The 72,089-nt window shown below is 43.5% G+C and overlaps 1 long non-coding RNA gene across 1 annotated transcript; it reads left to right on the plus strand.

The window, feature by feature from the left end:
* Window positions 1-22,407: 22,407 nt before the first annotated feature.
* On the plus strand, window positions 22,408-36,596 carry LOC121142235. The gene is made up of 4 exons (XR_005879217.1): window positions 22,408-22,545; window positions 23,265-23,433; window positions 35,958-36,046; window positions 36,433-36,596. It is a non-coding gene; the product is annotated as an uncharacterized LOC121142235 (long non-coding RNA).
* The last annotated feature ends 35,493 nt before the right edge of the window (window positions 36,597-72,089 follow it).

Consider the following 72,089-nt stretch of genomic DNA (forward strand, 5'->3'; position numbering starts at 1 on the left):
CACTGTTCTCACAGTGACGGGCCCATGCCCCATATTCAGGTTTAACAGCAGGGATTAACATCTCCCTTTCCAACATAGCAGTCTGACAGTTATTACTTTGGCATTGAAATGACTTCCTCAGAGTGGCTGCTGACTTCAGACGGTAAAATAACTCTGTTTGCACTGGAAGTGTTCAAATGCGATTAATAGGATGCCTAACACCTGAATCAGGACATTTATTTCACGAATTCCTCCAGGTAATTGCTTTTATGGAATAATTCCTGGTGGTACTTTCTCTTTTTCAGTGCCCCTGGGGATAGCTGAGATAAAAGACAAGTGTTTTGCCATAAAGTTTAATTAAGAAGGTTAATTAAGAGAAAATACCACGTAGCATATATCAAACTTTAATGTAGTTTGCAAATGGAGGTCATGAGCACTCCTGAATCACCTGAGACTGTGCAGCCAATGCATGGCATCTGTGGATGCTGGGATGCTAAGCCTGCACTGTCTGTCCTGGAGACACAGGGGGTAAGTGGCTGGCCTCTGTGTTTATCCTCCAGGGCACCCTGGATTTCCATCCCCTGGTACTCACTCCACACTTGGCTTCTCCCTCAGGAGTCAGTTGCTGTCCCTATTTTCTCCTCGTTTCACCACTGCGTGCACCCAGTGCTGAGTTAGGGAAAGCCTTTTCTCTATGGCGATCTCCTCTGTGAATGCAAGGTGAGTCTCATGTTTGCTAAGGTTGTTGTCCTGGCTGTCCTGGGAGACACACCAGGGGCCTTTCCATTTGCTCTCTGTGTGTCCTGGAACTCTGTGTCCTGGATCTCTGGGCTGCTTCTGCAAGTAGGTGGGGAAGGGGTTGCTTTCTGGGGATGTCATCCTACCGTTTCTTTCTGCTTCCTGAGTGCTGGGGTTATCATTTCTCTATGGAACCAGCCACCATCCCTTACCAGTCTCCCTCAAAGACCTCACACTGGACATATTCCTTCTTGCAGTTCCAGTATATAAACGGCATCTTTGGAAAGACTCGAGGACAGGCATGAGCCTCTCTTTTGGTGCTGTTCAGCTTCATATTTAAAATCACAACAGATGCTCACTGAAAGGTCAGAGGGCACGATTTTCAAATGTGCTGTGTGGCTCTGGCGCTAGCGAAGTGACTGAGGGTGAAGGAAGAATCTACTGGGCCTGGGCCCGTAACTGGTCCTCAGTGACACCTGCGTGCTCTTCATTTCTTGATTGTTAGTTGCACAATGTTTACGAAGAGGACCGCGTGACAGTGGGATGGACGGCCCACTGGCGCCCAGGGCAGAAAGATGTGGACCCTTATTAAAAAAACTATTCAGAAGTTTGGATTTGAACCATTTAAGAATTGAACTTTAGAGCACAGGCCTCCTGTGGTAACCCATGGAGCCATCCCTGGGTGGCATGACAGCCTCTAACCATCTGTGCCATTGACTACTGTGTCAAAGACTTAGAATAATTTCCTTCTTCAAATTTTGTGTGACATCCAAGTGAGACCTTTCTTCTGCCCCACCTCTCTCTCACTTACTATGACCTTGGTAGACTGAGAGAATTTTATGCTGTTTTGGCTGCTATTTCAGAGTCGCTGGTCTTGTATGCCTTCTGTAGAATGGTAACTATTTTCCAAACTTAATGTGGTTGGCTGGGAATGATTTGCTTAGGAATTAGTAGTGTATAAAGACTTTTCTTCAGACAGTGATCTGCCCAGACAGACTGTTATGTTATGTATGCATGTAAAGGGATTTCAGGTTCACTTTTGGCCTGAACTTTTGATCACTTGGGAGGGAACTAAAACAAGGATTGAAGGACCGATCATTACTTGTGATCTCCACACGCCCCTGGGCTGCTGTGCTTGGGCATGCACCGTGCACTCTGTGTGTCAACAGAGTAGAGTTAGGGTTCTTATCTGGAAAATGAAAAGCAATCATCACAGGGGCTTAGGTCTTCTTTAACAAAGCTCCAGACATATGCTAACCGCCGAAGGACAAACTGTGGTGAGGTGAATGACAGCAGGCAAGCATCCCTTTGCTCTTTAAATGTTGGAGAGGGCGCCTGTCATTCTCAGACAGTGCTCTGAGGCTAAGCAGTAAGGAAACAAACACAGGAACAGTGGATGCAGAGGTTGCCTCTGTGGATAAGTACTCTAGTTGCTCAGGACCTGTTGAAATAAATTAACTCTGCAGGGAGAAGCTGGTGTCGAGTCCACCTAGGGGGTAGATCCCAGTTTTTACCATAACCTCCTTTCAGCAGTTTCCAGACAAGCTTAACAACAGCTGCATCAGTCAGGGTTCTCAGCTGGTCTTCAGTGTACACTGGAACCCTGAAGAAATAAGCCCTAATGACAGTGAAGGAAAGGACTTGTTACCAAGGTGAGAGCAAGCAAGCAAAGACCAAAGCTTCCTTCTCCCACGTCCTTAGGCTTCCAGCAGAAGGTGTGGCCCAGATTAGATATGGAATGAAGGCATGCTTTTACCACCCCCCCCCGCTCAAATATCTGGATTAAGAGTGTGCCTTCCTACCTCAAAGATTCAGATAGAAGTAGATATTCCTACTTCATAGTAAGCAAAACTCCCTCACAGATGTGCCCTCTATTTTTGGGTTTTAGTTAATTCCAGATGTATTCAAGTTGACAACTACCATCACAATAGCAAACAAAGCACTCCACATTGCCCAGTGTCTGGATGATCTATTAAGAGCTTGTGATGGTTCAAAGTAGTTACAGCCTCCAGTTGAAAGCAGTGCTGGCCCTTGCATTTCCTAACATGTATGGGATGCAGACCTGAGGAGAGGGTAGGCAGCTCTCACTTTTTCTAATGGTTCCCTGTCCACACAGTGCACATTGCTGTGCTCTTCTGAATTCAGAGTACGTCACCAGGCCACGGTAGCAGCATTGTGCAAGCATCCGAAAGTCCAGTGATTCAATCCAAATCTGAGGGTTTAGACAATTGATTTTTCTGTTCATTTGAGAATAAGATAAACTTGAACCTGGTCAAAAACATTGTTCAAGGCATGATCATCATCCATTCTCTTTCTGAAACTGAGAAATGAATGGGCTGCATCACAGTGCTTATTTTACTGTAGTCCTGCGGTGTTTGAGACTATCTTTGAGTCTACAGCTAATGACATTTTGTGTTAAAGAGTGAACAATGGTTCTAGCACTGTTTTATTATCTGTGCTGCACCTGACTTAATGATGGTTTGCCTTAATGAATCCGTAACTTTACTAGGTACAAAACTGATATATACCTAGTAAGAGCTACATTACAAAATCTGAATTTTTTATGTCTTCTCTCTCCCTCTTCTTTCCCTCTGTTAGCCCCTCCCTTCCTTCATCCCTTTCTCCCTACTCCCTTTCGTGGTAGTGGTGGTGTTATTGAAGCCAGGGCCCCACATATTTTAGGTAAGCATTCAGCCATTGTATCACATTCCTCCACCTCCAGCCCCATACTCTTTTGTGATACTGGGCTGTATCAGTGAGCTATGCCTTAACAACTGAACATATTATCATGAGGGAAATAACCCAAGACTCTGCAGGAGATACTACTGCCAACATTTTTTAGATACAGGGGATTCAATACATTACCAGAGGAAATCTACCTGCTGTGTGACTTTTCTTAGGAAGATGGAGAAAAATGCCTGCTCACCACAGACAGGGCATGGATGATATACAAAAGAAGTGGTCTCACTTGTCTAGGTTGGGGAACCAGTGAATTTACCGGGCTTACTCACAGGAGCATGGGTGACTCAAAGGCAGCTGCATTACCCCAAACTCATCCCAGAGTGGATGGTGACTCATGGGATCTGAATCCCTGGAGCATCCTGCGTAACTCTAGTTGAAGGCGTCTTCTCTTCCCAGGGATGGCTTACTACTTATTAATCCTAGAGGGGGCTCGTAAATCTTGAAACTTTCTGATCCTCGAGAGCTTCATTAGCTAGTTTATGAGTCCTATGAGCTGCATTCCTCCCTTCAGCAGGGACGGTTTCAATCAGGAGGAAAGGCTGTAGCACCCTCCACTCCATTATAGAATGGAGGTTTTGGGTTGGATGATTTTTCCTGACCATGGACAAATGTAGTCTAGTATCCCGTGTGCTTCTAAGGTGGACTAGGCTGAGCTGGGGTGCTCAGGTAGGGAGAGATGTTAATGCATTTTCAACTTCCCATATTTTCTGGCATGACAACCTCCTCAGCACACAAGTCACCATAACCAGAGGAATGCCTGCAGTTAACCTTTTTTTTTCTTATTGCCTAGTCTCTTTAGCAGGGCTCAGTGGGAAGGTCTTCAAGTCATGTCCCCTGTCAGTAATGTCTGGTCCACCGGATCTTCTGGTTCTGCTGCTGTGACTGCACAAATTGTCAATTAGCCAAAGCAGAACTCTCTTGAGTCCCAGAACTTGCTGCTTCTAAAGGTTTCTAATTTCCCCATCAATCTTATTCTCTCCATAACCAGTTCAACCTGTCTATGACTGAGAAATCCCAGAACAGTAGTTTCTTCCTGGAGAGTGGACAAAGGAGGCTTGGAAGAACTTTCTAGGATGATAATATCCTGCATCTTTATAGAGTTATCGTGTTGTTGTTGCTGTTACACAGGCTTGTATGTGCATGGACCTTTGTATTTCCCAGATGGATGCTGTATTTCATGCTTTTTCCTCTTTCTAGGAGACCCAGGCTTCAATCTTGTAATGAAACATTCTTTCTCAGCCCGAGTGAAGCTGTGAACTGTTTCTTCTAGTGATGCTCTTCTGCCATCAACTTCTCTTAACACATTTAAAAAAGATATCCTTATTTCATGTTCACATTGGATGTTTTCAGTAGACACACACTTCTGGGAGGAAAGTGTTTTTCTTTCAGCATTTAAAACACAGTTCCTTGAATTCTGTTTGCTGGAGTTTCTGTTGCTGAATCCTTAATCGGTTCTCGGCTTCCTGTGTGTGATTAAGTCGCTTCTTCTGCCTGCTCTGCAGATTCTCCCGACTCTCTTCTCAGCAGTCTGGCTCAGATATGTCTGGATACAGAATTCCTGGTCATATGTATCTGTTATCCTGTCTTTTCTTCTGGGTCCAGGTCATGCTATAAAGACTAGACTGGCTTTGAACTCCTACTCCTCCTGCCCAAGTCTCCTGAGTGCTGAGATTACAGGGTGCACCATCATGCCTAGCCATTTACTTCTCTCTTATTGCTTGCATTTCAGTACTGAAATTACATGTCATTGGCTTTGCTAACATTGTTATAGCTGTTTTACAGCCGTTACATGTTCATTGCCACACTCTGTTATCTTTCAGTAGACTCTATGGTTGTCTTTTCTGTTAGGAATGAACCTCGGATTCCTATGTACAGTGGTGGGTTTAAGTGTTATCCTAGACATGGGTTATGTTGTACAAACCCACGACTCAGCTCTGCTCCTGTTAGGAGAGCTGTATCTGGAATTGGCAACTCTTTCTGGTGACAGCTTTTACAGCTTTGGTCTGGTGTGTCCTCCAGAGGCACAGGTGTTGCAGGATGGTGGTCTTGCTGGGAGGTGGTGGAACTCTGTTGAGATAGGGCTTCGTTGGAGGAGACAGGTCCCCGGGGGAGGGTTACGCCTTTGGAGGGCAACCTTTGCTCCTGCCCCCTCCTCTCTCTATTTCTCTGCTGCTGTGAAGTAAGAAGCATTGCTTTACTGTACCCTCCGTCACAATGTTCTTCTCCAGGAGGCCCAGGAGCAACAGAGTAACTGTGTATAGAATGGAATCTACTCAGCTATAGTTCAAAATATACCCTTCCTCTGTTGAGTTAAATTTTTTAGACTATTACAAAAATTCAAACAACATTTTAGAGTTTTCTGAGTGTCTGCCTTCCTTTCCAGTGTCTATGCTTGTTATGAACACTGGACAGACATATGTGAGTTCCTAGTGTGGTCATCTCATCGTGCCACATTCTGATGGGCCTCAAATCAAAGGCTATAAAAGTTGAAACGTGTCCCAGGCAGGGCTGAGCTCTGGGACTGTGTTCTCTATGCTGCCTCCAGTCATTATTTTATTTCATTCCCCTTGCTTAACAGGAGCAGGGAGAGCAGGTCAGCAGGATTTGCTTTGCTATGGAGGACACTGATACTAATATCATTTTGCAAGGATGTGTGAAGATCATAGCTCTTTCAGAACTTAGAAGATTTGAGGTCTCAGCTCAGCTGTGGATGCCCTGCACATGCATGGTCAATGTTTGGGTGAGGAATGAAATTAAAGCCCTGTTCTCACTACTTTTCTCCTGACAGAGATTGTTTGAGCCAAGTAGATATGTTCATTGTTTAATTTAGTCATCGGTTAGCACAATTTATGGGCCAGAAACAGACAGTGATGGTTTCTGAGTCCACTGCATGGTTTTTGCTTGGTGGAGTATTGGCTTGCTTAAACTAACAATTCTTGCAAGTTCACGCCATTGTTTCTCAGCAGCACAAATCAATAAACCAGAAGAGAAATCCCCCATCAGCTTCGGGACAACAAAACAAACATTCTGTTTGTCATTGTTTCCAAGAAATGGGCTTCAATTGCCAGTTAGATTGCTTGAGTAAATAAGATTGCTTAGCTTCTCCTAAAATAATGGAACAAATGCTTTGTAGAAAAAGAGCCACTTTCATTTAGGTGTTGCAAGGAACATGAAATATGAACGATAAAAAGTCTATAATTATGAGAAACTAATTTGATTGCCTTTTCTGTAAATAATTCAATTACTAAAGTAGTAGTCCGAAGAAATAGAACAGATGTTTGATCTAGTGTCTCATAAAACATCTTACTTAGCTACATGCAATTGAATTAAAATTGACTTTATAGATGCTATTTCAGGAGCCTCAGTGCTGTGTGATAGGACCCCGGATTACCCAGAAGATTTATATTCGTTCCATACTATGCAGCTGAAGTGGAGAAAGTTCAGAGAGAATTGGAGAAATGGATCAGTAGCAAAAAATTGGAAACCATATATTGTTATATTGCTATGGAACATCTACAATATGAGAATATAAATAACATCTTAATGTTTACTCAATACAATATCTACTCTACACAGTATGATAATAAACAGACACCAAAGAAGCAGAGACAGAGGCTGTGGTGACTTTAAAATATGTTCACAAGTTTTTTTGTTAGTCTTTGAGAAAGGGTAAAGTCAGTTTCTTCCCTTTTACGAATGAAAACAGACTTGTGACTCACTTCTGAACAAGGAAATGGCAGGCTTGCCAGTGAATAACTTCCAAGATCAAGCCATTGCTTGAGTTTGGATTCCTCAGTTAAGGCAAGCCAGGAGCCATGGCCCTGGAACCCTGAAGGGATCCTGCTCAGAGGGTCAGATACAGGTAACCCAAACCCAGAAAGACAAATATAGTATGTGTTCACTTATAAGTGGATACCAGACATAAAGCAAAAGACATCCAGCCTACAATCTACAACCCCAGAGAAGCTTGAACCCTCTTCCAGAGACAGATGCAGAAATCCACAACTAACCATTGGGCCAAGCTCTTGGAGTACAATCAAAGTGAGGGAGGAGCCATAATATGAACAAATGAGTCAAGACCATGAGGGGGAAACCCACAGAATCCTCTGACCTGAGCTAGTGAGAGATCACTGAATCAGTTCTGACAAATGGGGAATCTGCAAAAGACTGAACTGGACTCGCTTAATGTAGGTGACAATGGTACAGATGGGACAATATATGAGGCCACTGGCAGTGGGTCCAAGATCTAACACTAATGCACAAACTGACTTAGTGGAGCCCATTCTGTATGGAGAGATACCTTGCTCAGCCTAGACATAGTGGTGTGGGTTAGAGAGGTACCTTGGTCCTTTCTCAACGAGATGATGGGACAGACTTAGTAGACTTCATAGGGGAGACCTTACCCTCTCCAAGGAGTAGATGGGAGGGGGGAAGGTGGTGGGAGCGGAGAAGAGGAGGGAGGGGTAACGGGATTGGAATGTAAAAAATAAATTAATAAAACATGTAATTCTGTCCATTTGCCTGCGAATTTTAGGATTCCATTGCTTCTTACTGCTGAGTAGTATTCCATTGTGTAAATAAACCACATTTTCTTTATCTATTTTTCAGTTGAGGGGCATGAAACATTTCTTTATTCTTTCTTTTGAAGCCTTTTATTAGGAAGTACATGCTTCTGGAACACAATCCTGTAGATTGGCCAGCTTGTAAACAACAGGAATTTACTTCTTACAATTTGAAAGACAGAGAAGTCCAACATCAAGATGCTGACAGGTTTGCCATCTGGTCAGGGCAACCTTCTTGGATCAGCAATAGCACCTTCTCCTCGTAGGCCTACACAGGAAGAGGAGAGGGAGTTCTCCAAGGGCATTGTAGTGAGGCCATGAATTCCATTAATAAGGGCTCTACCTTCATGACCAAAGGCCGCATTACCCAACACCATCATTCTGGACGTCATGGTTTAGATGGTTATCTTGTCCCTTAGGTGTCTGTATACTTGAAGGCTTGGTTTCCAGGGTGACGGTACCGAGAGCTGCTGTGGAACATTCAAGGGACTTAGTAGAAGGTTTTAGAACAAGGGGACTAGGGGAACATGCCCTTGGAAGACAGTGTTCCTGAGACTCCTTGAATTTTCTGGAGAGGGATATAGTGGGAGCAAGGGTGCCCTTGTTTAGTTCTCTTGGCTTTCTCCCATAGATTTCATCATTGCTTCTGGCACAGACGATGTAGCCCTCACTGAACACTGCCTAGGCTTGCCCTTTAGATGTTGAGCCTCCAAAATATGAGTCAAATAAAGCGTCTTGTCTTCTAAAATAGTATGACTCTAGCATTTTGTTACAGTGACAGTACAATTTCAATGTGAATTTTGGAGAGGTAGCCATTATTTATTGTATTATAGAGCTATCTTTAACTTATTTGGACGTCCCCCGTAGTCCATATTCTGTAACATACATAATGGGTGATGTGTTTACTGTTTAAATATGCTCTCTTCTCTTAAAAATAAAGGGAGGCGTATCCACAGTTATCTGGGAGGAAACCAGGAAGAAAAGCATCGGAAGTCAGTCCTACTTCTCTGGTGGGCACGCAGAGGCTGACAATTAAATTTTGACACCTGCATCCTTTAACAGTCTTTGTGGTTTGTAGCATGTATCTCCTGAAACTGCTTCAAATTCACTTCAGACCACATCAGACTTTTCAGGACCAGGACCAGGACACATTATACAGCATCAACGATTGCTCCTGTTACATTGGTGGGACAGGTGGGTTTTAGGAGAAGACAATATTCACTTCTTTTTCTTCGCACATGATAAGGAAAATTAATTAAGGTAATGGGCCAATCATAGAGTCCAATTTCTCTGCCACAATGTGTCCCTGAAGCCATAGCTTCAGTCTAAGGTGATGGGGTATACAACCCCAGTGCTAAGGGCTTCAGTGCACCTCTATGGCTACTGTGGACTTACTCAGTTTTCTGTGTTTTCACGGGGTGATAAGAGAAACATTCTCCTCAGGGCCCCAGTGGTCCTGAGGCCTGTTCACAGGAAGCCAGCATGAGGCAGGTCAAGAAGACCCAGGCAAGGGCAGGCACAAATGGCAGGATTGCAGCTTGAGTTTGCTGTGTGCTTCGCCTCAGGTGCTGGCCATGATGTCTCAATATCAGAGGCTTTTCGGAAGCAAAAGGCAGCTACAGGCAAATGGGAAGCAGAACAAATCTGCTAAATGCAAAGGTGTTTACTTTGCGTCCTTGGCTGAGAAATGCTCAAATCCCACCAGGGAAAAGAAGGGAACTTATGGACACTTCTGAGAGTAAAGCAGAGAGAGTGGAGTGATTTTTCAAAAACCCGCCTCACCTTCTGGTTCAGTTGTTATTTCCCCGAGGGCAAGATAGGGAGCTTATATTTCTCCTTATTGAGGAGTGCATTCTCAGATAGAGACTACCCTGGCCCTGTGTGAATATGCAGATATACTGTGCATGCTTCCAATGTGAGGACAGTTCTGGAAACCAGGATGTGTCGATTTGGCAGCGGAGAGCAAACCTAGGCAGTCTTGAAGCAATCTGTGCAGCTGCAAGAACAGGCTCTGGCTTTGATGGTGTTTGCTTGGCATGCATCAAAGAGTGCACAGCAACCAGGAGCTCGCACGTGGGCTGGAAGCTTGAGCTTCAGCCCTGGGCTCTATGCTGCAGACCTCGAGCAAGTTCTTAATCTCTTTGTGTACGTTTCTTCATCTTTGAAATGGTGTAAGAACGTTTACTTCACCGCTTGTTGAAGAGTTCACAGGGCCTCTGGTCTTCAGCATGGACATTTGTTACACTCTGAGTGCCCAGGAACTTGGGAATCCGGGTTATTATGCCTATCCACTAACTTTTTTGATTATTAACGAAACTCTTCACTTCTATAGTGACACCTATCTGTGAAGGGAAGCTCCATTCCTGTTGGCCAGTCTACCACATACTACTAGCTATGCCCTAGTGTGTGGAATTCACAGCAAAGCCTTAAGGATGCTGTGGACACGGCCACCTACAGCATGACAGCATCTGCAGGAGGAATGAGGAGCTGTGCGCTCCTTTCTGAGGATCTGAAAGAGTGAGGTGTGTGTGTGTGTGTGTGTGTGTGTGTGTGTGTGTGTGTGTGTGTGAGAGAGAGAGAGAGAGAGAGAGAGATCTTGGTTACTGCATTTTATCTCCACAGGCATCTATGCGACAGGGAAAAAAAGGCAGGCTTTTTATCAACCATGTGATGGTTTTCCATCAAAAACGAAAACTTTATGGTTCAGACTGCGTAGAGCATGGCTAACATTTAGATTAGAAACTATCTGTCTCTTGATCAGAAGAGAGAAAAAGCCAAAGATTTAAAAACGGCAGTGAAGCTAAGCAGCTATCCAGGCCCAGCAGAGAGTGTAGCCGAGATGGAGGTTATTAAGAGAAACTTTACTGATACCCCCAGGGAGGGAATTGGGAAACAGAACAACGGAGCCAGGATTTTAAAAAATGTTCTTAGTAAGATAAACCCTACACTATTTATACAAGTTACTCCTTGTGAACTTGGGGAAACTTTAAATTTTCAAGTTGGCCAGAAAAGAGATGCAGTTAAACCGCTACTGCACTTCACTGAAAGGATGGAGAATCTTCTGATATGCACCTTCAATCAGTGCTGGTATCTTTAGGATTCTTAAAAACATGTTTCCGTTTCCATTCTCCCTTTATTCTTTAGTTAGAAGCAGAGATGTGTTTCAAGCATGACCTTAGCTTTTGTTAGTGGCTTTGAGCTTTTCGCAAAGAAAACATTGCTGAAAAGGGTCAGGAAGCAAGAAGTCATTATGGATTTGCAAATATATTTTCAAGGGTCTAAGGGTCACTGAAACATTGGAAAGTAGAAGACAGGAAAAATTAAGCAGGAAAAAATACTGAAAATAAAAGCTTTAAGAGAAAACCAGAAAAATTCAATAAAATTAGTCTATTGCAAGGGTCACAGTGTTCCAAGAATTGTATCCTGTAGAAAGAGTTTGTGAGGGGAAGATGCATCTCAAAACAATAAAAATAAAAAGGACAGTTGTGATGAGACTTTTGATGGGTAACACTGTGAGTTCACTGTTCTCCAATGGCTCGATTTTCAAAACCCAGGCAAGATCTTCACTATTAGCAATTCACAGGGACCCTTTTCAAAAGCCCAGGATATTGTGCTCAGTTTGAGGCGTTTCAATCTTGGGAAGATGAAGGCAAACAGCTATGGGAATTCGGAGTTTAAAAACATACACAACAAAAATATTTCTGGGTCTAGGGAGGATTGACTTTTCAAGGGGAAAGTGTGAATAAATAGAATAAATAATAGCTTGGTCTGCAAAGTCTGAAGAGATGGAGGCAATTCAATATGTGCCTCAAAACTTAACCGTGAAACCATAAAGTAGCAGGGGCTGCCTCATTTAAGTCTCACCAACTTATTTAGTAATCACGGGGCTTCCTCGTCTCACATTTGCTTATTGGTGTTTTGTATAAATGAGCATTTGAGAGCCCATACACAGGCATGCACATCAAGCACCCTAGTCCTTTCCTCCCTTTCCTCTGTATTCTCTTTATGTTGTCACTGCTGATGTTTTGCTTTTCTATCCTGGCGACTGAACCCGAGGCTTTGCAAATGGCTTCTCTGTCAGTGAAGTGCCCATTTCACAGACATTTGAAGCTGTAGCTTCCACAGTGTACCTCTGAAGGACTGCTTTTGCTCGGCTGAACTCAAGGCTGCCAATCGCGGCTAAAGCCGTAAAATCCTCAGAGATACCTGACATGGTGTCCCAAAGGTTCACTATTGCCTGTTGTGACTTATTGCGAGGGGCGGTGGTGGAGGAGAGATTGTAGTTTGCTCTATACGGTCTAGGGGCTCATAGATGTGCTATTACTTCAGCGACGTAGAGGAGACCCGGCAAAGGAAACAGAGCCACTGGAATAAATTACTTAATACACAGGAGCAGGTAAGAGGCTCAAAATATATAGATTTAATATTGTTGCAGCCTAGAGGAGACCATTTCCTCCCATTTTGAGTTATTGTCCACCTACTATCATCCCTACAACACCTCAAGCCTTCTGCATAGCACGTCTATCGAATAAAGGGCTATTCAATGAGTAAATGCGAGTTGTTCTACAAATGGAGCAGTGCAAAGATAGGCTGCTGATTCCTGAGGTGGTGAAATGTTTCTAACTTTATTTAAAAGGCTTTCTGGCTGTGTGAGCCATAGATTGCTTTGCGCCATGGTTGGGTAGCTATGCGTGTTCCATCAATGCAAGCGCTCGGCCGAGGAGTTAAGCAAATGTTGCTTTGTGCTGCCAGCTGGCCTCCAAACGTGGACACCCCATGCTTATTGCCAGCTAGTATTTTTCAAGAAAATATAAAACTGTCATCCTCTCTGTCAGGATGAGCCTACTGAATCAACACTTGTGAGCACAGACTAGAGCAAAACGATGTTTTCCTTGGTGCTGCGTGTAATCGTTTTACAAAGAACGTTTAAAAACTTGTGGGTTTAAACGCAATAAGCCAGAAATGCAATCGTGTAAAGGTGTTCCTGGAAGCAGCTTGATAACTGGAATTAAATGCTGACCAACACAGAATTAGAAGGACGGTAATGTTCCCGTGTGACCAGCAGGGGTCACCCTGCCACCAGGAAACAAACAGGAGGAGGTGCATTTTCTTAGCCAGGAAACAAAGCAGAAGTTTATGCAGAACTCAGCCTAACTCAGACCCCAGAAAATTGCGCCTCACTTCTCACAATTCTTGGTCTCCGTTGGATGAAAGGAGAAACCCCTAGCGCCAACACCGGGACGCTGCTACCTGTAGGGGATGTGAAGATGTGAATGGAGTCACGGAGGCTGCACGGTGGAGGAGATGAGAGACAGGGAGAGACTGTCTCAGCTTTGAGCTCAGGTACTATTGCTCTAAATCCAGAGACCCAGAACACACCAGTTTCCAGAATTTTTTTTTCTCACTTCAAGTACAGAAGATTAAAAATGGTTCTGAGCCCGTACCTTTCAAAGACTGTTGCAAAATACTCTTAAAAAAATCCAGAAAAGCCAACTTCACCTTTTGACTAATATTTCCCTCCCTCCCTCCCTCCTTCCCTCCCTCCCTCCCTCCCTCCCTCCCTCCCTCCCTCCCTCCCTCCCTCCCTCCCTCCCTCCCTCCCTCCCTCCCTCCCTCCCTCCTTCCCTCCTTCCATCTTTTTGTTTCCAGCTATCAATGTGTGTAGCAAACACCAGGCACCTCCTCTACCAGCTGTCTTGGGGTTGCTGAGTCAGTGTGTCAGGGGCCCTGGAGCAGGCATTAGCGCTAAAGCTCACAGCCAGCATTCTGGAAGGTACTGTCACGCACTGCCCTACCCACTCATCAAACATGCACATCCAGTGTCCCCAAAGGCCCCAACCGTGCAGATATCCATCGTTGTAAGGGTGACCAAAGGGAATGTTGCACAGAGCAAAAGAGCCGTGGGCTCCTGGATGCCAATGTGTAAACTCTTGCAAATGTTTGGCTAACTTTCAGGCCCGAGGACAACAAAAGAACACGGAAGCCAACATTCCCACGTGCTCTCATGCTGGAGGTGGCTTCTCCAACAGCTGGCCAAGTGCTCTCTCCAGACTTCACTGTGCTGGGTGAGGACTTGAGGGCTGTCTGTCTCAGCCCGTGATGTAAGAGTTCTGTCTTGTGGTTTCTTCAGAAAAGGCCACCAGTCTGTTCCATCTGTGAATATGCTCTGGGCTTCTCAGTCAAGGAGGCTGCTTTGAAAGTCTCTGATGTGCAATTAGAATAACTCTGTCCAGATTCTTCAGGTCCTCTTTTTGTTTAACATACTAGAGACCTCTGAGGTCATCATCATCATCATCATCATCATTTGATTATTTTAAGGGTATGGTATCATTTTCAATCTTTTCCCAAATTTTCAGGTTTCTGTTCTGACATCTTTCTCAGAAATTCATGGGTACTTTTTTATTGTTTAGATTTTTAAATTTAAATTAGAAATAAGGTTGCTTCACATGTCAATCCCAGCTCCCTCTCACTCCCCTCCTCCCATACTGCCCCCCAGCCCTCCCAGCCCCTCACCCAATTCCAACTCTTTCCCCAGGGAGGGTGAGGCCCTCCATGGGTGATCTCCAGAGTCCGTCATTTCGTTCAGGGCAGAGCCTAGGCCTCCCCCAAGAGTCCAGGCTGAGAGAGCATCCTTCACTGTGGGATGGGCACCCAAAGTCCATTTGTGTGCCAGGGATAAATACTGATCTACTACCCAAGGCCCCATAGATTATCCAGGCCTCCTGTCTGACACCTACATTCAGGGGGTCTGGATCAGTCCCATGCTGGCCTCCCAGTCATCAGTCTGGGGTCCAAGACTTCCTTCTAGTTCAGGTCAGCTGTTTCTGTGGGCTAGACCAGCCTTAGTTTGGACCACTTTGCTCATCACTCCTCTCTCTCTACAACTAGTTTCCAGGAGTTCAGTTCAGTGTTTATCTGTGGGTGCCTGCCTCTGCTTCCATCAGTCATTGGTTGAAGGTTCTAGGATGGCATATAAGAAAGTAGTCGAACTCACTATCAGGGAGGGGCATTTAATGTAGTCTCTCCACTATTGCTTAGTTTGCCAGTTGGTGTCATCCTTGTAGGTCTCTGGAAGTCTCACCAGTGTCAGATCTCTCCTCAAACCTATAATGACTCCATCTGTTATGGTATCTCTCGTCCTGTTCTCCACTTTTCTTCCCCTGACTCAACCTTCCTGGCCCCCTCCTCTTCTCTTCTCCCCCTCTCTTTTCCCCAGCTCCTTCCCCCCTTCACCCACGCTCTCAATCTGCTCAGGAGATCTTGCCTCATTCCCCTTCTCTGGGGTACCACACCTATCTCTCTTAGGGTCCTCCCTGTTTCCCAGACTCTCTGGCAGTGGGATTGTAGGCTGCCACTTCCCTGATCCATGTCTAAAATCCTTATATGAGTGAGTACATACCATGTTTGTCTTTTTGTGTCTGGGTTACCTCACTCAGGATGGTTTCCTCTAGTGCCGTCCAATTGCCTTGCAAAATTCAAGATTCCATTGTTTTTTTCTCCAAATAGTACTCCATTGTGTAAATGTACCACATTTTCTCCATTCATTCTTCAGTTGAGGGCCAGTCATACAGCAAGGACATCTGTTCCACTGTATTCATAACAGCATTATTTGTAATAGCCAGAACCTGGAAGCAACCTAGATGCCCCTCAACTGAAGAATGGATGGAGAAAATGTGGTACATTTGCATCATGGGTACTTTTTCTTCACTTCCAAGAATTCATATTCTCCATTGAGTGTTTATAATCAGACAAAACCTATGCAAGTGTATGGTAGAAAAAAACCATCCCTGATAGTATGTGTCAAATGGTAAACATGTTCTGCAATATTCCATTTAGGGGTTAGACAAAGTGAAAACTACAGTGCAAAAAACTGTTGACTTGGAAATAATCAAATGCCCACAGTGCTTTGCAAATGGTGTCAATCATGCCGAGTGGAAATAATAAGCTTGTTTTATGTTCATCCCTAGCTGAAGAATTTACCATTAAATTCCCAGCGAATTGTCTATTTTTATGAATACTCATATCTAAATAAGTCTAGATGTATATACTATAAATGTAATATGCTAGTCATTGCCTTCTTATGACCAGTTATGTGTAAATTTTAAAATGACTCAGCTATCCCAAGGGAGTGTTTTGAACAAGCTGGAAAGCAGAATTTAGCAACGTGCAAAGTGGTGACTGGGTTAACGTTTTTTGTTTTCTTTCCAAGGGACTCTTAGAATATTATATGCAAGCAGTTCAAGCTAAGGATGCATACAATGTCAACTCAAAGTTACTCAGATCGTTTTACAGACTTAAAAAGTCTCCTTTGCGGTATTTTTCCTCAAATTTCACAAGTGGACAAAATCTGCTTGTAGTGGCATCTAGTTTCAGCAGTGGACTTGGGGTTGTGGTGTATCCTAGGGGTATGACTTTAGGTTTTCATACTTGACCCCTTATAAGGAAGAGGAGGGGTTGGCTTGGTCTCTCTTGGGTTGCCATCAGAGTATCTGGAAGGGCAGAGACTGCATCTTCAGGGATGGGAAGACTGCAACTATGTCTACTTGTGAAATAGTTGCATACAGATTACATTAAATGCTGCTATGGTTAGACCGAATGCATGCCAAAGTAGAAGGAGAGATTAGCTTATTGTGAACATTTATGCTTTAATCTCTCCCATTGTCCAGCAGCTTCTGACGAAGAGAGAATGTCTAGGAATATTTCCTGCTTGATTTCATGATAAATCATTGAATTCAAGATCTGAGCTTGACTCTTAGACCTTCTACTGACGAAAGGTAAATGAGATCTTAGTTGGGGACTTTTTGAAAGCCATTGAGCCAGTGCTTAGAAGAATACTTAAGGCAACTAAGCCACAGAACAGCAGAAGACAGAGAACTTGATCTGTGAAACAGTTCCTGGTCATAAAGGAGGAGAGCCATATGAAGACTGGAAGAGCAGGATGGGGGAGGGGATGGAGGTTGGCACTTGGTGATACCTAAATATCTTAAGACAAGGTTAGAAACAATTCTTTTTGAGGTAAATTGAGAAAGCATCCAAACAAAATAGAGACCTAGGCCCACTTGGAATCCAGAGAGGAGACTCTTACAGCTATAATTAGAATGTGTCTTCCAGTGCCGTGGTGTTGGGATGAGGAGTCTAGGGGGACAAGAATAGGTCACTGAGGCCTCATCCTCCTGAGTGAACGAAAGAGAAGATACCTATCTTTGTCCCTCAGCATCAAATTGACAAGTGCAAATGTCCTTGCCAATTCCAGTCTTTTGATTTTGGAACTTTTGACTTTCAGAACTATGAGATAATACATTTTTGTTCATTATAAATGCAGTCAAAGTTAAACCTAGTGCTTCATATAGTAACCTAAAATTAATAATAAGAAAAGGAGAGGAAAGGGAAGAAGAAAAGAAACACAGCAAACATCTAGGTGCTAGAAAAAACAAGGACAGGGATGACCCTATTGAAACCCCAGAACAGATATAACTCTGTCAACACTTTGAGTTTAGCCCAATGAGATGTTTTTCATAATTCTGTTTATTGCTTTAAGTAAAAAACAAAAACAAAAACAAAAACCAGGCACTCAAAGATTTTTTTTGGCATAGATCAGAGGACATAAATTCAAATACAGACAAGGGATGATCACATAACCAAGGTGAGCCCTTTGGCGTGCCCTCTCTTCTTCTCCTTTAACCTAAGACTTGTGTTACAAGTCTGGGCAAGCCTGCTACACAGGCAGCGGAGAAAGCCCCCAGATTCATCAGACCGAGTGGTCTGCACAGACAGAAGTTCTGAGTGTGAGGCCCCTGACTGTCAGAAGTACCAGCTGATCACAGAGCACAGATGACTTCAGAACTATCTAGCTCACCTAGAAGCTTATGAGACATAATAAATGAACTTAAAGAAAATTAGATTGCATTATTCCCAAATTTCATAATAGAGAAAATCTATTTATATATAATTTTACATGCCACCATGATAACAGCATTCTTTTTAATATTCCCCTGCTACTTTCCACCTTACACCTTGTGAGCTGTCTCTTGAATCTGAAGCTCACTGATTAGACTAGGTTGGCTGACTGTCAAGATCTTGGGAGCTGTCTGTTTCTGCCCTCCCTGGAGCTGGGGTTACAGATGAATGCTACCATGTCCAGCTTTCCTGTGAGCACTGGGAATCTGAACTCAAGGCTTCATGCTTGAGCTGTGAATACTCTTCCAAAGCCCTCTCCTCAGCCCCATCTGCACTTCTTTAGAAGTTTATTACGTCAGGCATTTGTCACCATGAAAGAAAGCTGACTGACACAGTGGCCAAGTCTTTATTTAAAAATATAAATTTTAAAGATTTCAGTTGATATTTATTCTTATTAAAAAGATATGGTATTAAAATGCGGTATATGTATAGAATGTGTATTGATCAAATAAAGATCAGGGGAATTATTCCTTAAATCTCCTCAAGTATTCCCATTTATATTCTTCCCCCACTAGTGCAGAGAACTCAGTACACCCAAATCCTTTTCATTCTAGGCAACCAGTTGACCACCAGGCTACAGACCTAGTCTGAAGCATGATCCTCTTAAAAATATTTATTTTATTTTAAATCACATTTACATGCATGTGGGTATTTGCCCATGTGAGTGTGGGTGCCATAGAATCCAATAAGGGAGCTATAGTTAAAGGTGATCGTGAAGTGCCCAACGTGGGTTCTGGGAACTCAACTCAGGTCCTTTGCAAGAGCAGTGTGTGCTTTTGAGCCCTCTTTCCAGCCCTCCTCCCCCAGTTTTTGGAGACAGGAATTGCACTCAGCAGCCTAGGTTGCCTTGCTACTTATTTTGTAGCCTAGGATGACTGAAACTCATGGAAGTTCTCCTGCCTCAGCTTCCCAGGTGCTGGGATTACAGGTGAACCACCACACTTGCTTTTGAATGCTATCATTTCTATGTATCAGAAAACTTGCAACTTTCCTAGCTACTTTGACACATGTAGTAAGTTGTTGCATGCTGTGGCTACTCTGCTCTACTATACATTGGAACCAGTTCCCCATCCAGCTGTGGTTTGCTGTTCCTTTTCCAGTCTCTAGTGGAAATTCACTCTACTTTCTATGTATGGAATTTTTGGTTTCCACAAATGAGCAATAACTCATTTGCAATCATGTGCAATATTCTCGTTTTTATTGTTCTGTCAGAACAGGCTCTCAGTCTGTCGCTGAGCTGGCGTAGCACTCCTGTGTACCTCGGGCTGGCCTTGGCCTTGTAATCCAGCCTCAGCCTCCTCAGTGCTTAGATCACTGATGTGTTTTCCTGTGCCTGTCTCAAGCTGCTGCATGTCCTACAGTTCTATTCACAATGCTGCAACTGACAGAAAAGATTTCATTCTTTTTTATGGCCAAGTGATATTCCTTTGCGTACATGGCACAATAAAATAATTCTTCGTAGTTTCTCCCTCTTCACCTGGCCGTTAGCCAAGTCCTACGTGACTTAGTGAACTGGCAATGTCCTCACCATCACTGCTTGAGATTGCGAGACTGCCCTCATTTTGTTAGCCCCTGAGCCGGTCTTTATGTTCATGGTGGGCGACTGGCAAGCGAGTGTTGCTTCTTTTTTATTCCATGTGCGTGGTTTGAATGTACCCTCCAAAGCTCATGTTGAAATTGGCATGGTGACACTTTTGGGACATGGGCGTTTGCCCTCAGGAGTGGTTTGGTGCTGATGTTGTGGGATGATATTGGCTCTGACAGGAGCAGTTTTATTACCGAAGTGACCACTTTTGCCGTGTAATGCCCTTTGCTATGCTTTATGCTTTGATTCTGCAACTGACCAGACCGATGCTAGCAGTACATGGATGCTGGACAGTCCAGCCTCGAGAGCAATAAGAGGTAGACGTCGTTGTAAATTACCCAGTCTGTGGTATTCTGTTACGGCGTAAGTGGGAAGCTTGTAAAGCAGGGAGTCACTTCCACACAGAAGCTTGCCACGGCTCAAAACCTGTGCAAAGGGCCCTCCTTTCCAGCCTCCACCTCGGGCAGCTGCCAGTGCCGATGCCTAAGAAGAACCAGTCTGCGGCCTGTGGACTCCTATTTAAGAAGGACATGATGGGTACTGAGAAAGATGTCCAAATGCCCCAGCACCCTGAGCTGGCAGATAAGAATTTGCACAGCCTTCATGGAAAGAAGGCCATGCAGTCTCTCAGATATGTGAAGGGGCAGTTTGTCTAGAGACATTTCTACTGGTTCTTTACTCACAAGGGCATTCAGTATCTCCGAGGTTACTGCCACTTACCTCAGGATACCAGCGCTGCCACTCTGCGCCACAGCGGTCCTGAGACTGACAGGCCTCTGCCCAGAGGTCCGGAGGGTGAGGGACCTGCAGGATTCACAAGAGGGGAGATGGACAGAGACTCCTACAGAAGAGGCGCTGTGTGCTCTGTATTGACAGAGACGGAGGCTGGTTCTGCAATTGAATTCCAGTTCAGAGGTGGCCTAGCGGGTGGGCATGGTCAGCTGCATCAGTGAAGTTGGAGGACATTGTTTTGTGTTGAATAGATATAAAAGAAAGGAAGAGAAAGAGGGGGAAAGGGAGTGAGGGACGGAGGAAGGAAGGAAGGAAGGAAGGAAGGAAAAAGAAAAAAGGAAGCCTGTACCAAGAATCTGCCTGTGGGATGGCTGAAGGCTAGGTAATTTGTCAGAAGTCTATCAGGATTTTTCAGGGATGCTCCTTGGAAGCCAGATGCTGAGTTCAGTTAACACAGCTGGCTGCCCTTGACTTTGCAAGCATGAAAGGTCACTGTGTGCAGGTTCCTGGTTGTGGTGACTGGGAAGGTGAAGTTTGGTAGTGGTCGGTCCTAAGTGTAGCAGAACTTCTTGCAGATGGATGGACGGTTACCATGGCAACCAGCCAGTGAGACACTTGTGGAACATGCTTAGTGTAGCATTCCCAGCGCCTTTTGTTGAAACTGGGTTGTTTGAGTATATTAGTGCGAAAGTAACCCGTGTGTGCCAAGTCTTCATTTTCAAGAATTCTCAGACTTTGTCTCGGATTGGGCTAGGTGCTTCTGATGTGTGTCTATCCAATTCTTTTTCCGCAGAACTCAACTCCAGAAGCCTAAATAGGGATCTTCTCTGCGTTAGGATCGTGGACTCAGATCAGGGGGTAAAGGCTCCTGACGGATCCAGCTGCTTTTCCACATTTTTTTTCTCCTTCATGCCGCAAAACTCAGCTGCACCGCATTGCTTCCAGCGCCCGGAAGGAGACTAGACTGCTGCAGCCTCATGGAGTGTGCTCATTTGCATGTTCCCTGCCTGGAATATAGACTTCCTAGCCATTACTCGGGCCGATTCTTTACCTGGCAGGTGATCTCGTTATACATTTCTAGGAACTTCCCGCAGGGGTCACTGGGATGGTCCCTGCTCTAAGCAGCTTTGGACCTTCACTTTCGATTTGGTTGCTGTAGTGAGCCGTCAACTCTTAATTTTCTGTGTGTTACCTTCTGCTTGGCCATTAGCTCTGTGAGGACAGGAATTGTGGTTAGTTTGCTGACAGCTTTGTATTTTAGTAAATATTAATTAATATTAGGTAAATATTAATAAAATGCCTGATGAATGAATAAATTAGGCATAATGAGGAGGCAGAAATATTTAAGAAATGAGTTCAGCAAAGTCAACAAAACAAACTTTTTACTCATATTAGTGCTTTTTCATTTTTAGTTTGCCATGCTTAAATCCATCTTTTAAACTTTTATTGATTGTTTGTGGATTTCACATCCTGTGCTCTGATCCCATTTATCCCCCTTCCCCTCGAATCCACTCTCTGCCTTTACAACCCCTCCCCCAAAACAAAACCAAATTTGCAAGAAAAACCAAAATCAAACAAAACAAAGAAACAAAACAAAACAGAGAAACAAAGACAAAAACAAATCAAAACAACAACGAGAGAGAGGAGAGGGAGAGAGAGACAGAGAGAGAGGGAGACAGACAGAGAGAGAGAGAGAGAGAGAGAGAGAGAGAGAGAGAGAGAGAGAGAGAGAGAGAGAGAGAGAGAGAGAAAGAGAAGAATCCTGATGTAGAAGTTTTGTACGGCCCTGGGTCCCACAGTTTACCCTTTAGTCCATTTATCTTTACTTGCAAGGGTTCATTGCCAAGAGTCATTGGTCTGGCTTAAGGCCTCTGGCTTCTGCTGTGTCACTGATAACGGAGTCTCACTGAGACTCCTCTTGGACATCCTGTTGTCCTGTGTCATGGAGATCCTGCTGTTTTGGATCTGTGGGTTCCTCCCCTGCACATGCTCCAACAGTTCACAGATGGGGTGGATGCTGGGGCGGGCTGACTCATAGCCCCGGTTCTGGCCTGGGTGGTGGCTGGGTTGCTCAGCCTGCCAGCTTTCCCTCTTTGTCACTACCCCGGCGAGCTCTCCGGCACTGCTCAGCTAACTCACCCAATGCAGCCTGCAGCAGGGAACGGCCAGTTCTTTTGCTCTCAGGTCCTCAGATCCGGCTCACCCACACTCAGACCACCAGGGCCAGCTCTGCTGTTATGCCCAGGCCAGGTACAGGGCCCTCTCTCCTGAGGGGGCATACGAGGGCGAGGGCGGCAGGCAGGGCCAGCTCTCCTACTCTGACACCCTTAAGGCTGGCTCAGCTGAGTCCTCACAGCAGGGCCAGCTCCCCAGGTGGGTTGCAGAGCCTGATCTCCTGTGTGCTGCAGCCAGTGAGGGTCAGGGCTGGCTCTCCCACGCTGTGACCCCTGGGCCAGCTCCCTCAACTGCCTTTGGTGATGATGGGTGTGTGTCGGGGGGGGGGCATCTTTCTTTCACCTATGACGCCACGTGGCAGACAAGGAGGGGTGGAGTCAGCTCTCCCCATACTCTCAGGGTTGGCTCACCTGTGTCCCCTACCGTAGGGTCAGCTCTAGTGTGCTGCCCAGGTGAGGTGCACACCCATGATGAAGGGTGGCGCCATCCCTCCTGACTGCTGTAGCAGGACCATGGACCCAGTTGTGGTCCTCAGCAGCAGGCACGCCTGAATCTTTAAAGACACATTTTACATGGTGGTGGGGTTTCACCGGTGGATTCCCACGAGTTCCTCCCCCTTCCTGCAACCATTTAGATCCCACGATTTAAGAACTCAGCAACTCAAGGACTGTAACAGACAGTGTCTTCCAATAACTGTATTTCTATATACATTAGCCACTTACCCTTTGTAAGCTTGGGAATTATTAGGGCCTGCAATTGACTATATTAACCCAAACCATCATCATTTCCTTCAGCATAAATAAAATTAAGCCGCTAGCAGGAGGCCAAAGGCCCAGCAGCCGTTCCAGTACAATTTGAATGGATGCAGATGAAATTACAGAGTCACATCTTATCCATTGGATGCTGTCCCAGTTATGAGTATAGTCACCTCAGAGAGTTCAGGGACAGCGGAGGAGGAGGAGGGTGAGTACTTTGAGGGAATGCATGGTCCTCTGTGGGACAGGCTTGCTTTTGCTCTAAGTAATGCTCCCCAAGCAGGATCTGAGCTCTCTGCAGACTTTCCCACCGGTGCAGCTTGGGTGGGGGTGGGAAGCAGCAGAGGCAGAAAATGGCTGATTCGGATGCTTCAATTATGTCGGGGCTAGAAACGGAATTGAAATGACCCAGATGGTTAGCCTAATGAAGCTGATACAAAATTTATGCCCCAAGAAGTCAGAACCATACTCCTCTCCCTGTGTGAGTGTGGAAGTGTGCATGACCGATTTTGTGGCTGAAGAGGATGGGGATGAGTCAGCAGGGCCTAGGTGGATGTGTACTGGAAAGAATCACATCCAACCTGAGCCTTTCTCTTCTGTGCTTTCGCCTCTGGTGAAAATTCGCCTCTCAGTTTCTCCAATACAGAAAATCCCTTCCCTGTGGCTTTGTAAACAGATCGTATGGCCCGGGAGAGAACTCTCCTTCACGATAAGGCAACAGAGGCAGATCAAGCAGAGCAGGGGGCACGGGTGCTGGTGTTCCAGGGTTCTGGTCTGAAACTTGATCTTGAGTGAGAAGCACACTTCACTCACTACACAGTCTCTTGCCTACGGACCACAATTGCCAGCAGGGACCGAGCTATGACCAGCACCACAGCTGCTGGGGTTTAAAACAGCATGATCTCTTAATTAAAGGACTTAATATATGCAAATCTGGAGACCAGTGCTGGGTGCATGGTACATACCGATTAACAGTCAGCTGTCTCTCCATTATCCATTCAGCACATTCGCTGCTCTTCACGGTGCCTCCACCTCAAAGGCAACGCTTTAGCAAACTCAGAGGGCCATGGAGTTTTAGTGGGGTGGGAAAGGAGACAGTCTTGAGAATAGATTATGACAACGTGCCATCTTAGGTAATTGAGAAGGGGCCTTAGTTTTCTCATGCGATGCTGTAGAGGGTTCCCTGGAATCCTTCTGTCAGTAGACATAAAATGTGTCTCCACAGTCTACTGCGATTGTCATCACTGGAAAAATGTGTATCCACAGTCTACTTCGGTTGTCAATCACCACTGGAGTGTGGTCATCAACATAAGAGGCAGTTTACATTCGTCACCCTGGCTGATCCTCACAGGCTATGTTTAAATTTGGCTTTGGTGGAATTCATAACACCTAAGAAATTTGTAAAAAAAACCAGCATTTACATCCCCTTATTGAGTGACTCATGTGGACATGTTGTTGTCTATGTACCATGGGCATACTGGGGGATGTATTACCACTATCCTGATCTGTTGCTGAGCCAGCTGGGGCTCGAAGATGTTCATTGATTGTCAGGATCATATAGCCAGGGAGCATAGAAATGAGGACAAACTCTTTGTGTTCAAGCTCTCACTACTGAAATAGGGCTGCCTTGTGAGACAGACTTGCTATTAAGCTCTATTGGTTCTAATCCTACTTGAATGAGTCCAAGATGCACTTGCTTGATAGTAAATCCTATTGGTACTATTTAAGAGCTAAGGGAGTAGAATGTGTCCTAGGGAAAACAATACTTCAGAAGCGCAGCTTGCCATATGTGCCGAGCAGGAGAAATTAAATGAGGAGAAACCAAATTGATGAGGGCTTTCAAAGATACAGGGGTATAAACAATCTAAATTAAAGACATGATGTGATTTTGGCCACATCGTGTGTCTATGTGCTGAGGGAGTGAGGGAGATTTAAGTAGACTGAGCTCTTGTCTGATAAGAGGAAGAAGCAGTTAGAAGCTCCCATGGCTTTGCTGTTTGAGGTGTGTTGTGGTGTTGAGTGGCAGGGTGGGGGGGGGAGTGGTGACCATTCTCCCTCTGTTACTGGAAACTTGCAGTGTACTCTCTCCTTAGACTTACGCCTGGGGAGAGATCAGCGTGGGAAGTCTATCAGGAACAGGGGTGGCGGTAATGGTGGCTGGATTTGTCCCTTTAGTTGCAGTATGAATTTCCTGGCTGATATTCAGCTCCATGGCCGTCTGCTGATGAATTGCTTTATAATGGAACTATATGTCTTGCGGGCTAGACAGCACACAGGAGCTCCGGCACAGCCTTGCTTCACACTGCGAAGCTCCCAGCAAGTTGTTCCACCTTACCTAACCCTGCAGACAGCAGGGAGCCCCTACTCCCAGGGATCTTGGAAGGAATGGCCAATAAACATGAATGTAAGTGTAACACAAATGCAAGCAAATGGCCTTAATCCCTGGTGGACAGTGGCACGCCTACCCAGGCTACTTAATCTCTTTTAGTTCGACAGACCCAGGGCCTCAGGACAGGTGTTCAGGTGGAAACACAGCTGAACAACAAAGTGATCATGTCAGGGGGGTCTCACTTCAGGAAGCATAGACAAATGAAGGGAACCAGGATTGAATAAGCATCACTATCCCGGTCTTCAGGGCTCTGGCAACTGCAGCAGATGACACGTGGTCCAGTGCCCTGTTCTTGCAACCTCCCTCTCAGATGGCAAATCCGGGTAGCCTTTACATTTCTAAGTAAATTTGATTCTGCAAGAAATAATCGAGCTGGAAATGCAAATTAGAGTGGTTGTTTTAGCTCAGTCGGATTAGGACAGATCTGTGAAGCTTCTGGCTGCCCTCAGCTCCAAAATGGGTCTGAGAGCTGCTGGAAATTGTGGAAGTATACAGCAGAAGCCAGGCAGCCCCGTTTGCTGCAGGGGGATTTGGGGTTATGGCCTCTGCCTTACATCAGTCCTGTGCCATAGTGGCTTTGGGCAGCTAGGCAGGCTTGTGTGATTTTATATTTATACTGACTGAAAAGAAGCCTTCTTTAGTGGGATGCTAGTCTATCAGTCCTTGGCATACAAAAGCGAGACTGCAGCCCAAATGCATTCCTCCCTCTCCTCCTTCTTTGCCTTTTACAACAGGTCTCATTCACTTTTAAAATAGAGTTGGAATTACCTATAAGATACGAAGTTAACTGATTTAAAATTAGGATGAAGAACAACGTTATTCTTGTATTGAAGATGAACTGCTGGCCTGATCCCCAAAGCCAGAGTGTAGCTGCTTCAGGAAGCAGCCTTGGCCTGGTTTCCATGACACCGCACTCCCGGTATTTTGTCTATTTCCTTGCCTGTTTCTTTCAGTTTCTTTGTGCAGGTTTCTGCTGGATCTCTAAATTTTGGATGGGTTGTGTCAGTGCCTGGTCTTTTACTCTCTTCATTTTGAGCCGCCTCTCATCAAATATTGGGAGGTCATTAAATATTGATCTCTTCAACTTATATGTTGACCCCTGACACTACCTTGATCTTTTGGACTGATATGTCCAACTGTGGACCAATATTGCATCAGGGTTTTCAAGTAGGCACATCCCAAAATGCACTCCTGAGTTCTCTGCTCAACCTTACTTTCTTCCAGCCTCTCCTGCCATCCTTCATGACAATGCCTCCCAACTGGTTGTTCTTGACAGATACTTAGGGTTTTTCCAATTTCTCATTTTCCTTCATGTTCTTTGCCCCACCCATAGACAAGCCCAGAATTGTCCAAATCAGACTTATCTTTTATTTGAATTGTGTGATAGTCACTTCATGTGTGGCATCTCTGACCCAGTCTAGCCTCTGATAAGATGCTTAATTTTTCTATTTTTTATTTAAATTAGAAACTAGCTTGTTTTACATGTCAATCCCAGTTCCCTCTCCCTCCCCTCCTCCTCCACTCCCACTGAACCCCTTCCCATCCCCTTTCTGCTCCCCAGGGAGGGTGAGGCCTTCCATGGGGGATCTTTAAAGTCTGTCTCATCATTTGGAGCAGAGCCTAGGCCCTCCCTCATGTGTCTAGACTGAGAGAGTATCCCTCTATGTGGAATGGGCTCCCAAAGTCCATTCGTATACTAGGGATAAATACTGATCCACTGCCAGAGGCCCCATAGAATGCCCAGGCCTCCTAACTGACACCCACATCCAGGGGGTCTGGATCAGTACTATGCTGGTTTCCCAGCTATCAGTCTGGGGTCCATGAGCTCCCCCTTGTTCAGAAAGATGCTTACTTTTGACACATGTTGTTTCATACAGGATTAATGATGGAAGAAGAACTTGAATCTAGTTCTTCATGGTGCTAAAAACAGTTAAAACATGTGTGTTTTTAATTACCTCATCTAATTATTCAAATTAGAAAGGGTTTAATTTAAGACTCTTCTAATCATGGCTAATAATGCTAGTCATGCCATATGCTGGAACCGGTTCCACTAGCCTTACATAATTTAGATTAATGACTCTTATAACTCATTGAGCCACACACTTCAGGTAGTTTTCCATCACTATAAAGAAATACCCAAGATAATCAACATATAAAGAGAAGAGTTTTGTTCTGGCCCATGGTTTGGAGGTTCAGGTCATCATCAAGATGGCTCTGTTGCTTAGTCTGTGGAGAGACAGTACTTCATTTTGGGAATGTGTGAAGTAGCAAAGTTGTTTACCTCATGGTCAAAGGGTAAAAAGGGAGAGAGTAGAGGGCTGAGGTCTGTAATGAGTCACACTGTTGTCAATGGGTTCTAAAAATCATACAACAGACAAGCTTCTGGGCAAGCCTGAGGGATCTTGCAGATTAATTAGCTTAACCCATCATCATTGGGGCATTCAGGATCCAAGCCAGGCGTTTACTAATGCTTTTTAAACTTGAGGAAGCTGAGGCAGAGCTGCTTTGTAGATCACCCTAGGTCACACAGCCCTTAGACAGCCCAGAGACAGATTCAAACCCAGCCTCTGAACCCCTGCTGTCTTATACTAAGCTCCTTCAGGAGCCATGGGCTGTTTTTCTATGACCCATTCTGTCTGTCCGGGGCATTTATCTTTCTTTTGGGATGGCAGTTCTTTTATGTGCTTAATGAATTTACCATGACAATAAAATCATCTCTTATCTTTCCCATTGTATCTCAGGTAGAGCTCAGAGAATTACAAAGGCATTTAGATTTCTTGTGCATGCACTCTATTTGGGGCACAGAGTTTTTGAATTCTTGGACATATTTATCCCAGGGGCCAGCTAAAAATGAACTCCCAAATTGTCTCAAATATTTTGTATTTGGAAGCATTTTTCCCCAAAGACTCTACCCTGAGTTCTGCTATGGGAAGCAACAAATCCTATTGGGTCCCAAAGGGGTCGTTTGCAGTTTGAGAAACAGCCAGGCTCTCTCTTGTGCACCTGTGCTGTGTTGCATAGATTTATTTAGTTGGCAAAGTCTTCAAAAAGGATTAGTGATACGAAAGTAAGTTTTGAAGAGCTGAAAGAATTCAGAATATTGAAAAGATATTTCACCCATGCCAGCTCCACATTGTATAAAGCAAAAGAAAGACAAGGGCTTTGCCATTTAATTTAACAATTGTGATTCTAATCTTTGTCTCTTTGTGCCTCCCAACGAAGTTCTATATATTCCTCCTGGATAATCTGTTATGTACCATCATCACCTAGACACACCGTTCTGTTTCCTTTCACTCACTGACAGCCTCCTCACCTCCTTCATCTTTGTGAATAACTTCCTTGATAAGGAACTCATTATCATTATTGATTAAACTTTGCCACCTCAGTTTCATGCTGCAAAAACTTGGCTCATTTTAATCTGTCTCAAGGCCATGTTTTATCCTTACCGTGTGTTTTAACTCATCCCCAGGTTGTGTTTACCTGGTGCTAATGCAAAGATTGAGGGCTCTCTGGGGGCTCTTTGTGACTGACACAAAAAGTGTCTGGAAATGTATGGATAAGCCCCAAGACCTGCAAACAGAATACAGCGACAGTTTCTCGGTGACTGTTGTGTTCAAACTAGACTCACAAACTAAGGCAGGGGATACATCTGTGTAGTAAAACCTTTGATCTACTTACATGAATTGATGCCAGGGAGAGATTTTTTTCCCCATTACTTCAGTCTTGAATTTTCCATATTCTATTCTTCCTGTGGTGATCTCCTGACCTCTACAAATATCAACTTTGTTAGATTTCAGTGAGTTCAAATTTCCTCACCCCGCTCCCCCCCCCTCTTTCTGATGGGGTCTTCCTGATTAATTCAGGCTGGGCTAAAATTCAAGACTAGTCTTCCTGTCTTAGACTTCTGAATGCTGGGATAACAGGCATGTACACCCAAGCCCTGTTTATTGCATGCTTTGAGTAGGACGTTATTGTTGGTAATGTTTTGTTTAAAATTAGTTTCCCAGGTGTAGGAATGTGCAAGAATAAAGCAGCAAAATCCTGTGCACCGTTCCCACCATTGCCTGCCTATTGCATTTCTGTGTCTAATTGAAATGGCATCTCTCCCTCGCTGAGTTCTTGCTCCTTCTGTACCCGCTAAGAACACGGAGATCAGAACTGGAACCCATTGTCTGCCTGCCTGGAGACTGAGGAGGCATGGGAACTGGCTAGAGGCGGGGTCATCATTGGAAGAAAGGGAGGAGTCTCTATAGCCCTGTGCCTCAGCTATGCCTCTCTACTTCCATAGAACTCTTGAAACGGTGCTCCAGCTACACTGGCTGCCTCTGGGCTCTTCAGGATGCCCCACTTTTCAAGAAAGATCTCATCGGCTTCTGTTTGCAGGCTGCTGACAAACAGCAGAGTTTCTCTTTAATGGCTCGTAAGCGATGCCAAAAGTCCAGTCAATTGGCAGCACACCCCTTTGGGACACCATGTGGAACTGTGCAGCAGGGTTCTGAATGCTGTGAAGGGCTGCAGACCTGTCTGAGTGTGTTTCTGAGGTCTCCCCATCAACCCACAGGTCACCCTGGCCAGCACATTATCGGTGAAATGGCCGGCTGCCAGACCTCTCAGCAGAGTGCGTCGGCCTTGACCAGGGCAGCGCTTGGCACTCTTGCCTGGCCTGGGAGGGAAAATGAGTAATGTGATTTGAATTGGCAAAAAGTCATGATTTTCACTTTTAAAAGGGATCTTTTATTCTTGAGCAGAAGCCAATTGAAATGCCTGAGCCTGGGCCTTTCCATGTGGGCAAGAACAATGAGCTCAATTTCCAGCAGAAACCGGGGAGAGGGAGAAGCACTGGCAGCTGACGTGATGAGGTGTTTAGGGCAAAGTTTGAAATTAGATATCATGGCTTAAGTAGTGCTGTGATTCCAGCACCTTCTCCCCCTCCCCGCCCCCCGACGTCTCCAGACTCGCATTAAAGAAATGAAACAGAACGAAGGCTTCCTGACCACAAAATGGAAGACCATCTTTTCCTCACCCAGGAAGATGCTCTCTGCAGTTTGAACCATTGCCTTCTGGTTCCTACAGAGATACAGAAGAGAAGTCAGGCTGTCTGGAGCGGAATATAGATGTGCAGGGGCTAAGACACCACGGCCGGCTCATAGCATTATCAGCTGCGTTTTACCCTGTTATCCCCAAGGAGCAGAATGGAGGCAGGAAGCTTTCGATTTAAGAATTAGAGAAATCGGGAGAAGGAAATCCAGTGGGGTAGACCGCTCATTGCCTTGTGGAGGCAGAAGAAGAGTGTGTCTGTAAACGTGAAGAGCAGATTATGTATCCATTTGGCTTTGGAATCCCAGGGCGTGGCAGAAGGGATGGTGGTGTTACGAGAGGAAGCAGCCCTCGGCACAGCTGGTCACACTCTGCCAAGCAGCAGCAGGTCATTGCTTTCCTGGAAAAGGCAGGATCTGGGGAATGGGTACATTCTTTCTCTTCTCTCTCTTTTTTTTTAAGGGAAAACAACCTTTCTACCCACACCTCTTAACACATTGTGGTTGAGTAGGAGTTCCTAGATCTCCTAGGATCCACCCATTGCTGTTCTGCAATGATGACTAAGTCCTAGAGTGAGGTGTCAACTCCCCCCCCCCCCATCCCCGCCATGTCTCTGAAAGTCTCTGTGTCTGGATTTCCCTACTCTGTGTTCCACAGTTTCCTGGATTTCAGTGTAAAATGAATTCATCTGGATAAAGAGAATTCACTGGTATTTCATTTTCTGGCAATGATGGCTGACTAGCAGACATAAACTAACCTGTGCTTTCTGAAGAACTTGTTAAGTGCTCTGCCTCTTCACTGTGGACATTTTAAGTAAAAAGTACTAAAAATGGATCCCTCCCTTTAAGCAGTGAAGGAATTTGGATATTGTCTGAGTATGGAAAAGGGCTGACCATCCCAGTGCTGAGAGGTCGGGAGCCACACCATCAGGGAAGGGAGCCTTATGGCAGGAGTTTGTGTGTGAACCATGACATGATTCTAATTTTAGGTGCAATGTCTAGCTACTGACTCACATTCCTGGGACAGGGAATCAGAGGGTTCCAACTTGGACCAGGGAGTCCCTTGAGGTTGACTGTGAGGTAACTTGAGGGAGTCACATGATTTAGATACTGCCATTGTTCAACCTCCCCACGGGTGTGGGCAGTCATACAGAGAGTGGAAACCTTTTGAGACAGAAAGTCCCTTAAGAGTCTATTGCACCAGACTGGTCTTTATGTATAAGGGAAGCAATTTGTTATTTTAAATCCCAGCAGACACTAGGTGCTGCTGAAACCTGTGAAAGTGGCAGATTTTTTGGGGGGGGGATAGACGAGATACTTGGCTATAAGAAACAGGTTTTAAAAGAAGGTTTGGGAAACCTAAGAATGAGAAAAAGAACCAAACTGCCTTTGTGACAAAAACACAAATTGGGAGGTAGCTGATGACTGGACTGGGGAAAATTCAAGCTCTAATGAGGAAGCCAAGAATGCATGAGAGTGCTGGTGCAGTGAGTTTTTATTTTTATTTTACTGTGTGGTGTGGTGAACACAACCCTCCCATCCTACCCAAGGCTTGTGAACACAACCCTTCCATCCCTGCCCAAGGCTTGTGAACACAACCCTCCCATCCTACCCAAGGCTTGTGAACACAACCCTTCCATCCCTGCCCAAGGCTTGTGAACATAACCCTCCCATCCTACCCAAGGCTTGTGAACATAACCCTCCCATCCTACCCAAGGCTTGTGAACACAACCCTTCCATCCTACCCAAGGCTTGTGAACATAACCCTCCCATCCTACCCAAGGCTTGTGAACATAACCCTTCCATCCCTCCCCAAAGCTGGTGAACACAACCCTTCTATCCCTCCCCAAAGCTTGTGAACACAACCCTTCCATCCTATCCAAGGCTTGTGAACATAACCCTTCCATCCCTCCCCAAAGCTGGTGAACACAACCCTTCCATCTCTCCCCAAAGCTTGTGAACATAACCCTCCCATCCTATCCAAGGCTTGTGAACATAACCCTCCCATCCTACCCAAGGCTTGTGAACACAACCCTTCCATCCCTCCCCAAAGCTTGTGAACACAACCCTTCCATCCCTCCCCAAAGCTGGTGAACATAACCCTCCCATTCTCCCCAAAGCTTGTGAACATAACCCTCCCATCCTCCCCAAAGCTTGGGAACATAACCCTTCCATCCCTCCCCAAAGCTTGGGAACATAACCCTTCCATCCCTCCCCAAAGCTTGGGAACATAACCCTTCCATTCCTCCCCAAAGCTTAGCTGATATCTGGCAGATGCTTCACTTCAGCTTGTCGCTTTCTCAAGCAGAGGAGTTGATAGTTATATTAGTCAGCTTTCTGTACTGTACAAAATACCTGAGACAATCAACTTATAAAGAAGATAATGTTCCTTAGGCTCACAGGTTTCAGTTTAGGCATGACTGGTCCATATTGCTTTGGGCTGGCACAGCAGGCAATACAGGACAAAACTGCTCACCTGAAGGCTGAGGCATGAAGACAGAGGGAGTCAGGTCACAGTTAGCCCCTTTGAGAACATGTCCCCAGTAACTTAGAACTTCCCACTGAACTTAAGATCTACTGCTTTCCAGCAGCATCAGACCGTCACCTGGGTGGTGATGGGGACATTCCAGATCCCTACTGTAACCATAAATGCAGTAATAAAGGATGTAAGTGAAGGGACTCTTCGGCACAACTGATGGAGCTCACAGGGCCCAGTGCCAGAGACAATTAGTAGGAGTAATCACCTTTCTGAGGAGTCCCGAGACAGGCTGGCAGAGGGGCAGCCTGCTTTCCTCTGGGGTGGGCGGATGGCGTGGTTAGAATAAAACATTTGAATCCCCAAAGGGAGGCAATGTTTAGGTGAATTTAGGCAGAGACGATCAAAGAACTATGCATTTCTTTTTTCTTTCAAGCATGTGTAGATTAATTGTGCAAAGTAATGAGTATCATGTCATTTTCACCTGTACTCTTAATATCCCTTGGTCCTATCCACCGCCTGACTTACCCCTTCTTATCCCTCCTCCTCTCTTTCCCTTTCCATACCTCCAATAGCCCCCGTTATACTTTTGCGTTCCTCTACCTTCCAATCCCCTAATCCCACATACGAAAGAAAACATGTGGTCATTTGTCTAAATCTGGTTCACTTCACTTAACAAGATGAGTTTCAGCTCCTGCAAATAGCATGATGTCATTTTTTCTTTATGGCTGAATAACACTCTTGTATACATATATCACATTCTTTATCCTTTGGTGGACACCTAGGCGTTCCATAACTTGGCTACTGTGAATAGTGTTACAATAAGCAGGAATGTACAAGTGTTTCTCCTATATGCTGACTTTGTTATGCATGTGTGGTATAATTGGGATCACACAGATTTCTACTTCTAGGTTTTTTTAGGAATCACCATACTGATTACTGTAGTGACAGATCTAGTTCATACCCTACCAGTCATGTATAAAAGTTTCTTTAAGAACCATCAGGTTATTGAAAAATACAAATGTGGAGGAAATTTTAGCTGGCCATTTAAAGGTTTCATGTTGAAACTGAACTATTGCAGTGCTGAGGTAGTGCTGGTGCTGTCAAGGCTTCAAAATACAGATCTGATTTCCCTGTGTGCGGAGAACTTACACAGTGATCTACCAACCCGTAGCTTGTACTGCATCACCTCAGACCGAAGGATCCCTTTACGGTGAAGGAGACAGGCACATGAGCATGGGACTGAATTATCCTTTAACTTGCCACACCACGCAGAATATCCCTGTCCGATGCAGGGATGGACTGGACCTGTGGGCAGTCAACTCAGGCTCTAGCTTGAAGGTGAAGCCCTTGTAGTTTGTCCTGTTTGTGGCATTGTTAGTCACTTAGTAGACACACACCTTCAGAGGGAGACTCCTTAACATCTTTTCATAGTGGCTTTTCTTTTAGTTTCCGCTCAAATTTCATGTTGCAAACTGAGTGCTCCCAGAGGCATTCCTGTTTATTATTTTAATCTTTCAAACATGGGCTCCATGACCTTAAACTGAGCATGCCCTGGAAAGGCCTCTTAAGTAAACACACTTAGAATGCACCTTGGCTCCTTGAATATAGCTCTCATTTGTTAGTGGACTGTGTTGCTCTAGAACGGACCTGTGGGCTAGTCTCACCTGCTGTGGCTTATCAAGGTTTCCCACTGTTTTATATCTTGCTCGTGCTGAGTTTTGGCTTTGTTCTTAGCAAGATGTGAACCCATTGTGTTGGGTTATGCCATGTGCCATATGTTAATGACTGATCTTGGAAACAGAAATACCCTTGCTTACAGAAACTCCTAGTGACTCTATTAAACCCTCTTCTTCCACACACACTTCTCCTTTTTAGCAGGCCATTTAATGAAAGCTGGTGGGTTACAGGGGAGAGATTATATCACACAGCAAACAATCTTAAATCACATTTCTGAATTGTTCCACAAAGTTATTTGGGCTATTTAACCACCTTGGGATTTTTCAACCGCCACAACATTTTACAAAGATTTTTGTTAGCCCGCTATCCATCTGGCTGTCTCCTGTAACTCCCTTCTCATTTCTTTGCTTCACCCTTTCCTCCTTAATGAACCCAGAGGCTAGATCCTTCTCTACTATGCTGAGGATAAGTTTTCCTGAAGAACTTTCCCCTAAATACTTAGGAGTTAAACCAGGCTGTGGTTTGTTTGTGATAGTATTTCATTACGCAGGCCCCTCTCTGGTTTTTTAACCACAGGGTCTAACTACATTGCCTAGGCTGACTTTGAACACTGTCCTCCTGTCTCCATCCCAATTGCATCAATTATAAGCATGTACCATGCCCAGCCACAACAAAAGATCATTTGTTCTCCCAGCTTCTGTAAATTTACATACTGATCATTTCCATCAGAAGACACAGAAAAACTTCTTTCTGCTCTAGCGACCACCTGGTCACGGTCACTATGGACTTGACAGTTTAGGAGACCAGTAGAAGAGAGTCAATGTATTGACAGGGATCACCACTCAGTAAGATGAGGCTGAGTGACTACTCCACGGCAGCCACCTGAAGGATAACATACATATGCAGAGCACGCCCAGGGCATCAATTGACACTCCACTGCTCAATGTTAATTGTGCAGTGACAGTTACACAAGCACAGTGACCCCGATTGAAAAGGGGCTTGTGCGGGTGTTCAGCTCCCTGGAGGATGAAGGTCTAGTTTGTTTTGAGAAATAAGTTTTTTAGGTTACACAGTGAGATGAATTCTTAGATATCAAGTTGACCCTGGGTGCTACCCAACACCAACTTTATTCTATTGTAAATTTCCCCCAGGAAAGAAGAGCAATTCTTTCCCGGTGGGGCAAAAATGTTCCTGATGCAAGATGCAAGCGGAGCACAGGCCGGCGCAAAGGCTGGATTCGGTGAGCATCCGAATTTTATTTTAAGGGAAAGACTTGGGTTGCCTGGCAGCTAGGAAGCATGGCTGGCTCCTCTGGCTTGTCTGCACCCGAGCTTGTCTCTGAGCAAGCAGGGTGCTCTTTTACCCAGCGTCACTGTGACGTCCTTGCTCAGTGACTAGTCTGTGTAGGCACGCAAGGGCTAAGGCTCTTTGTTTGGGTTCAGACCACTTTAGAATAGAGTTAGCTGCCTGGATGCTCTGGGCCTCCGTCTCTCCTCTTTCCTACTTCTCCCATTTCTTCAGCGGTAATATTTCCTACTCTACTCTTCAGTAAGCATCCTCCCCCCTGAATCTCAGCCAGACCGTATGCTTCCTTAGGAGGCTGACGCGGGCCTGGCTTGATTTCAGGACTGTACACAGCTCAACCATGGAGACTGAATGCCGCCAATCACAGCAAGCTGCGCATGAGCACAGCTGGCTCCTGGAAGCAGAGGGACTGATTTTAGTTTCAGATATTTGACATTAATAAGAATTAGCATCAGTGAGGGGCAGGGGAGGAGGAGAGGGAGAGGGAACTGGGATTGACATGTAAAACAAGTTTGTTTCTAATTTAAATAAAAAATCACCCTAAAAATATAAGGGGAGTTTGAGTATTTGCTTCTGGCCTCTTGTTTCTACTTGCCATTTATTAGCATATTATGTGATCAAATGGGGTATAGAGAGGATCTGATTGGTGAGACTAAAAGCCACCCTTTCTGTTTAGAAGGAACTTCCCATGTTTCCTACTTGAACAGTGGATTGCCATGTTCAGGATACATGGTGTCCTTGGTCCTGTCAGTATAATAGGGTAGAGATCCTTCCAAAGAGCCAGGCATGGGAAGAGCATTAGAGTGCTTCTCTAAATGATCTTGGAATCTTTCTCTTCTGTAGAGAAAAGCCTTTTCCTTGCCAGCCGCTTTGGTTTTTCCCCCACCAGTTGCCTGGGCTCTGCCGAGTTGTGGTCCCCAAATAACACACAAGACGCTGTATTAATTATGAAGCTGTTGGCCTTGCTTGTTTCTTACTGGCTAGCTCTGACTTAAGTATTTAACCCATCTAAGTATTTCTCTTACCAGACGGACATCTTACTTCTCTGGGGGCTACATGATGAGTCCCTGTGTTTCTCCTACCCAGAGTCCTCCTGGACTCCTAGTCCCACCTATCTTGCTTCCTATTGGCCAACAGTGCTTTATTGACATATACACAGGACTTCCCCATCACTCTTCAATAAAAGCAAGCAAGCAAGCAAGCAAGCAACAAGCAAACCCAAACCTTTCTCCATGCAGCACATTCATGTTCCAGCACAGTGCTGCATCTACTAGCAGATTTTTCTGGACTAAAAAGTTCTTGTTTGGATATCAGCTCAGCTCTTCACTGAGTAGCCTATTTACTACTAAATTACCTTTTAGGCAACATGTTTAAATGTCCCTAGTCAGTGGGAGTTTTGTGATGAGTAAATCAATAATGGAATTATGCTACACCTAGCATCTAGCTGGCCCTCAACAAGTCACAGAGGTGGTCGGTCATCATAGTTTTGATTTTCATTTCTTGCCAGCTTTCCGTCAAGGAAACTGTTTTTCATTTTAATTATATTGGAATGGCAAGCCTTTGACACTTTCTTCAAGTGAGAGTTTTGCTTTGCAAACAGTCAGCCACTGTTTTCTGTCTCTGTACTCCGAGGTCTGTAGTCAGTGTTTTTCAATTTCTAGGGGTTAAATGAGGACATTAAACTATTGTTAGCATAGCGTATAGTTCCAGGCTGGCTGGTTCTATTTGGTTAAGTGCTTTGCAGTCCATTTTATTTGTTAATCCCAACACAGCCCTATGAGGTACATGATTGCATTTATTTTTACTCCATAGATAGTTTTTAATTAGCTTAAAAGAGTTCCTGTAACCTCTGGAAGGTTAGTGCTGGTACTTAAATTAAATTCCTTCAAGTCCTAAAGTTTTACCTGGTCCTCAGAGCCCTGCTATTTCCTTTGATTTCTGTGTTTTGACAAGGTTATAGATGTAAGTTATTGTTCGAAATGAAAGAGCAAAGAAATCTATATGACTTTTTAATGAGAGCAGTTAAATCAAGCAAGACCCTACCAGCTCAGGCTTAGATTACATTGATTTATTCTTTTCAGTTTTGGTTTCTAAATACCACTTTCTTGAATTTTTACCCATGTTTCACATTTCCCCTCTACAAATCCATTAAGCATCAGACCCCTTAAATAGTTTTAATTTCACTTCCTTCGAATCGACTTCTCACCAAGAGTCACAGAATTGTTTTCTTGGTGAGCTCTTTCTCTTCTGCTTTTGCGACAGCATAAAAGTAGGTGCTGTTCCCCTGGACGGGATGAAAACGCGCGACTCTCAGAGGGAGCGCACTGAGAGCTGCTGCTAATAATGTAACGCTATGCAATTTCAAGGTCTTACAGCAAAGAAGCGCAGGAGACAGGGATTGGGGACGAAGGCTTACAAGTATGAAGCAAGATGCGTGAGAGCCAGGTTTATAAAAGGCAGCAACCGTTGTCCCGCTCTGTCTATTCTTCAGTCCCGAGATACAGGACTTTTACCAGCATCCATTTTTTCCGAGTCTGTCCAAATAAGCAGGGCGGGTGCCACTTCCTGATTGCTTCCAGAGTGACTGGAACTCATCATCAGTTCTTGTGGGCTGCCTTTGACTAATCTTTTCCTGTGCAGCAATGCACCTCGTCGTTTAAAGGCTCGGTTAGACAATTCCTTCATGATTTCATCTGGGTCAGGAAGGATACGTTTACCTGGGGATGTCAAGTTCCCCTGAAATTGCAGGCAGGCTGTCCTCTGAGGCTGTGGTGACATTTGAAAGCTCCCACGGAAGGAAGAAGATAAAGAGCATGGGATTTGGAGCCTCACACCTAGTTAGTTTCAAACCCATCACATCTGCCATATCTTGCCAGAGTCCCACCCACATCTTCGTATCAGAAGGAAAGGTTTCTTGGGACCCTGATAGAAACTACTTCTGTAGTTTATCCGCAGGTCTCAAGACTTCATGCCGTGCTACAGAGGACCTCTGCCTCCATGACGTCTCAGAGGCTCCAATTTATTCTAGGTTCAGTTCATATGCCAGTATTTCATTCTAGGAGCAGCTTCATCAGGGAAATACATACATACTCTTTCCAAGAGACAAACACCTGCCCCATCTTTTCTCATCCAAAGTACAAGGTTTGGGCAGACACAGGCTCTCTGTTGAAGTGTTCCTGCTCAGAGACGGGGCAAAGGAGAAAGTCAGTAGTACACCATGCAAATACTTGGCAAGGTCAAGTTGACTGCAACATTGTTCAGTTGGCTAAAACCAGCCCAGGCGTCCATCAGTGTATGAATGGATAAAGAAAATGTGGTACACGCACACAATGGTCTATTGTTTAGCGGTGAAGAAGTGTCCATGACTATTGGGAAAAATGTATTGAACTGGAGGTTGAAATGATGTGTGGACCCAGAGAGACCATCGCTACATGTTCTCTTTCATATGTAGAAGGTATAGTATGTCTACCTGAGTGTAAAATAGTAATCATAGAAGTAGAGAAGGCGGGGTAGATGAAGGGGATGCATATTTAATCAGTGCACGTGTATGCATGTGTAGAAACATATAGACCTTCATTAATATGTAAAATTAATACAAATCAATAAAGGCAGAATGAAATAAGGCTGGATGTGGTAGTATGTGTCCACAGTCCTAGCACTTGGCAGCCTGAGGGAAACCCCACCTCAAAAGCAGCAACAACACAAAAGCAAAACAAAATGGATATAAATGAAGAGATTTTCACACACTCATATACATACATATCTATATTTATCTATTTGTCTACCTGTCTATCTGTAGTTTTTGAGGCAGAGTGTCACTTTGTAGTCCAGACGGGCTTCAGATTTTGTTGTGATCTCACCTCAGCCTCCAGAGCGCTGGCAGGTGTATACCATCATGCCTAGCAATAAATGTCTTTGAAGTATACTGGTCATTCATTTTACAACCAGAGCAAAATAGGATAGTCAAGTTGATAAAATATTTAAAATGAAATCTCATTTATTTATGAAGTAGAATTTTTTCTCAATCTCGTTGATTTTGCTTAATATGATCTCCAGTTTCATCCATTTTATATAAAGTCATTTCATTTTTATTTATGTCTGAATACAACACACTAGTGTGTGTGTGTGTGTGTGTGTGTGTGTGTGTGTGAGTGATATTTTCTTTAGCCATCAGTGGGTCACAATACAAGCAGACCCTTATTAGCATAGCGCAGGGCCCCAGAGAGAGGGACCTCTCCCTCCATTTCTAAGGTCCATATGCTGTCTGTGAACATGGGCATGTGCTATCCCTTAGAGAAACAAGTGGCTCTTGCCTTATTATTTTGTATTGATTGCCTGATAATAGCTTATGCTGAATGACTTTAATAATTTACATGATATCTTAGTAAGTTATATTAGTTATATCTCAATAAAAAAGAATAATTCAACTCCAATGATGTAGGATTGTTTTGTTTTTAATAATAATAATAATAATAATAATAATAATAATAATAAAACTTACCAAGTTGTACTGGGAGTGAAAGACGCTCAAGGTACTAACAAGGAGGGTTAAGATAGGCTTAAGGCGTTGGAAAACCAGCATTGCCAGCCCCCCCCCTCGGTGTGGGCCCCCTTATGATGACCCAGGCCTGCCTTGCCTGGGTGTCTGGCCTTAGCCTCCACAACAGAGACTGGTCCATTGTTCTGAGTGGACCTGCAGAGAAGAGAGAACATGAGTCAGTAAGAACTGGAACTTTGGAGAAGGAAACACGGAGATTAGAGAATGCATAGGACACAACTGTTACCGAAAAGGCTGCTCTGTGGGGCCTGCAGAGGAAATTCCCCTACTGCTTTTCTTCCCGCTGCCAGCTTCCAGTCTTGTACCATTAAAATACATTGACTGGGCCTCTCTGATTGCTACGCAGGACTCAGCTGCCCAGGCTGGGACCATCACAAGCGAACTCACGGCAACAGGTGAGTTTTATATAGGGGGAGGGCAGAACAAAACAAGAAGCAGGTGAGAAAGAGTCTCCCTAAAATGTTCTCAGATCTAGAATTGCTGGGCTCGATGAAGGTTTAGTCATTCTCTCCTCTGAGATGTGAGCAAATGAGGCACACAGCATTTCTGGACTTGAAGTTTGCTTCCTATGGCAAGATGCTTCCCACTTGACCAGGAAGTAGAAGGACCAGAAATGGGTCAGGACACGCTGTACCAGAGGCACAAGCCTGTTGTGTCTGCTGGCACAAAGCCCACTCCCATGAACAGCTGAAGGCCTCGGTGTGGGCTGCAGTCGGTTCGTGGTGTCTCTGAAGGCCTCGGTGTGGGCTGCAGTCGGTTCGTGGTGTCTCTGGCCGGTGTTCATGCATGGGTGAGGCACAGCTGACTGAGAGGAAAGTCAGCTGAAACCCAGGGGAATCCGTCAGACTGATGGGAAATTAACTGAATGGGTGTTTCAGCACACTGCCTGACCAGATGGGCATATCAAAATGTTCAAAGAAGCGTTTGTGAGAGACGTGATTGAGAACAATTGTTTTGTGATATGCAAAATGCAAAAGGTGTGTGTGTGTGTGTGTGTATGTGTGTGTATGTGTGTGTATGTGTGTGTGTATGTGTGTGTGTATGTGTGTGTATGTGTGTGTGTATGTGTGTGTATGTGTGTGTATGTGTGTGTGTATGTGTGTGTGTGTGTGTGTATTGGGGGTGGAGAGAGGCAGAGACAGAGAGAGGGAGGGAGGGAGGGGGGTGGAGAGAGACAGAGAGAGAGAGACAGAGAGAGAGACAGAGAGAGAGACAGAGAGATGGAGGAAGGCAGACTAATACTCCTGAATGCAATATGCACAGAGAGCATGAGTCCAGTTTTCTCTGAGAATAAGTGATGGCCTGAAGAAGCCTATAGGGAGAGAATTCTATATTCATAGCAATTTTCGCCACATGTTTGAGGGACATTTTTCTTCCTTGTGCAGCCCCTCTATCAATATCTCATCAACTCTCCAATCCTACAAGAGAGCAGGCGCAGAGGACAGGCAATTTGAGGCCGGATCTGCACGTGAGGGAATTTGAGATAGATCCGATGCTGACCCTAACTTGAATTTCACCACAACTTTCCGTCTCTGGGTGCAGTGCTGAGGAGGCTGCCTGCTCTCCTCATGCTTGCACCACGCCTGCCCTTTCGATGTGAACACGCATGCCTATCACAGCCTTCCAAGGCAATTCGCCACGAGCGACCCCCGTTTCAGAGCAATGTTTGTGTAGAGCTTGTTTACCTGGGCAAAGTTTTTTTTAATAATTCATAGAGGATTTCTAGTAACCGAGAAAGAGCAGTGAAGAATGAATAGCCAGACTCTATTTCCTAAAGGCTATTTATGAAGAGGCATAAGGAGCAACTGCAATTTGGAATCAAATGAACGTCATTTTGTAATTCTGCCACCTGGCTATGTGATGTAAGGCAAATTTGGGAAAGGCTTTCTCCTTAGGATATTATTCCGTAGCTCAGAACCCCAGGTGATTAGTTATTGAGAAATCTGACTGTTTTAATAGTTTGTGACTCTGTCCTTCAATAACTCGCCACTGGATTTCTCCCACCTACCTGCAAACTTAAAATAGAATTCAAAAGTGCAATGAGAAGGTTCATGCACAGAGAATATGAATGAGCCATGAGTCAGGAGAACTAGCTAGGTGACCTCAGCCACTAAGAACCTGCCTAACCGCTCAGAATCACCCTGGCTTAAGAATTTGATGAGATTTTTATGACTGGACTCAATTAAGCCTCTGATACTTTTCCAGTGAAATAGATTCTTTGATGCCTTTAAATATACAAGATAACAAGCCATTTAGAACTCTTTATTATCATGACTTTAATAATCGATTGGAGTGAAAAATCAGTCTTTAATAAACCAAAGCTTGTGTGAATGATTACACGTTTTATGATTTTATCCTTAAAAAATCTGTACTTTCCTCAGTCACTTGAAGTTACCAAAGACATTATGCCTTCCTTTTCTTTTTTATCCCTAATTCCCACCTTTACTTGGATAAATTATACTCATTCTGAATCCCACTCCAAACCTCTATCTGGTGACCATAAACTGGCTCTCAGTGTGCGAAGAGTATGTATTTGTTAGGACAGATACATTTTGTAGATGTAATAAATAATCCCAACTTTCAAGAGGCTTATTATTACCCTCAGGAGAATTTGATTGCTCATCGTTGAAGGACAATGTCACATACACCTAAGCTCTCACTGAGAGTATTATCCCATATCCACGTGGCCCTTTAGGGATGGAAGCTGCCCACGGACATAGTATAGATATCACCCACAACCACGTCAGTAGAGGTTTGCTGCTTGGCTCCCAGAGTCTTCATTGGGAGTTGCATATCACAGTTCATCACGCACCACTAACAGAAGCTGGTCTCCAGGCCACACCTCTCCAACTTACGCTCTTGCTGAGAGTACTGTGGACTGTCAAGCAGCAATGTCAGGAGTCAGATTCCGGAATCTGAGACCTATGACCCTTAAAGATGCCAATCTTTGCAAGTAATGCGATCTTTCTTTTCTTAGTTCTGCATCTGTAGAATAGGCTTTGCAGCTGTTCATAGCCATTGGACTTTGAAACTTAAATGAGATAATATATGCAAAATAGTTATACTTCTCAACATTGCATTTGCATCAACATTAGCTATCATTTTACCCCCATGTTGGGCCTTAATTGCCTTGTTATTAGTAGGAACAGGTTCCCCAGAGGAGTGTCCACTTCTTATTAGCAGGAATCTCCGTGTTTGGTTGACAGTACTGGAAGACAGCAGCATTTTAACGTGGGAGTTTTAGATGTCTATGAAAGCTATTTGAGATCACATGAGTGCTACTTTTGAGATTTTTCCTTTAATGCATCAAATAGCAGTTGGTGATGTGAAGAAACCAACTCAGCTTTCTTGCTTACTTAGTGCCTGGTCCTCCGAGATAATTTCACTTTGTTAGTAAATATTTGGTTCCATCATGTGGCTTATTGAAAGAAGTAGATGCTGATTTTCAATTTGTTTACCTTTTACTGCTGGGGAAATTGGGGGGATTTAGGAAAGAGAGAAAAAACTCCTAATATTTTTAATAAAAATGAAATTGTTTCATGGTCTTGAGGATGGAAAAGGCATTCCTCTTCCAAATGTCCTTAGCAAACTCTCATGAACAACATATGAGTTACAACGAGTTTAAATGACATGTGAGTAACTAGAACACATCAAATTTTAACCCAATCGCACTCACAATTTGATTCAGTGAGATGAGAAAAATAGGCTACTTTAGAAAAGGGGGTTGGAACTGCAGGATTGCTGAGGGCTGTGAAGAAAAGTTGAATAACACTGTTGAAAAGGTCAATGTTTCCTGTTGATATTGCTGGTGGATGGGGAGGGCCTTTGGGACTGTCGAGAGCCCCCGTGGGGTGTCTATTGCAATGGAAGTTCTTGGGGTCAGATCTTTGAAACAAAGAACAGGACTCATTACCCACAATGATTCTGAACTCAGAGGTCATTCAGGGACTCCTTTTGAATCACATTTTCCCCTAAAGGCTCAAATAAAAAATGTAGGTTAATAAAACTATAACAGGAAGGTTTCTGGGAGACTTAGGAACTATTACTCTGTTCCATTTAACCGAGTTTAATATCTTGTTTGGAGGGAAAGAAAAAATACAAGAAACTAATAAAGAGACTTTTGGCCAAAAAAAAAAGTCAACTGGATTCATTTCTTCAACACTGTGGATCACCTTCCATTAAATGCTTTTCTTCTTTCTAAGCCTTGTGGGTTTTGTGGATAGATCTATATTTCAAATAAAGTGGTTGACCACTGTAAAATCACTTCAGTGCTTGAGGTGAAAAAAGAAACAACTCTAACACTAATGTGAGAGAGTCAGTTATTATGGAAATGCATGCTTGGGTCAGTGGTTTCTTCTGACATATGTCTTCCTACAGTACCTTGGTTCCTACTATTGAAAATACAGCGTGAGAGCCATCATTATCTTCAGTAGCTTAATACTATTCCACATTTCCCTTTGTTTTTATTCTGAGAGAAAGAAAGAATGAGCAACCTTGGAAGTCCTGATCCAAAATCCTTGGCTCCTGACTTCTAGACCAGGCTATCAGGCTGTGTTTCTTGCTTCTCAACTACATGAAGAGGCTGTGGGCAGTATCCTGAGTGCTCACGGTGAACACTCACTAAGATGGCGTCTGGTTAACTGTGTAGGTGGACGTAAGGAGGATGGCTTTGCCATGTGACAGGAACATAGCAGCCCTTTGATGCACCAGGACCAGAAGCTGCTCTTTCAGTCCACTGTCTCTCAAACTTGCATGTGTGTTTCCTGGGGAAATAGCCTCTAGGCTAAATAGTTTTATCTTGGTAAGAGTTCATAGAAGTGAGCGGGAGGAACCTTAATTCTTAGCATCTCAATAATGACCAAGATGAAGTTCACTTCTATGCATCGGCATTAAGTACAGCACTTGTAGTTCTATTGATTCCTTCTTAGGTCTCTGTAGTAAATACTCTCTTTTGGCTCTCCTTTACTGTTTATGAAGTGAGAGCAAGGGTGGGGGGAGAAAGAAAAGAGATGAGGATTTCTCTAAATATCCATGATCTTTTGTTGCATTCACAGTGTGGAAAATGTACCTGCTTTCGGAAATCCTTTGTTGCTTTCAAGTAAAATATTTCAACAACAGGTCAGAAAAACAAACACGGATATTGATTGGAAAAGATTACTTATTATTCGTTACTTATTAATTGAAAAAATTGCTTATTATTTACTTAGCTAGCTATAAATCAGTGGAAAGCTAGACATCTGCTTCTCTTTATTTCTTCATGGAAGAGGCATATTATATCCCTGAGTGGAATAAACTGGATGCTGGGTAAAGAGTCTGCATAATCGTTCTTTTTAAAATAAAACCACAGAACTCCTAGCAGCAAAAATGTGCATTATCTCAGTGCGCACTGTGTATACTCAAAAGTCTAATTGCACGTGTTTGCCTTTTTCATTTGTTATATTTCAAGCTGGTTGGCATGCTGGCTGATGTTCATTATAATTACAATTCTGCATCTTCCCACCTGAGCAGAACAGTCGAATGCTGCACATAAATCTTTCAGTGTAATAAAACTGGGTACCAGTACACACATAGGCAGGTAAGGGAGCTGCGAAGTGAGCATTTGCTACGTTACTAACAGCAACTGCACACGTTTCTCGAAGATTAATAGCATTGTTGCCTTCCCCTATCTTAGCTCTCTGGATAAGAGCAAAGCAGATTCGCAAGGTCATTGCCATTCACTTTACAGCCCCGGGAACCTTTGAAGGAGTCTACGTAGCCAAGTGGCTATACCATTTCAAAGGACATTAACATTCCTATTAAGCGCTAGGCAATTTTGACCTTTCTTAAATGTCAAAGAAGATATTATGTGGATAAGTTGTGACCAACTTGATGCTTAATACACTGCATGTTTGGGCTTTGCAGGCTCGCTCAGACCCCAGGGAGGGGTGGTTGTAATGAAGTGCTGTTTCCTGTTATGTGAGAGCATTTGATAACTTGCTCGGAGGGTTTATTGGCACAGGGTGTGCGGCAGAACCTGACGATGGTGATCACAGAGTCTCATCCGTCTGATCCAGTTACCCACAGCTCACAAATGAGAAAAGCGAGGCTCTGAGAACAAGCTGATTTATCCAAACTGAGAGAGGCAGTTGTTAGTGGAGTCTGGATTAGCATCCAGCTTTGGGACTCTGCCTGGAGCTCTCTCTGCTTCCTAACCCGACTCACAAGCCCCTCCCCTAGGACTTCTGTCCTCTTTATGCAGAATTCCAAGCTGGGGGCTTGAATGGGTCCTCTTAGTTCCAGAGAGGTGCCACAGAACAAGGAATTCATATTTCAATTTTGTGGTTTCTTAAACTTTAAGTGCAGTATGGTAAGGACAAGCCTCACCACCTAAATGACCGCTGTCTCTGGTCTCCTAATTCTGGTGTTTATAAACATATTACTGTAGAGCTCTAACCCAACTGGACAGCTTTTTTGAGATTGCAGGCATGTGCAGACAGCTCTCTGCTCTCCTGCTCTGTGTCTGGTAATACTTTCTTTTGTGTCTAATACTTCTAGCTTAGGCTCAGGAAATACATTTAGATTCCTTGAAGAGAAGAGAAACAAAGAAACAAAACCATCTCACTTAGAATGGTGTGGTCTCTCTCTCTCTCTCTCTCTCTCTCTCTCTCTCTCTCTCTCTCTCTCTCTCTCTCTCTCTCTCTCTCTCTCTCTCTCTCTGTGTGTGTGTGTGTGTGAATGTCTGTCTTTCAAATCCATAAAACGTAAGGTATGTATTCTGTTTTCCCCATACAACCTCCCAAGTACTACACTTTCTGAAGTGTTGATTTTCCTGTGCTTAAACTGTTGCCTTCCCACACAAAAGACTGTCCTTGACAGTTCCTGATATGGTGGCATTCACTGGGATTAAGTTAAAAAAAAGTCGTTGCTCAAAAGATGACATTTAGAAAAGAATATCCTAAACCAAGTAGGAACCTACAGGAAGTCAATTTTATCTTTTCTTAAAATTAGTTGCAACTTGGTAGTTGCACCTCAGTCTTAAAAAAGAAAAGGAAAAGAGCCAAACGACAACAAATCTCACACACGAATGCTACCCATGGAGGCAGTTTTGACATATATGTGGTATTTTAGGTTCCTGAGAAGAAGCTCTTATCTGATTTGAATTCATTGTACCAGGTGAACTGCCACTGTTTGGACAGGATCCCCGTGTTCACACTTCCAGTGTAAACCCCGCTCTGAAGTGGCTTTGCCTCCCACCGCCCCTCTTCTGCCACTCACTGTCAGCTCTGTAAAACACTTTGCTTCTGCCCAAATCCCCTGCTGGTACAATCCTCTTAGCCACTGGGGCCCAGCTCCTGTTCTTTCTTTTATTTACGGCTAGCCCCTTTTTCAGGTTGGTTAGAGAACCATTATATTATTACTGAAATAAATTGCTGTGACTGAAAGGGTCCTTGGCAGGCACTCAGAGCAGACCTTTTATGTGATAAAAAAGGACCAGGGCATTGAAGGGACTGGCTCAAGTTTAGAGTTCTTAGTGGCCTTGGAGAAAAAGGGACCCATGTTTTGCAATATTAACAGACTCCATGCCCTGCCTTTCCTCTTCATGTGTCTTCAGACACTCTAAAATCTCAGCTGGATTTTGTGTGATAACGCTGAGAAATCTATTGACTGCTAGAAAGCAGCTTGGCTTCCTGTCATCAGAAAACCCCAAATACCCGGAGCCTGCAACCTGACAATCATTTCTGAAATTTCATTCCTTGCATCTTTCTCTTGGTGGGTTCTGAGGCTCACACTGTTTTAGTTGCTGGTGACTGGGGACCCAGTGTCAATCTGACCTGTACACACTTCCTGGGCCATCTGGTGGTCTGATGAGGAGGTAGTCAGGGGATGTTTAAGTAAGACACTACAAGAGTCTGTGATGCTGGATGGGGTGGGAGTAGAGCACAGGAGGTGGGGGTGGAGTGACAGGGGCGGGGTGATGGTCACAGTGGGGCTGGGATGCTGGGGTCCAGGGTGGCAGGGACACTAGTTCTTTCACTGACATCTGTTCTCTAGCTGCAGGGCCATTGTTAGTAGAAAAGCCTGGAGGAGACAGAGGCTGAAAGAATTAAAGGAAAGAAATTGAAACAGAAAAACGAAGTCTGTATCATAGAGGCTTTCCAGGAAGTCTCTATCAGACACTTGATGAATAAAGTGCCATTTTTAGGTTCTGGAACACCAAAATTAATCTTTAAGTTTCTTTAAGCATAGCAACAACATTGTTAAAATCTACTGATAAAAAGGGGGGATATCACTGAGGGCTCTCATCTTAGTGTGATAGACTTTACTTGACTTTGCTTTTGTATTGCCCCCAACTTTTTATTTACTTACCCATCCATCCATCCATCCATCCATCCATCCATCCATCCATCCATCCATCAACCCACCCATCCATCCATCCATCCATCCATCCATCCATCCATCCATCCATCCATCTATCCATCCATAGGTGTGGAGGATATATCACGTCAGTAAAGTCACATAGTCTCTTAAAACTGCACAAATTTCAAGTAAGTGAGTACAAAGTATACAAATGCCTTAGACCATGGTGAGGGGTGTTGCTCCTATTTAAACCACCACATTCATGCAAGGTGCTTTGACTATACTCACTTGTGCATGCAAGGCAAGAGCTCTGTTTGAGACCTACACTCCCTGACTAAGTACCAAAGTCCTTAACCACATTCTTTGAAAGGATTCATGTAATATTTATGCTAATTCCTTGAGAATTTCATTGTATTAGTAACTTTTCTGTTGCTGTGATAGGACATCATGACCAAGGCAACTTACAGTGGAAGGGGTTTATTTGAGCTTGTGGCTCTGGAAGGATAAGAGTCTGTGTTTAGTCACCATTCTATTGCTGTGAAGAGACACATGACCAAGGCCACTCTTATAAAGAGAAGCATTAACTGGGGGCTGGCTTACAGTTTCAGAGGTTCAGTCCATTATCATCATGGTGGGGAACATGGAGGCAAGAATGCAGATGCTGGAGCAGAAGCTCAGAGTTTTACATCCTGATCCATAGGTGGCAGGCAGAGAGACAGGGAGACTGGGCCTGGCATGGGCTTTTGAAAACTCAAAGCCCACCCCCAGTGACACACTTCTTCCCACAAAGTCACACCCACTCCCGCAAAGCCACACCTCCTCATCCTTCTAATCCTTTCAAACAGTTCTACTCCATAGTCTCTAAACATTCAAATATCTGAGTCTATTGGAGCCATTTTTTCATTCAAACCACCAGAGTCCATCACCATGACACCAGGGAGCCATCACAGTAGGCAACCAATGTGGCTGGAGCAGCAAGCTGAGAACTTACATACAGACCAGAAAGCAGGAAGCAAAGAGTGTACTGGAAGCAGTACATGAGTTTTGAAACCTCAATGCCTGCCCTCCCAACATTATTCCTTCAGTAATGCCACACCTCTTAGAACTACCCAAATCAAATCTCCAGTAAGTGGGTACCAACATTCATACAATGTGTTCCATCATACTCAGCACACCTCCTCTCCTAATTCCTTCCAGATCCACCCTACCTCCTACCCCACACGACACTATCCTGATAAATTCGTATCTTCTTAACCATGTTCTCATAGGGGAAGATGAAAGATAGCATTAAGAATAGGAATTCTATTTGAGTAAGACACTGACAAACTTTCGGTCACAGGATGTTTCTACATAGTCTTTGTAAAAGCATTCGTGCTGCTGGGTGTGGTGGCAGATGCTTTTAATCTAAGCACTCAGAAGACAAGTGGATCTCTATCAGTTAGAGGACAGCTGGTCTAACAGTTCCAGCCCAGCCAGGGCTACATACTGAGACCCTGCATCAAAAGTGCAGTAAAACAAGCAATTCCATTTGTGGTCTGGATGGCTACCAGTCCCCACTCAAGTGTTGTACTTGGAGAGCCCCACACTATGGGTGTTGGTGATGTCAAATTTCATGTACTAGAAAATGACAGCCATGCCTGGGACAAGACATGGGAGTTGTATGGCAGACAAACAAAGAAGATGACTTTCAAGTCACATGCTGTCCAGTGGGGCAGTGGAGCAGGGGTGTCACCTTGGTGTGCATCAGGTTCTATGCAAACCTATGACAACATTCAGAGGACCTTGCATAAGGACCCAGGAGAGAGCATGGAGGTTGAGTCTAACAGAGCAGGTGGAGAAAGAGTTGGGAGATTCAAGCTATATTTGTAGCTCAAGTTTTTGATTATACTGAAATTGTCTGCTTTGGGGATTAGGATCATTGCTGTTTACTTACAGTCTCAAATTTATAAGTTAAAGGACATTTGAAAGAACACTGTTATCCCTACAAATGATTTCAGCATATTATCATTGTTATCTTAATTAATTATCAATTCTTTTAATATCTTTGAGAGAGCAAAGTACTTGTTAACAGCTCGATGCTTTCCTTTATGTTATAGAGTTTGATCTGGGAGTGTTGTTTAGGAGTGAATGCATGCTTAGCAAATGAGATGACCTAAATCCTATTCTTGCACTAGAAGAAAAATTATAGGGTATAGAGACAGAAAGCCAAAACTTCAAAGCTAAATTTCCACACCACTCTTTGGAGCTTGAGCCTGTGTCTCAGGAAATTTTATTTGACCATCTTCAGACTAACTTCCAATGACCCATAGCACCTAATATGAATGGTCAGTTTTAAGAAAAACTTACTATTTAACAAGGTTACCTACCTATCTATCTAGATGCGAATGCTCATACTGTCCCACAAGACAAGACCAAGAACGTCTTCCTCAACTCCTGTTAAGGATGTCTCTCTCCCAGTTCATCTGTGTCCCTGTCTGCAGTATAGCATAGGTGTCTCTATTCCTCTCTGTCCCTCCTGATTCTTCTATAGGTTCCTGCCTTATAAAATGACTGCTAGGGGTTGACCACAATGGGGACTTTCTTTAATGACCTGGGAGTCTGAGTCACATGAATTCTTCTTGAATTGCCCTTGGCCTGGTGTTTGCCAGAGCAATAGGAGAACAAACTAGAACAGAGCTTGTTCCTCACCACCTTTGCCTCTTCAGATCTGCCTCTCTCCACATGAACCATTTTGCCTCTCTTCCATACCCACCATAAATTTGCTCACCCTATTGCTGCCTGATCTGCATGACACTAGGCAGGCCCATAGTTTCTTCTACTGTTCCAGGACAAGCAGCTCCAGGCAGGGATTGATGCCACTCCAGTTTTTAAAGGGTATCTTTTAACTCCTCCAAAGAGTCGTAGACACCAGAGGATACCCAGGACATCACTGGGGAAGTGATTCACATTAATTGTCTATGTCCTATCTTTATTCCTTTCTATTTCATAGGGACTTCCAAAAGAAAAACAAACAAACAAATACACACACACACAGATAGAGATAGAGATAGATAGATAGATAGATAGATAGATAGAGAGAGAGAGAGAGAGAGAGAGAGAGAGAGAGAGAGAGAGAGAGAGAGAGAAACCTCACTGGTCCTTATGCATGAGGCAACAGATTTTGCCTCCCTGCTTTCTTCCTTAACTGATCAAATGTTTCCTTCACACTGGTCCTTCCTCTCTGTCCTTTTTTCAAAGTGCCAGTTTTGTAATCACTGTTTAGACAGCTGGTGCCTCTTATCCCTCTGGTAGGATTCTGACCCTACAGCTCATTTCCAGTCCTTATTTCCTTCAATGGCCAATCAAACTTGTTTCCTCCACAATTCGTCAGGTTAAGCTCTGCATGGTGGACAATATCTTTTGGATGGGATTTAGAGGCATCGTACCCTTCAGTTGACCAAACAGGATGGAACCTCTGCAGAAGAGTGTCATCGGTTGCTTCTAGCAACCTGCTCTTTCTTGTTTTGGTTCTGTTAGTGCTTTTTGTGCTTGCATACTTACCCTTCAGGTTAAGTCAGCATCCCTGTGGAGTGCAGGTTAAGTCAGCATCCCTGTGGAGTGCAGGCTGTTATCATCAGTACCAGCATCAATGCTTGTCTCCTACCACAGAAGGCCTCTTAACACCTCAATGGTATGGCAGTCTGGCCCTCCAACCCTAGCCATAGCCGCTGTCCCCTACTGGAAACACCTCTCAAGTTTTTTATGCTTCACGGTCGTATGGCCATTTTAGGCATCAGTAATTCCTGTTGGGTGGCTCCTGATTCCCCTACATGGCTCTGAAACGTTTCCCAAAGACAGACATTCATTCCTTGTCGATGGTCTCATCTTGCTGATTTGCTAGGGGAGAAGACCTAATTTCTACTTTGACAACCAACCACTGTGATTCCTAATGATTTACAAAGTGGTTCTGAACCTTCCCAATGCTGCCACCCTTTAATACAGTTCCTCATGTTGTGGTGACCTCCAACAACAACATTGTTTCTGTCACTACTTCTTAACTGCATTTTTGCTACTGTGATGACCCAGGCAGTCTGAGAAATGTATGTATGTATGTATGTATGTATGTATGTATGTATGTATGTATGTATGCATGTATGTACCATCTATCTAACTCCTGATGATTGGATGGCCAGTCTCAAAAACTTCTGACAACTACTTTATAAGAATTTACACCTCCTTCCAGTTGTGTTATTTCCTCTCTAGGAACTTGCCCACTGTCTGTCTCCTTGAAGAGTGTGTATTTAAGTTGCTTAATAATCTTATTTTATTTTTTGGACAATTTCATGAACACATCATCTATATAATTTCTGCCCTTCTCCTTCAGCTCCCTCCATATCCCATGTCCCCAAACCCATGAACACACAACTTACTGACCATATAGCTTGTTCAGTTTTTGTAGTGCTTTATTTTCTCAGCAATTTCTTTCTGTTTTTTTGTGCCATTGGTAAATTCTTTTCCCCCACTGTGTCATCAGTCCTTATGCCATTTTTTTCCCATGGCATTTGATTTGTTTATTTTTCTCTTTAGTCATTTTTCACATCTAGAATACAGCAAATTTCAGTTTCCACATTTTCAGTTGTTATTTCTTCCAGAGCAAAGAGTGTAGAATAACAAGGGGGACAGTTCCAGAGCAAACAGAGTGCAAAACCAGGGAGATAGGCCAAGTTCACCAGCGGCCTCTGCAGAATCTGGTCTAAGTTTCCATAATGTCTTGTGCCCTTCTTCCAACAAAGTCCCTGGACAGCACTGCTGTCAGAAAGATGTGGGGAATGGATGGCACTCACATATTTTTATATCTAGGCTTCAGTTTATAAATCACTACGTTTGTTTTTGAGATGTTTTCGGGTCAAAGCGGTTTTAAGATCCCTCTTCAGCAGTTACCTGCTATTCTTGCCCTATTCCTTCCATTTTCTGTGTATTAGCTATTTTCTCAGTCCTGAATTTATAGTTCCCAGTACAATACCAAGCACAAAATATGTGGGGAATCTGCTTTTTATTCCCTGGCAAAGTTGCTTTGAGTAATAACAAAAGCACTTGCTCTCTTGGTTTCTCAGAATTTTTAATGAGTATAAATCAACAGTAACAATTCCTTTGTATACATATGCAGGCCCACATTAGTGCCTTCTTTTCATTGTTGTGCAGGAGCAGTCAGCCCTAAATCCTTAAGTGTGTAGTACAGCATTAACTGAAGGCGCAGTCCCGCACAGCAGGTCTCTGGGATTTAATATGGTGTGTACTTTGCATTAAGGATATGTCTGCATTCTCTGGGATTCTCTTTGCCATGACTTGTCCTTTATTTTCTAATAACCCTTGCACACATCAAATGTAAGGCACGTAAGGAGAATCGTGAATGTCTGTAAAAGCTGGCCAGACACTGTGTGCTTTCTTTCTATGCAAATGTTTGCATACCTTTGTCTTTGAAATTACTTCTTCGGGTCAAGGTGAGAATTTGTATGTTAGAGGACAAGGAGGCAAATGCTCCTTAATGTCACACTATTTTGCAGAATCTATTCATTACATTTCTTACAAATAGGATCTTCATTAACATGACAAATAAAAGCTAAACTGTATATCTTTTGTTGAATAAATGATTGAGACAGTTCTATTCATAATGACCTTAGGGTAATGCAAGGCCCTTCTAATCCCCTGCCTTGGGACTTGACATCTGTCTTTGCCCATCTTCCTCTCTTAACAGTTAAGGTGTAGGTGCAAGGTCTCCAGGAGTCACCTCTGGAAATGGGCATGTTAGCTTGGAGGGGCAGGGCTGTTTCATTAACATAGGCTGGTGAACTGCCACCCTCTGTCATTTAACATCTAGTCATTGGGTGCCTTTTATGTGCAAGGATGTGTAGTCAAATGAGGAGAAAGGTGATTCCCTGGGGACACGGAGGATCGTTAATATTTGATGGCTCTGAAGGCAGAAAACTGTGTGGAGAAAATGACAGATTGCAGGTGAGGAGGCGCTTAGCATGTGGGGCCACAATGGGGATGGCTTATAGGGAAGTGCAGGGCAGGTGCCCATCAGGTAGAAACGGAGACAATGGCGTTTTTCTTCTCAGTTAACCAATAGTCACTGAGCACCTGTAGTGTCCCTGGCGCTATGAAACCAAAGACAATGAAGTGGCAAAGATAATAAACACACACACCAGACAGACGGCGACCAGGGATCTAGGGCGGGAAGGTAAGAAGCGCCCTGGGGATTGGGTTACAAAGGATGCTGATCCAATGAGGTGACTGTTGCTGTCTTTTTAGGGAGGAGGGCAAGGAAAACCTGAAGAAAATGGGGGGAGCAAACCACTCTTGGAGGTAGCACAGCATGCTAGGCTATGGAGAAACAAATGCAGTGGCTCAGAGGTAGGAAGACACTTGGTGAGTTCCGGCGTGGCCTACAGAAAGTGGGCGAAGATTGGGAAATATTGGCGACTCTGTACCTGTCTTGGTTGTTGTGGGTAGTTAACCATGAGCTTTGGAACCATATCTGTTTTGGATTTTACTCCAAATGAGCTGGTATTTGTTGGAAGACTTTTAGCTGAAGAATGGTGTCAACATATATATTTTCAAAGAACACATTACTGCTAGGCTGACATTAGACATGGAAACAAACATATAAAAATGTGGGGTTCTCTTTCTCATGGTACCTCCTAGGAGGCTGGCTATGCCAAGATGCAGCTGAATAACTCCTTCCCAGGCACCAGCCGTCAGAAGCCATTGACTTGGATAAGGAATTTAAGCTTTGTACTTCATGTGTGAAGCTCATGGCCATGGAAGCAGTTCTGTGTGAGGAGTGGAGGCTTTATGTGGTCTGAATCAGTGGTGGGGATGACAAAGAAGATGTCCCCATGAACTAAGGTGTCTTGACCCATGCCAGAGTGTACCTGGTGTTGAGTAAGTGGTGTGTTCTTGTTAGAGACCAAAGGAGAGCTGGTGAAAAGGGACATGAGTCTGTTCATGCATTGTGGATTCCAATGCAAGTGATTTCAACTTGGCTGTTGCAAAAAAATGGAGAGAAGGATGTTTGTGGGCTGACAGAGTCTACTGTTGAGGCCTAACTAAGCCAGCAGAGTCTGAAGCCTTTTCAATCTCAGCATAGAAGATGGTGTCTACCAATATGTTGATAGAAAGCCCCTAAACAAAGAAGGTAAGATGTTGGAGTAAGATTACCATACACGGGATAGGGATGACATAGGTTAATTTTATTGGGGTGAAATCACATGAGAACCCGATAACCCAGGGTCAGTGCTCTGAGCATCCAGTCTCAGTTGCCCTCTGAGATCCGACCAGAACCTCAAGAGGGAGAGTGCCTACCTCTCCTCAGGCCTAAATCCCAAATGGCCATGGTCAGTGCCACAGGTACCTAGTAAGATCTCTCCCTACAATTCCCTCTTTTAGTCTAGAGAAAATATTTAGACTTGATACAGAACTATATGCAAAGACGGCAAATATCAAGTGTGCGCGAGGAGAAGGAAAAGTAGGAACAAACACCCTTGAGATCTATAGCCATCAAAACAACGAGAACAAAAGGCAAGAACTACAGTAAGAAGCCCAGGACCAAAGCCCCCAAGATACAGCGTCTTGTTACTCCTTGTGTCCTGCATCCCAAACGATGGTGTGTTACTCTAAAGAAGCACTACGCTGAGAAAAACAAGGAGGAGCCTGCAGAATGTTAAAGTCTTGGCCAAGAGCATGGAGGACATCAAACGAAGGTGCACGGAACAGGTTGTTAAGAGAAGCAGGCCTTTCTTCCAGAAGTGCTTCTACTTCCATGTCAGAGTCCACCAAAAATGATGTCTTTGAGAATGCAAATAAACAGTCAGATCTCAAGTCTCAAAAAAGTGTGGCAGGGGTGGGGGGTGATTGTAAAACTGACCAGCTTGTTTCGGGAAGCAATTAGAGGTTGGACTGTGTTTTTATATTTGTTGGTAGAACGTGGCAAGATTGCTGTCTTTAACCTGGACAATGAACAATGGTGTTCTTTTTCAGCAGTGGACTTTGTGCACTGAGAGCTAGTGGAAATCTCTGTAGTCCAGACTTTATGATCTCAAATCCAAGAATTTATTTACACAGCTGTGGAACCACTGGAACCACATGTACAGTGTTTGTTAGCTGCTAAAACAGATTCCTTTCCAGACAAATTCATGTACTAACAAACTTTCTAAGTTTCCTTTCCTGCTCTGTTCATATAAAAACTCTTGGAGAAAACTGAGCATGCCCAGAGGCATTCTGGTCCACCACCTTTATGAGCTAAGCTGAGCATGCCCAAGGTGTTCCTGTCCACCATCTTAATGTTTTGAACATGAATTCATATCCTTGAACTAAACATGCCTAGGAATATATTACCATCTTTCTTTCTTAAACTGTTACCTTACTGAGTCTGTTCAGGATCCCTAAAGAACTTTGTATATGTCTATCTTTGGAAATGCAACGCATTCATACACACAACATTTATAGATCCATACACATTCTGTGTGTATGCTCCCTGAATAAAATTCTCCATTTTCTTTCTCTTCCTTCCTTCCTTTTTTTCTCTCTCCCCTCCCTCCCCTTCTTTCTTCCTTCCTTCCTTCCTTCCTTCCTTCCTTCCTTCCTTCCTTCCTTCCTTCCTTCCTTCCTTTCTTTCTTTCTTTCTTTCTTTCTTTCTTTCTTTCTTTCTTTCTGCCTTTGCTTATTTCTTTCTTTTCCTGAATTGAGCATTGCCTCTGTGCTTTTCATACCTACTGTGGGCAATAATGTATCTTTCTTGGCCATGCTTGTTTGGCATGTACTCAGAAAGATGTGGAGCCATTGTGTTTAGTTTCATATTCAGTAGCTGAAGCCAAACCTAGCATACCAGGGTGTCTGGAGAACACATGCTAATAGTTGTAAAAGCCAAGCTTGTGTAGGGAGGGCTTGTGCAGGACATGATGTGAGCTAACATTTCCTTTAGTTCCGCTGTAGTTTTCAAATGCTTTTTACAAGTTTTGGGAGCTCCATTAGGCCATAGGAGGTTTCTAGTTGAAGCTGCAACCATCTACAAATAAAGTTTGATTTAGAGACAAATTTTAGGGGCTGTGAAAATTGTCTCTGATCTATCTTAAATTTGGGGGAATTCTCCTCTCTAGATACCATTTTTTCAATTGTATATGCTATTATATTGATATTTATTTCACCCTACCTAACTGCCATTCTTGGGTAAACTCTGTCTTCATATTCACTATATTTAATAGGATATCCCAGGGACCAATATCTTATTTTACCTGCAAAAAGTCTCAGAAGTGAATCTTTGTGATTGATAGCTGTGTAGTACTTATTCTTTTGGGGGCAGTAAACCCTGTCTGGTGCCAACAAATCACACCATTGTGTGATTTGAAAGTAGCGTGCATGGTGCTGTTGAATACAATTGCTGTATAAAAGGAACCATTTCTTTAGCAGCAAATGTTTAATGAGTACTTAACATTTTAAGAGCCTAGGCTGGGTATGAAGCTACAGGTATAACGTGAGCGTAAGACAAGGATTCATGTGAAAGCGATTTACTAGGGAGTGTTTCTACGAGTCCTTATGGGGTAGCTTGAATGTAATAGGCCGCCATAATCTCCTAGGGAGTGACACTATTAGGTATTAGTTGACTTCCTGTTACCTGCAAGATGTAGGACTCTCAGCCACTCCAGCATCATATCTGTCTGCCACTGTCATGCTCCTCACCATGTTGATAATGGACTAAACCTCTGAAACTGTAAGTCAGCCATCCAATTAAATGTTCTCTTTATAAGAGTTGTCATGGTCATGGTTCTCTTCACAGCAATGAAAACTCTAAGTAAGACACCTTGTAAGGGCATTTACAAGGGAAGATAGGAAAAGAAAGAAGGAGGTCCAGTGTATCTGGTATTCATTATGATGTTATAGATGATAACTTTGGCTTATTTCTGAAGGGGAGCCCCCAGAAATAGTTGGTTATGACTCAGAATTATCGTGACCTGAGAGTACGGAGTTGCACTTCCCCAGGAAGATGCTAATTCCAAAGATGGTTCTAGCTGTCCTACTCATGAACAAAGAGTGGGTTCCCAAAGCCTAAGAAAGTGAAGTTTCTTGATGGGGAGGATAAAGCCCACCTGAAGGCCTGTGCAAGTGTGGCAAAGGGATTGAGGGGTACGTGAGTAGAGCTCTGATGAACTCGTCTTCATCCAGACTAGTCATTACATTGTGCAGACTCATTCATGATGCATGATAAAGTGCCTCCGTGTGCTGAGGCTCTGTGGGCTGGGGATGCAAGCCTGTGTGCAGAATATGTTCCTTTCATCATGACCCTCTGTGTTAGTATTCAGGCATCTGCACTGGCCTGCCCCTGTGGTTCTGACAGGATACATCCTCAGCTGCAGCCGCTAAGATCACCACCTGTGCAATCCACTATGCTCCCTTTTAAAAGGGCCCTGCCCGTCTCCCATCAATCTCTCTCTCCCTGCTTCTCTGCTTGTCCCCTCTCTCTCCTTCTCTCTTTCTCACTTTCACTATCTTTTTATCTCTGCCTCTCTCTTCTCTTCGGCCACTCCTGTCCCCTGAGGCTGCTCTCTCCCTCCCCTCCTCCCTTTTCCCATTCACTTCCTCTCAATGAAAAGCCCTCAATCCAAACTCTGTCATACGTCGTCTTTCTCTTGTGCTCTGCTTTTTCTTTTTAAATAACAGCACTCTGCCCTTAGAGTAGAAGAGGTCTGATGTAATAAATTTGCCATAAACATGCTAGATGGTCTCTGTGACAGCTGGTATCATATGGAAGACTCAGTTTCTTTCATTTATCCAATTGGCTCTTGTTGGGGAAGTCCTGTTATTTGCCTGTGCATTTGTCAATAAAGTACTGTCTGGCCAATAGAAAACCTAGATAGGAGGGACTAGGAGTCGAGGAGGATTCTGGGAAGGGGAAACACAAGAGAGTCAACATGTGACGTCATGGGGGTAGGACGCCGGGAACTATTCTCCGGTAAGAAACATACTTAGATTAACAATTATGGGGTAATTACTTAAGGCAGAGCTAGCCAGTAAGAGACAAACAAGGCCAACAGCTTCATAATTAATATAGCCTCCTGTGTGTTTATTTGGGACTCATGCGGATCTAGAACCAGGCTGGCGCGGCAGAGCCCAGGCGACTGGCGGGGGATAAACCAAAGCGGCTAGCAAAAGAAAATGCTTAACAGAAGGCTCTTTGTCAGTATCTACTTACACCAGCCTTGGTCAGAAGGAGTTCATGTTTTTGGGCCCATAAATACTTTAAACTTCTCTGTAAGCATTCCTAGGCCCACAGTTTCACCTGTTGGGGGAGGTTCTCTCCCCACAAGATGTCAGTCATACATGTAGTGGATACTAACTAGTGGACAGTAACATGAAGAACAAATGCTTGTGTATCAAGTTTTCCCACTTATGTCTTTCCAGAGATCCTGGACAGCATCTTTTCTAAGGGTATAATCATTACCAGGGGTCTGGCTTTCTTATACTATAGCTTAAAGCTAATGAAAGTCCCCTTTTGATCTGGTGGTCATCAGAATGACACATCAAAAGATAACAGTTTTCCTAACCTGGCAAGACTACGGATCACTTGTGCTTTCTCATTGATAACAATAGAGGTGTAGGTACCACACTGATATTTTGAAATTAGTGCTAGTTTGGACACTGTAACTAGAAATATAAGGGAAATGTGTATATTCCTTGTTTTATGGGTCTGAAGAATGTATGAATGTGCTTAGATTCTTTGGGGAAAGATCAAGGCAATCCCTATTGAATACCCTTGTAGCAATACTGACTCCTTCTTCAGATAGACTTGCATAAATTGATTTCATGTCTGACAATTAGCTCAAGCCTGGAGACTGGGAAATGAGCAGTGATCTGTCCATTAGCACTACTGACTGTTCTTTGGCTTTTCATTAAAGGAATTTGATCACCTGTGTTAGGTAGTGACTTTGTTGTCTACTCATCTATTTTGTCCTAGAGAAGTCTTACTTTATTAGGAAGCTGTAGGTGGCATGGTGGTCTTTGTGTTCACAGACAAGTTAGGGACTTGTTAAGTACATAAGGTTGTTCCTTCAAGGGAAGGAATGCAGTACCCTTTGTCTGCCCAGAAGTCTGAGAATGGATGTGTTTGCCAGTTTGGTGAACTTTGCTCTTATGTGGCTGGAGACAATCCCAGCATCAGACCCTCCCCCAGGGTCTTTACCATATTGTCTTAGTCAGTCTATAAGAACCCATATTTCTGGACTTTATGAAAAGTTTTGATGTAGTCATGTCCTATCTGTATTTAGATTACTTTGTTCCTCAAAGAGATTTGTATATGCTTTATTGTGAATGTGGGATTGAATTAATTACCACCAGAATGGGTTTTCATAAAATAGTGCTATTATTAAATATGCCTAAAATAAACTCCTGGAGGTCAGACTCCAGAAGTTTGACCCAGCACTAGCTGCTAGTCGTGTTGAGCTGAACTGCTTTCTTGCATCCTGTGGATCATCTTTCTGTAGACTTGTGAGGATTGTGGGGCTCCCACATGTATTACTCCAGATACTTGAAGCACTGATGTCTGTTTTAGAACTCTATACCCGGCGTCTGGTAATTAAATACTGTAGTCTGGTCTCTGATATGTCAAATCCTTTCTTTTCCCCAATATTAGGAAGCCAGTACAATAAGAACTTCTCTTACCACTCATCCTAGCCCACTTTAAATGGCAACACACAAGCTTCTTGATGATGCCAGAGTCCCACAACTTAGCGAAGGGAACGTTTCCTGGTTTGTAGGATACATGGCCAAATGATGACCTTTTAGGTCTCATGTAACCATGATAGTCTCATAGGCTTCATGTCACCATGGTGACCACATTGCTGAGCCTACTGATATCGTTTTCCATAGTCTGTAAAGGCATTTCTTTTTCTAAGTTTTTATTTTTTATTTTTTGGTATTTCGAGACAGGGTTTCTCTGTCCTGTAAAGGCATTTCTATAATGGTTAATGAGTCATTGTTGCTTCTTTCAAGTTTACAATAACATGCCCAGCAAAAGTTGTTACTTTTGGCTACAGATTCCCACTCCAGATTATAGGAGCATGCCCCACTTAAACAAATTATCCTCTATATAGCTTCATGGGCAGTACATTCGGTATCAGCCTCTAGGAATATTCTTTCCATTTTTGTCAGGACCTATTTGCTAGGCTCTGTATCATTTTCAGTGAATAATTTTATTTCTCCTTCCACAGAGGAATACTTCTCTAATCATGTTACTTTTACATGGAAGACATAAAAGAGATTTACACCCAGGTTGAGGACACCTCTGATCTTGAAAAGTATCAGCCTCAGTTCATACTTCTGAAATCTCAGGCAAGTAGAGACTGCTGTTCTCCAGGTAGAAGGCCCGAGGCACCTGTTGAAGCCCAGGGGTTTGGGAATTGAGGGTTTGATAATTTTGGGAAAATCCTAAGTTCCAGGATTTTACTGTTTCTTAAGTAGGACCCTGTGTTTATAGCTTGAAACTGTCACAGGATTCAGAGTTATGTTTGCATCTTTCGGCTTCCACTTTGCAGACCTGGCCCTGGCTCTCTTACCTATAGCTCCCACGACGAGGTTCTCCACCATGGAGAACATGTGACATTCTCTCTATGCTCTGACTTGATAACTGATTGCTATAAATTTATACTTTTCTTTCTTCAATCACTCCATCAAGTGGTTCTTGGTAATAGCCATGCCTCTTAATTTTATAACTAATATTACTGCCATTTATTTCAGATGATGAAGAAATCATGCGGCCCCTCTGGCTCTTACACTCTTTCAACCTCCTCTTCTGTACAGTTCCCTTATCTTGAACAGGCAGGATTTGATGGAGATATCTGATTTAGGGTTGAGCGTTCCAAGGTATCTTACTTGCAGGGTCTTAGTCCAACCACAGAAGGTTGACTTGGATCTGAGGAGGAGTAAGTGTGCTGCTTGCCCGTTCCCCAGCCTTGCAGAATCCTGGGGACAATCAGACACAGCAGAGGGTCTTGTTAAGCAGGAACTCATTTATTACCACACAGGAAGCATCTTTTAAAGGAAAAAAACTCACAGAGCTGGAAAACAGCCAATGGTTTTAAAGGCCAGCCTATCACATGCCTAGGTGCTCTAGGATTTACCTAGTGAACACTAGTTGTTCATGTAGTGACCTCATCTGGTTCAATCTAGGCAGTCCATCATCTTTGTGTGTGTGAGTGTGTGTGTGTGTAAATAACTCAGGACTTGCCTTCTTGACTTCTCCTCTGACTGGAGGAGTAATGTGTGCCCTACATTACTTTCTGTGTAATATTTGTCTGTGGGTCTCTATATTTGTTCCCATTTGCTGCAGAAGGAAGCTTTTATGATAATGGCTGAACAAGGCACTGATCTATATGAGTATAGTAGAATATCATTAGAAATACTTTATCACTACATTTTTTTCCCTTTTTATAGACCAGGACTATTTGGTGTTATTGTAGGTCCCTGTGCTATCTAGTCTCAGGTTCTTGGTCACCCAAGCAGTGTTGGTTATGGGTTCCAACTCATGGAGTGGGCCTTAAATCAAATCAGTTACTTGTTGGTTACTTTTACAAGCTTTGTGCCACCATCATCCTAGCATAACTTGATGGTAGTACACCATTGAAGATGAAGGGATTGTGGCTGGCTTGGTGTTTGTTTGCTTTTTGGTAGCACACAGAGTATCTTCCTGTACTAGAGATGATGGAGCATAGGCATGAAGGCTCTATGTAGGCACCAGTTAGATATCTCCATGTTCCACCAGTTGTGTTGTCTTCAGCAAGGGGCCTTGCTGCTAATTTGGGGAGAGCAACCTGTAGTCTTGGCAATAGTCTGGGTTGTTTGGGAATTCATGTGTGTTCCCTTTGGCCAGCAACCCAATTAGATGTAACTTGATACCAGCACTGGAAGCTTCATTTGGTGACAGGAGATGGATAGCTGGGACTCTCTCTTCCTCCCTTTTACTTGGCAATTTCATTTAGATTGCTTTCGTCTATGTAGATACTTTAGGAAGTTTCTACTGTATTAAGCTTTCATACTACTTCTCAAATGTCCCTTACTTTAGTTTTATCTCTCCATATTCCCTCCCACAATCCCCTCTCCTTTCACTGTTCCCACTTGATTCTCCCATTCCAATCTCCAACCCTTCATATCAATGTAATCTATTTCCCTTTCCTAAGATCTATCTTGTTCCTTCTAATCCCTTACTCTGTACCTTCTGTTGTTTGGTAGATCAATATTTCGATTAAAATGTTTAGACTCCTGTCTTAGGATTTCTGTTGCTGTGAAGATACACCATGACCATGGTAACTCTTATAAAGGAAAGCATTTATTTTGGTTGGCTTACATTTTTAGAGGTTTAGTTCGTTATCATCATGGTGGCAGGCAGATAGCCGTGGTGCTGGGGTTGAGAGTCCTATATCTTGATAGGCAGGCAACAGGAAGTGATATGTCTCACGGGGAGTGGCTTGAGTATATATGAGACCTTAAAGCCTGCCTCCACAGTGACGCACCTCCTCCAACAAGGCCGCATCTAAAACAACAAAGCCCTACCTCCTAATAGTGCCACTCCCTTTGGAGGACATTTTTTTTCAAATGACCACAAATTCTTTATACAAATTGATAGTAACTTGATCATTGAGATTAATATAATAAGCAAAAGCTTATCTTCTAATTGGAAAAGAAAACAATAGATTAACGTGGTATGTTAACACCATGGAAGAAAATAGGCCTCTATCATTTGGGGCCTAGGAAGTGCTTTGTGCATGTATGTTAGTGATTTTTGAAGATTGCCCAGAATAGACTTCTTTATCAGAATGCAATGAGAGTTGGCCTGGGGGAATTTGCTAGGCCAATGCAATACAAACACCTTGAGATAGAAGCATGTGTGATGGATTCAGGAAATCACTAGAACTAGGGTGGGAATTACAATTGTTAACTCCAATGGAATAAGCTTGGTGTTTGGTGGTTAAATTTGTAGTATTTTTGACCCACATAGACCATGGGCAATTTGGTAACCAGGATTTTGGGGACCATTTTAAGGACTGTATTTTTCATTTTGAGGTCCAAGTCATGGGAACATTGGAAGAAGAGAAGTGGCAGGATCCAGATCACAGGTTAAAAGACTCTGCTCTGTGGAAAAGAGGCTCTGGAGGAAGAAGTGGCCATACGGATGCTTAGGAGGCAAAAGTGGCCATACGGATGCTTAGGAAGCAGAAGTGGCCGTACGGATGCTTAGGAGGCAGTTGCAGCCAGCACAGCCATACAAGGTGAGATCAGGGGGAAGAGTGGAAACAGACCAGAGTCTGGAAGTAGAGAATGCACTTTTTGTAAAACCAGAAATGCTAATGGGATTTGCTGATAAATTGACTAGATTAGCTATGGAGCTCAAAATATGACTGGTAGGAATATTTCACCTAATTTCTTATTCATTTCTAATTCGTATTTCTTCTAATGCTGTATCATAGTTTCTAATTTTAGGGAAGAAAAATTTCTTTACAGGTAATTTAATTACAGAGAGGAATGCTAAAACTATTGATATTTCCATGGGTGACTGATATCTCACAGTATTAATCATGCAAACATAGTTCAATCGGGTCTGCAGAAAAAGTCTAGACTTGTCTCTGGTTTTGATTAGGTATTGAATTTGTGACAATGAATGTATGAATTAAGGAATGTTCTCTCTCTCTCTCTCTTTCTCTTTCTCTCTCTCTCTCTCTCTCCCCTCTGTCTCTCCCTCTCCCTCTCCCACACACACCCTCTCCCTCTAAGTGATTTCCCCAGGATCCAAGTAGAGCCCAGAACAATCTGAACTAAGATTAGTCACTGAAAGACCTAGGAGAAAGGACTGTGGGATCATCCCTCAAAGTGCACCTTATGCGACAATGACATGGGTCAATACAAGAAGCTAGCAGAGAATCTTTGGGTCATAACATCCCATAAGATGCATTCAAGATGGTCCCTGGCTAATTAGTGAAACCATGTCTCAAAAATAAGTTAGATGGGGAAATAGATGGGGGCAAAATAGGAAACAGAGTGGCCTGATGCAAATGAGTGAACAAGGAATACAAGTGTATTTTCTTAACATATAAGCACTAGTGAAAACCACACTCATTTTCTAGATGCCATTTCCCAGGACTTTGTAACATAATAATTCTTAACCCACAAGTGCTAGAGAATGAACATTCGCATATATAAACTTGCTCATGCAATTAAGGAGTCCATAGATGCCCTTAAGCTACAGAGTTCATATTGGAAACTATTCGGTATTTTCCAAATATTTTGGTCTTGCCATCAAACAACAGCCATACTTTATCTGTCTTCCTCTAACACATTTCCTTGCGAAATTAGAACATCACAGACCTAAGTGAAAGTCACAAAATAGATTGACAGCACGATTTGACAATGATTTGTAGATCTCTAAATTCTTGTTTTCTATGCAGCAAGGAGAGGAAAAGATGCTTTAATGATTCTAAACACTTGATTGGATTCCCTCTAGAGACTGGGCAAGCATGGAAGGGATGTTGAATGCATCATTATCCATGCATAGGTGCATCCACTCAGTGAAATATGCTTACTTCAGAGTGGCAATGAACGAGAACATTTGAGGCAAGCCGAGGAAAGACCCATCAAGTGACAATTTTAGGGAATAGGCTAAGGAATGAGATTCAGCTTTTCTGCACCACAGAATTCTGCAAATAATCACTGGAGGCATCGGGCTGTGGACTTTGAGTGCAGTAAGTCAGGGTTGTTTCTTCCCTAGTAAATTACATATTACCTGTAGGCTATTTATTTATTTAGCTATTTCAGGCTGATTAAAATGCACACTTTGTAGAGCTCTCTGGGCACAGGTACAAAATAATAATGGCTTGGTAAGCAATGTGCTCTGGAAACCCTGTGAGCAAGCAGATTCAGGTGAAATTGACACAGCTGAACTGGTAGCTGTCAGTGAAGTGTGGGTTGACCTCCAAGGGTGTAAGTGTCACCTTCGCAAAAGCACTTTGTGAGCAGAGTGAGATCTGCAGTAATTATCTCTTTTGGAATAGCAGCCTGGGAGACAGCCGCTTTTTCTGACTTCTAGATTGAAAGCTGTATTGCATGCTTCTTGGGATGCCTTGAGCCTGGAGAGCATTGTGGTTGCGCTCCGTGCTCTGTGCTCATGTCTATACAGCAACCAGGGAAATAGGTCTGAGCCAATGTCAAGTGGCAGACTTTGTTGGTCTAAGACCTTAACATCAAAAGAAGGTAACGAGGTGGTTAGTGTCCCCATTATTTGCATTGGACTATGAATAAGGTGGCTTAAAACATGTAGTCTGGGCAATCAGAAAGATCTGTATATCTATTCTGGGCTTTGCTGTATCTTAATTGCTTGCTAATATTGGCTTGAGTATTGACTCAGAAATGGAGGTAATAATGATATTCTATTCCTGCAGGTGTTTTGAGGATAAAACATGTTTCACAGCAAAGCACTTAGTAGACTCTTTCATTCACAGGAAGATCTTGGAAGGTGACTCACACTGACCCTCTTACTTTGGGCCCATCTTACCAGGGTACTGCGGGTGCCTAAGATGCTGCAGACAGAAAGGCTGCCAAGTCAGGTGTATTGGAGTTCTCTAAAGGAGTAGGTGTGTGTCTGTGTCCCACATGTGTGGCATGTGTATCTGTGTATGATTTATTAGCCTGGCCTAATATTGTTCTTCTAATATTCAACAATGACTGTCTCAGTAAGGAAAGATTGAGAGTGCAGTATTATTCCAGTCTATGAGGTCTATCAGACTGGATACTTATGCAGCCCCAGTCTGCATGAGTGATGGAGGATTCCTGGAGAGTTGTTTGTTTGCAGTCTACACTGGCATTCTGAAGACATCATACTTAACACTGGCTGCAGCAACAGGACAGACAAGGTTGCCAGCAAGAGTGAGAGCTGGCAGGCAAAAAGCAAAGCTTCTTCCTCCTTTTTGCTTGTCCTGTTATCTGAGATGCCACCACCAAGTGCAGCCCAGAGTTAGGGAGAGTCTTCCTGCTACAAATAACCTGATTAAGAAAACTCTCTGACAGGAGAAACTCTCCCTCATTTCCCACAGGGTTTCACAGCAGAAGGTGTGTTTCTAGTCTTGACCATGCAGTTACAGTTTGGATCATGTGTCTAATGAAATGGAACTATGAACTTTTTGGCACAAGCTTTTTTTTCTGTATATGAATACTTATATTTAGAATATCTATATTGTTTAGGAATTTCCTTTTTATTTAAAATTAAGTTTTGCATGCTTTCCAATATCATGGACAATTCCTTCAATTTAATTAAAGATGAGCTGTCCTTTTGTATTTCTTTTAGAAAACAGAGATGACTTATTTTAATAGAGCTTGTCAGTCTCTCATCTCACCCTTCATTATTGCTAGGGAAGAATTTAGTTATATATTTTTTGAAGATGCTTCTGTAATATGTGATATGTGTTATACATCACTGAAGTCCCACTCTATACTCATTTGCTTGCTTTGGTTTGGGGGTAAAATTCTACAGCCCAAGACAATCTTGAACTCATAATCCTCCTGCCTCAGCTTCCAAAGCACCCAATCTACTTTTATAATTCAACCAAAGGATTGCATACATATTCTACATTAGTATTTAAAATACACAGAGTACTTTCATTATTCAACAAAAAATACTGTAGACATATTTCTCTTCTAGTATTTAAAGACTACTATAGAAGGGGAAAACTAAAACAACAACTTGAGGGAAGACAGACTGATTCTGGCTCACGGTCTCAGGTCACGTGACAAGGTAAGCCTGGTGTCAGAAGCACGTGGTGGGTGCTGTTCATACTGTGGCTGACCATAACGCACAGGGCAAACCAAAGACTGGCTCTGACCTCCAGAGCTCCGCCCCCAAGGACATTCTTCTCCATGTGGGCCTCACTTACCCCTTCAGGGTTCTGCAGTCTTCCAGTTTGGTGTCATTGCCTTGAGAACCAGTGTCCAAACACATGAACCCATGAGAGATATTTTACATTCAAGCCACAACGGATGAGCCTGGATCTATAATCCAGGTTTCTGTGAGAATAATATATTCCATTACATGAAGGTATTATTATTTATTTACTCAGTCTCTTATTATATGACATTTTGTCCATTTTCAGTATTCTTTATTATACAACACTCGGTGAGCATATTTATTTATATATAATTTAATTTTCTTCTGATAAAATACAGAAAATGTTTTCCAGGAGCAAATAGCCTGTATAGTTTTAATGGAACTCTAAATATCCCCTTAGCAATACTAAGCATTAAAGTCTTCTATTAAAAAAGGCATGAGCCACCCCATTTCCTTATCCTTTTTTTTTTTACAGAATTACACTAGTATGTTTTGCTTTTAACTTTTAATTTCCTTTGTGTGTGTGTAAAATATAGGTGCATGTACATGTGTTTGTGCTAGTTAGTACATGGAGTTTGCGTGTGTTTAGGCTAGTGGTCAGTGCTGGGTATCTTCCGCTATTGTTCTTGGATCTTATTTTCTTTTGAGACTAAGTTTGTCATCACAATTGGAGATCATGGATTGGCTACACTGTAAAGAGAAGCCTTCCCGCCAGCCTGGTTCCAGAGCTGCATCAGTCCCAAATAAACACACAGGAGGCTATATTAATTATGAAGCTGTTGGCTTTGCTTGTTTCTTACTGGCTAGCTCTGACTTAAGTATTTATCCCATAATTTTTAATCTAAGTATTTCTCTTACCGGAGAAGTTTCCGGGCTTCTTATCCCTATGATGGTTACATCTTGACTCCCTGTGTTTCTCCTACCCAGAGTCCTCCTGGACTCCTAGTCCCACCTATTTTGCTTCCCTATTGGCCAACAGTGCTTTATTGACACATACACAGGACTTCCCCCATCACTACACTATATTGCTAGTAGTCTTGGAAAATCTCCCCAGCCCTGTTTTTAACTTTTTTTCCTTAGAAACTGTCTTCTATCATTATTAGAGCAGTGTAAAGCGTCAGGGCACACCTTTGCAGAATAATGCAACTGTCTAGTCCTGCACAATGTCTATCCCATGTACAGCAACCATGAACACATATTCTCCAGTTTCTGGACCACTGACAAAAAAGGCAGTCTGTAAAATTTTCTTGGCATGATACCTGGAGCTTTCAGTAAATATTTGTTCTAAACCCATCATGTGCAAAACGTCCCATGCCAGACAATTTATGACCTTTGCATTCATGAAAATACTATGACTAATTTTAACATTTTAGAAGTGAAAAATTCTCAGTGGGTTAACTTTCAAGGACTTTACTGAGGACTTGAGAAAAACTTGAGGACTTGGTTATTCCTTCTAGACATGCTATGTAAAATGCATTTAGTTTGTCTGTTGCTATACTTACCCAGAGACCTCATTATCTGGGAATATGCCATGGCTCTCTCACTTGAAGTCCTGAGGGAAATATTTTCACCCACCATAATATTAGCCTCTCAGTTTTGAAAGTGGAAAGTGAATCACAAATTTATCCTCTAGTCTTCAATTTGTAAAAAGATAGTGCATAGATAAGATAGAAAAAAAAGTAAGTGGATGAAAAGCTCTTGTCCTCATCCCCAGTGTGCTAAGAGCCATGTGAGACTAAAGCTGCTGTCACGAGAGGTTGACATGTTCAAATTAGAGAAAAGTCTGGTCATTAAAAAAGAGTATTTCAATAATTCTGGCTGTCAGATGAGTAGAGAGAATATATGAAAATGGTCTAAAAGTGTCTGTGAAAGAGATCACTCGATGACATACAAGTGTCAGCACTCAATTAAAAAGCTATTTCAATCATTACAGAATATAGGCCATTTGTGACACACGGCAGATCCCTGGGGATGTGATGGCCGGACATGTTTATTCTTCTTTCTCTTCCCAGAGCCCCTTCCCTTTCCTTCTTTCTTTGAATAAATCTGTATTAGTATGTTCATTTTTGCAGCTCTATTTTTCTCTACAAGTTTTGGAAGAATGCTGTGGAAAATTCTCTTTTGGGGGGATGGAATTTGGGGTCTTTTTAATGCAATATTCAAGAAATTTTATAAAGCTAAAGAGAAATCTCTTTAGGCAATGAGCTCACATCAGAATACAGACACTGTGACCTAGGATCGTATTCTTACAATGGAATGGCTCTTGTCATGTCATGCTTTTTACTGTCTTGAGTCATTTGGATCAGAGCACCCTCATTCCTCTATCTCCCAAGAGCACCTTGCATTCAACACAACAGCAATAAATTAAGAAAGGGAGCTTTAAATAGTTAAAGACTTAAGAGTTTAAAGCAAATAGTCACTAGAAGGCTGTCAGGGTAGAAAGAGGGGACTTGTTAACATGAGGAGTGCATGTAGAGGAAAAGTAACCTGGTAGATACAAGCAAAACATCCATGAGAATAAAATTATCCAGTGAAAAGGAAGGGGAGTGAACTAGAAAAAGGTGGAGTGAAGTAGGCACCCTTGAGGTTCTTGGCAATATGTTCTAATGAGAGTAAGATCTTTGCAGTGTTAATGTGATCCCAGGAGACAAGTTTCTTCTCTAACAAGATGGCAGAGATCCTTGCTCTCTCTTATCCCCTCATCTTCAGGTTTGTTAGGGAAACTGTTTCTGGCATGTGGATGCTAAGTTCCATAGCAGACTGCTCACCCATGACCTTGGGATTTGGGTGGTGTAGTTTGACTATAGTCTGCACCCGGGAAGCTCTCAGTGTGACTGTCAATCTGAGACCAGAGGCTTCAGAACCCAGGGGATTTCTGAATTAAGTTTCCGAATCCAAGGTTGACAAACCTGGAATCTTAACATTCGAGGGCGACAGAGGATGATCATCTCTCATCTGGGTGTGGAGAGAGGGAGAAAGGGAAGAAGGGAGGGAGGGAGAGGAAAAGAGAGAGAGAGGGAGGAAAGTAGGAAGAGGGAGAAGAAGAGTGGGAGAGAGAGGGAAGTAGGGTGTGTGTGTGTGTGTGTGTGTGTGTGTGAGAGAGAGAGAGAGAGAGAGAGAGAGAACTTTTCAGTAGCTTTTGTTCTCTTCTTCATGCTGCCAGTGAGCTAGGTGGATGATGCCCAC

Source organism: Mesocricetus auratus, unplaced genomic scaffold, assembly GCF_017639785.1.
Source record: "Mesocricetus auratus isolate SY011 unplaced genomic scaffold, BCM_Maur_2.0 Super-Scaffold_100009, whole genome shotgun sequence".
Taxonomy (NCBI): domain Eukaryota; kingdom Metazoa; phylum Chordata; class Mammalia; order Rodentia; family Cricetidae; genus Mesocricetus; species Mesocricetus auratus.